The sequence below is a fragment of the Papaver somniferum genome, chromosome 2, assembly GCF_003573695.1.
Source record: "Papaver somniferum cultivar HN1 chromosome 2, ASM357369v1, whole genome shotgun sequence".
NCBI lineage: Eukaryota > Viridiplantae > Streptophyta > Magnoliopsida > Ranunculales > Papaveraceae > Papaver > Papaver somniferum.
The window spans coordinates 76182944-76255032 of NC_039359.1; the positions used below are offsets into that span (position 1 = coordinate 76182944).

At 36.6% G+C, this 72089-nt stretch overlaps 4 protein-coding genes across 6 annotated transcripts; 3 read left to right on the plus strand and 1 right to left on the minus strand.

The window, feature by feature from the left end:
• Positions 1–16755: 16755 nt before the first annotated feature.
• Positions 16756–17930, plus strand: LOC113353561 (3'-hydroxy-N-methyl-(S)-coclaurine 4'-O-methyltransferase 2-like). The gene is made up of 2 exons (XM_026597122.1): positions 16756–17544; positions 17637–17930. Exons 1-2 carry the CDS (start codon positions 16756–16758, stop codon positions 17928–17930), a joined length of 1083 nt encoding a protein of 360 aa, XP_026452907.1.
• A 1143-nt stretch (positions 17931–19073) lies between these two features.
• Positions 19074–20681, plus strand: LOC113353562 (codeine O-demethylase-like). The gene is made up of 4 exons (XM_026597123.1): positions 19074–19421; positions 19505–19752; positions 19872–20190; positions 20272–20681. Exons 1-4 carry the CDS (start codon positions 19161–19163, stop codon positions 20512–20514), a joined length of 1071 nt encoding a protein of 356 aa, XP_026452908.1. The 5' UTR covers positions 19074–19160; the 3' UTR covers positions 20515–20681.
• A 1845-nt stretch (positions 20682–22526) lies between these two features.
• Positions 22527–27273, plus strand: LOC113353563. Of its 2 annotated transcripts, XM_026597125.1 has the most exons (10): positions 22527–22704; positions 23844–23920; positions 24456–24577; positions 25240–25365; positions 25487–25540; positions 25668–25723; positions 25921–26042; positions 26407–26472; positions 26584–27114; positions 27235–27273. In XM_026597125.1, exons 3-8 carry the CDS (start codon positions 24523–24525, stop codon positions 26438–26440), a joined length of 447 nt encoding a protein of 148 aa, XP_026452910.1. In that variant the 5' UTR covers positions 22527–22704; positions 23844–23920; positions 24456–24522; the 3' UTR covers positions 26441–26472; positions 26584–27114; positions 27235–27273. The 2 variants fall into 2 exon arrangements, with proteins under 2 accessions (XP_026452910.1, XP_026452909.1); XM_026597124.1 differs by having other exon boundaries at positions 25921–26472.
• A 9768-nt stretch (positions 27274–37041) lies between these two features.
• LOC113348080 (putative dual specificity protein phosphatase DSP8) lies at positions 37042–39572 on the minus strand. 2 transcript variants are annotated; one of them, XM_026591781.1, is made up of 6 exons: positions 39006–39569; positions 38735–38857; positions 38353–38446; positions 38090–38172; positions 37787–37876; positions 37042–37537 (listed from the first exon to the last, which is right to left on the minus strand). In XM_026591781.1, the coding sequence occupies exons 1-6, from the start codon at positions 39216–39218 to the stop codon at positions 37280–37282; spliced, it is 861 nt and encodes a 286-aa protein (XP_026447566.1). In that variant the 5' UTR covers positions 39219–39569; the 3' UTR covers positions 37042–37279. The 2 variants fall into 2 exon arrangements, with proteins under 2 accessions (XP_026447566.1, XP_026447567.1); XM_026591782.1 differs by lacking the exon at positions 38735–38857 and having other exon boundaries at positions 39006–39572.
• Positions 39573–72089: the final 32517 nt, after the last annotated feature.

Here is a 72089-nt window from a genome sequence, read left to right on the forward strand (position 1 = left end):
CCAGCCACATCTCTGCGCCAAAGGCATGCCATGCCAGCCACATCTCCGCGCCAAAGGCATGCCAACCATGCCATTCACACCACCATGCCAGCCACATCTCCGCGCCAAAGGCATGCCAACCATGCCAGATGCACCACCGTTCCAATGGCATGCCATGCCATCCACATCTCCGCGCCAAAGGCATCCCAACCATGCCATCCTCACCATAAGGCCAATGGAATGCCATGCCAGCCATACCTCCGCACCAAATCCATGCCTCCATGCCGCTAGTTGCCAAACGAAGGGTTGCAACAATCAACGACCATCCTTTCTTCTGAGATGCAAATCTCAGCCGTCCAAGTTCGCCACCAAACGTGTGGCAACTTTTGGCCCAATGCCAAGCCCTAATTTTGGCCGCGCCTAAACTATGCCAAAACCCTAATTTTGGACGCGCCTAAAAGTATGCCAAAATCCTAGCTTGGTCGCGCCTAAACCATGCCAAAGCCGCGCCGGCCATGCCTCATTTCCGCTGGCTTCCGAACGAAGGGTTGCAACAATCAACGACCACCCTTCCTTCTGAGATGCAAATATCAGCCGTCCAAGTTCGCCACCAAACACGTGGCAAATTTTGGCCCAACGCCAAGCCCTAATTTTGGCCGCGCCTAAACTATGCCAAAACCCTAATTTTGGCCGCGCCTAAAACTATGCCGAAATTCTAGCTTGGTCGCGCCTAAACCACGCCAAAGCCATGCCTCCATGCCACTGGCTGCCAAATGAAGGGTTGCAACAATCAACGTCCACCCTTCCTTCTGAGATGCAAATCTCAGTCGTCCAAGTTTGCCACCAAACGCGTGGAAACTTTTGGCCCAATGCCAAGCCCTAATTTTACCCGCGCCTAAACTATGCCATAACCCTAATTTTGGCCGCGCCTAAAACTATGCCAAAATCCTAGCTTGGCCGCGCCTAAACCATGCCAAATCCACGCTGGCCATGCCTCCATGTCGCTGGCTGCCAAACGGAGGGTTGCAACAATAAACGACTACCCTTCCCTCTGAGATGCAAATCTCACCCGTACAAACTTGCCACCAAACGACTACGGTGCCAATCTCTTGGCTACGGTGCCAACTCTTGGCCATGGTGTCAAAACCCTAATTTGGCCACGGTGCCAAAGCCCTAATTTGGCCCCGCCAAAGCCATGCCGTCCATGCCTCCATGCCGCTGGCTGCCAAACGGAAGGTTGCAACAATCAACGGCTATCCTTCCTTGAGATTCAAATCTCAGCCGTACAAGCTCGCCACTAAACCAAACGACTTGTGGCAACCTTTGGCTATGCTGCCAACTCTTTGGCCACGGTGCACACTTAGCTATGTCAGTTCTATGGTCACGGCGCCAAACCCTAATTAGCCACGCCAAGAGCATGCGCAAGTCATGCCAGCACCGTGGCCACGCCACTGGCTACCAACGGAAGGTAACCACAATCAACGGCTAACTTTCCTCTCAAGATGCAAAATCTCGACCGTCGAAGGTCACCACCGAGCCGGCAAGCCTCCCAATCTCAACTTGCCAAACAATAGCAACATGCTACACAAAACACTTGAGACATGAAAACATGTCACAAACTGGGGGATGCTCATCAGGGTATTGGTCTGGCGGTTTACAGCATGCGGCATACACTACGCCCGTTACAAGAAAGTGTCATAAGAGTGAGACGGTTAGTAAATACACGAAGTAATGGTGAAACGTTTCTTTCATTATGGAAACATCAATTCCAGGAGTTACCCGTTACCGCTTTCTTCCATTTACTCAACCGTTTCCACTTCTTACGAGACGAGGGTACGTTTCATTGTGACTTGTATAAATAGGTCTCACCTATTTCCACCAAAGAACATGTTTTTGGTCAGGAGAATACAACACTCAGAAATCACTTATTAGCTTCCCAATCTGCCAGCGTTTCACTTTCTGATACAAGTCGTCAAACAACTACTCTTCCAGAATCAACTATTCTGGTTTCAACACTCTCTTCGTTTCCCTCCCTAAGACCAACCCTTCTCCTTCACTTTGTGACCGAAGCAAGTCTGGAATGGCTATTTCTTGTTTTAGGCTGGATTTGTACAGATTGATCTCTCGAATCAAAGTACTCCCTTGCAGCATATTGTTTAGGGTTTAGACTCGTTTCTCACCCACACACTCGAAATTATCGAAATCAGTAGAAACTGTTTTCACCCTCAGACAGTGGGGAATAATGAAAAAGGAAACCAAATTTTATATGGGTATCATACAATCAATTTATTCCTGGGGAGGATGATCGTTAGAAGAAGTTGTAAGTATTATCAATAAGACCTCGATTTTCAAATATCTACATATTTTAAATTATTAAACTTCTAAATATGAGAGATTATGTTTATTTATTTTGTAGGAGGAGCATGCCAAAACTCTCTATGTTGGAATTAAGGGAAGCGAATTCATATTTGATCATGTCTACCAAATTCTTAAGAACCATCTTCACGGACCTTGAATCCCGTAATCATACCGAAGATGAAGCTTGAGAATGAAAATCGGATCATGTTTAATTCTAAATTTTAGTTATTTCAATCCGTGTATTTTTAATTACTCAATCCATGTAATTTTTAATTTATGAAATGAAATTCGGTTCAAGTAATATTTCTTAATATTTAGTTCCAAATTTATAAATTTGAATTTGAATTTTTTAAGTTGTATATTTTTTTTAGTTTGAATTAGAAAAAAAAAACATGAACTAGGAAACATAATTCATTTTTGTGATGCGAGAGGAGTGTAATTAAGTAAATTAAAGACTACGTTAAGAGAATAGCGCTCAACGCAAATTTGAATAGCGTTAAGTAATGCTACTGAAAACAACGCTGGACGCTATTTTTAATGGCGCTTGACTTACGCTATTTTAATTAGCGCTCAGCGCTATTATGTGTGGTGTTTCCTGTCTTCTAGTGCGCTATTCAGAATAGCGTTGAGCGCTATTTTGAATAGCATTCAGATGGACTCCGCAGACGATTACGCGTGAAAGGTTGCTTGGAAAAACTGTGGAACACACCAACTTGGAAGTCACTAGACTTGACATTCCACAATTTTTCCACACTTGGAATAGCTTGGATTCCACCGTAAGACTTGCTCTTAGCTTAAAAATATTAAATAGCTTTTAAATTTTTGTAGATATCAATATATATTTTAAGTTTAGCAATTAAGTAAAGTTTTTCCCTTCACCCAGGGGAAAATATATTTGTTCATTGTAAAATAACAGTTTTTCTTGCTTTAGTACATTTTTGGAAAAACAGTTGTTTGGGCTCTGGAGAAGAAGACTAAGAACTTCAGTATTGAGGGAGATTTCGAAAGTCTTTTTAACTATATCAACAGTCAAAATGCAGACATATCTTGGCTAGCTAAAGCATACATGCAGGAAGCACACAGATTGGCATATCTTTGCAACAACTTTTTGGTTTTGGTTTTGGCTTTGTTCCTAGACTAGGAAATCAAGTGGCGGACAACTTAGTCAAATTTATTAAAAATACGAATTCTTCTATTGAATGGGAAATGGTCCCCCTGCTTGTACCAGAAAACAACTCTTAGTAGATAAATCTAATATTGGGAGTATCTCAAATCCCATATTAGATGGCTCTACTTCTTTTGTAACCACGACTCTTTCTGAGTCTTAGCCTTTCTATGTAATATCTTATTTACAAAAAAAAAAAACATTTTTGAAAAAACAAGATTCTATTTTAAAATTAAAAAAATTAATTAATCCAAGAAAATAGAGACAAAGCTACCCAAAGGAAAAAGAATAAAAGAAAACGAAACGGTGAGCAACAAAGTCTTTGAGAGAGTTTGGTACTACTGATCAACTCCCCACTCATGAACAGAAACTCCCAAGGAGAGAGTAAACACATTAATGGACCAAAATTACGGAAGTCTTTATCATCCACAAAACTACAAGTCCAAATGGGACTCCTCAAATATATGGAGATTAGAATGAATAATTCATCATGTATTCATGTTATTGGATGGTATATCTCATCCATTATCTTGTTTTATTAAAGTATTAAATCCACCATGTATATAGGGAATTTGATTTTTTGTTCTTTAATATAATAATATTAGAATTCCACCTACTAATTTATGGAAGAATTCTATAGTAGAAAAAGGATCCACAAATATATGACTCTCATATAGTGTAGGGATTATCCAAAAGATGTGGATGTTTATCCATCCGTACTATAAAAGTTTCCCTGCCTGGGTCAAGATTTCCAACTGGCGCATTTACACACTCTTTTTTTCTTTTGTAGGATCGTTTTCTTACCAAATGCGCGTCACTGCGTCGGACACGTCAGTGGCATCATGCATGTGTCACACACATTTTTAGTATTTATTTGTTTTAGTAATGTAAATCTAAATCTCGGTATATAGATAATTACATCTATTATATTCAATTTTTTGTTTATCAACAAATTATTCTTTGTCGTGTTTCCGTCTCCGCATCACGTCCTTTTCACATTGTCTATGTCAGTGCTTCCCGGTTAGGTAGTATACATTGATGTAACCTTTTGTTACACAACCTGTCAACTAACTATTTTTTTCTATTCTTTTTCTTTTATATTAGTTTTGTGAATTAAGAAGCAAAAAAGGTGTGAACTCATGGTGCGATCAAAATTGAATTTGCAGCTTATTAATTGTCGGATATTAGAGATGTGACATCATTTAACGGTGGAGTTAACCACAGTTAATACTATATCTTTAATTGATATTCTTGTATTATTCAATTTTTGTGAACATTTCGTGATCACAATCAATGTGAATGTTAAAGGAAAAGTACATGGTTTAGTAAGCTTTAGGTTGTGTTTGGGAGCTTTGACATCATACAGCTTAGCCGGGGAAATAAGAATAGAGCATCTATTATCCCACAAATGCCTTAGACTAAACTTTAAGTTTCTAATTTTTAGAAGTCCGAGTTTTCCTTTGCTGTAAAATGAACTCGTAATAGTGGTTCACTCTAACATTGCGTAATGGTAAGTAGTTTATTGTAGTATAATGAACTTATAATGTTAGTTCATTTTGTAGAATCAACTTATTTTATAGGATAAACTCGTATTGTTGTATTGATAATTCATTAAGGCAGCTCATTTTGTAAAATGAATTTGTTACCTCTTATTTTATTTATTTATTTGTGAGGTTAATGCCAAAATACATAACCATTACAAGGAGAAATAACAATGAATGCATACTAACCTGGGTTAATTATTCTTATGACCTTAGAAAATATGGGCCTTGCTCTCTTAACCTAGGGTCATAGAAATAATTATGCAAATTATTTTTCATGACATTGAAATAATTATTATTACAGGAAGACCAAAATAACCTTTTAGTTGTGCAGATTCCCTGCACAGATTTTAGTTGTGGATATTTTCTACACAACTTCATATTAATGTGCTATTTATCTTTAAAAAACTGTGTTTTAAGCTTATTTTCTTGATTTGATTGATAGTGCGTTTTTCTTTCTTTGCACATATTTACTTGTTTACATTTCTTGCATAAATTACGGAATCAAAAACGAGTTTTTTTTGCTCCCATACATAATAATGTGCATAATATAGTATAAAATATTACGGAAAGTTAATTAACATTGTGGATAGTGGCTGCACTCACGAAAAACATTGTGGATAATAGGTGCACGATAAAAAAAATGTTGTGGATAATATGTGCACACTAAAAAAAAAAAGGATTAATTGGGGGATATTTCACTGTAGCTGCCGACATGGTTTTTCAATGCCGGCAATCCATCAACTATGCCGATTTTATTGAAAAACCATACCGGCAGCTACAGTAAAAATATCCCACATTTGCTTGTTCAAAAAAAAAAACACAATGAATATTGTATTCTAAAAAATTTTGTGGATAATATCTGCACACTAAAAAATATTAAAAAAATTAAAATCATTTAAGAAAAAAATTTCTAGAAAAGCGAATATTTGATATTTGTATTTACGTTCCTTGCATAGTCTTTAAATAAATAAAAAAATGTCAACTTCCTATGTATCGTTTGTAAGATATGTTATATTAAGTTGGTTTGACAATTATACGCTTAAAGAATAAAGTTTATGCCAAATTTTATTACATATAAGGATATTCTTCTCATTAAAATGTTTTATTTAATGACATCATTTAACCATTTTGTAGTGTTGTCGTATTTTCAAACTTATTTTTTGAATATTTTTAAAAAAATCTCCCAGAAACTTATTTTTTGATATGCGACTTGGATGAAAAATTCAAGGGAACATTATCTATGTATCCCTGGTATGAGACCCATTAGAAAATACTCTTTCCAGTTATACCCTTAAGCTTAATACATTCATGAAATACCCTCTTTTGTATATTCTATATACAAAATCACTACCATTATTCAAAAAAAAAAAATACAATACCTATACTGCCCACCACCACTGACCACCAGTACCGTCGCCCACCACTATTAACCGCCACCAACAACCATCACCGCCCTCCAACAACCGTCGTCGCTAACCACTACCACTTTCGTCCACCACCGCCGAAAACCACCACCGACAGACACCACCACTGCCGACCACCACCACTTTCCTCATATCCACCACCACCATGTGGAGTCAACTTGCTGAAGTTGTTTCCAAATCTGAGACAACTAGCTCAAGTTGTTTCGAAAGTGGAGGCAACTAGCACAAACTATCTCCAACAGAATGGAGACAACTAACTCAAGTTGCTAAAACAAATGGGGACCGCTAACTCAAGTTGTCTCTGAATCTGAGGCAACTAGCTCAAGTTATCTTCAAAAGTGAAGGCAACTAGTACAAAGTTGTCTTCTAAAGTGAAAGCAACTAGTCAAAGTTGTCTCCAGATATGGAGGCAACTAGCACAAGTTGTCTCCAAAAAAGAAAAATTATACACAAATGAGTGAACCTTGCGTGAGTCGAACACACATCTTCTGACATATAGTCAATTGTGCTACCATTGCACCACAAGTTCATGCATGACATAAGGTAACATGCATATAAAAAACTACCTAGTTTGGAAAAAAAACAAACTGACATATACCAGTTGAGCATCCATAAGTAAGCTCAACTTAACAACCGAAAATTCTAGCAAAACTTCTACCAATTTGCAAATAAATCAAATCCAAATCACAACCCACCCAAACCAATTTTAATCAACAACCTCAGCAGACTACAAGCATTAGAGTTGACTCAAGGAAGAACCATGAAGTCAATGTCAGCAGATTCTACAAAAGGTACCAACAAGATCCTAAATTTCATCTAAAGCAACATCGTAGGATCCAAGAAAAGGAAATCGAGTATCCCTAGCTCGTTGACAAACAAAAAAGTATTTTACTTTATCTAATAAACCATTTTATAGCACTATGAGATGTAAAACCAAGATGAAAACATGAAGGACTTGAAAAACAAAAAATAAAAACAATGTTTGCATGACCAAATGAATAAAATGTAGGTTTTAACCAAAATACGTAACAAACATGGACATTAAACTGTGAACAATGAAAGTTAAGATAAAAGACACGGGAAGAAAAAATTTCACCTACCTATTGCAGCACTATCATAGTGTATTTGACGAGCTTGTCCAGCTTCATCATTCTCATCCAAAAAAACTTCTCCAAGCCACATATCATATGATGTTGTATAGCTCTTCGTGAAAATAATGTTTCAACGTCAAGCTGCATGTTAGAATTTCATAAAGTACTAAACATTGCCTAATATTCAAAATAAAAACAAATGTCCCTGAGAGAAGGTAGAACTATTCTTTGCTATGAATAATGAAGAAAGAAGTACAATCATTCCACATATTTGACGCATATGGACTATATAGCAGAGTTATACCTAATTTGTATTTGTGATTTGAGTTTCCCTAAAACCAGATGCTCCAAAACAATTCTTTTTTAGCCAGCTGCATCATTCTTTCCTCAATAGTTCCTCTAGTTATTTGGGCAAGAACCAACAAGAATTTAACTTGCAATAATTTTTATCAATTTTCAACTTAACCACATGGAAACAAGCCCCTGAACTTGCACCTTTACCGGTACCAATCACTGCAAATCCAGCTCATTCACTCATTCCATGGCTTCAAACACCATCTACATCTTACGAAACACTTCTTTACCTGGACACAGTATCACCAATTACAGTTCAAGATTAATTTTAGTCTCATCAGCTCTTGTTTAAACCTTAAGTTTTTTTCTCCCCCACTTGTTCATATTATTTTCTCTTTTCTCCCTCTGATCTCTGTCTCGATATCGATCTCGAAACAATATCTGAAACAACTAATTAATACCCTCAAATAGTCTAAAGCATCATATTTTTTATTTTTTTTGAAGCAAGCATCAGATTAGTTGAACAAATTTGTGTAACTCGATCTATCGAATGAAGTGTTTGAAGATTGAGACAACAATGACAGAAACAATTAGGTTGATCGATGAAAATGGGTGTACAACTCATTACTCTGCTTGAGGAGATGAAGGCTTTGAAAGGATTTCAAGATCAGGATTGTTTTCTTTTACCTGCTTCACTTACGCTAATACCATCACCAATAATTGGGTACCCAACTCAGTGAAAACATGAATGGGCATGTATCGAATTGAAGTAATCGATTGTTGTAAGGAAATTAATTTGTTGGTTTCACAAAAAAAAATCATTTTTTCGAATTTGAAATAAGTTGAACTTGAGGTTGATTCAATTGATTGTGCGTTTTTCTTTTTTTTTTGCACATACTTACTTGTGTACATATATTGCATAAATTATGGAATCAAAAACGAGTTTTCTTAGCTCCTATGTATAGTAATGTACGTACTGCAATATAAACAATTATGGAAGGTTAATTAACATTGTAGATAATAGATGCACACTTGAAAAAAACTATGGATAATAGGTGCACACTAAAAAAAAGTTGTGGATAATATCTGCACACTAAAAAAATACTACAAATATGGTACTCTAAAAAATTATGTGGATAATATCTACACACTAAAAAATAAGTAAATAAGTTTAAAATCGTTTAAGGGAAAAAAAATCTAAAAAAGCGAATATTTGATATTTGTATTTACGCTCGTTGAATAAGTCTTTACTATACAAAAATGTCAAATTCTTATGTATCATTTGTAAGATATGTTATATTAAGTTGATTTGACAATTATACCCTTTAAAGAATAAAGTTTATCTCAAATTTTATTACATATAAAGATATTGTTGTCATTAAAATGTTTTATTTAATGACATCATTTAACATGTTTATTCACATGACCTTCCTTCTATAGGGGTCATTTCAATAAAGTAGGTTAATTGATTTTTAAATGGATTTTAAGCCCAATATCATCAGAGTAAGCAACAACAAGGGGAGACCGAACACTTAATTCCCACCATGCACTAACCTTAACTAAACATTGGGTGCCAACTTCACTCTAACTGGAAATCAATCAACGAACAAAGATAAAACATAATTTTTACACATTAATCTATATAAATGAAGAGATAGGAAGAAATTTAATTGGCATAGAAGACATGCAACAACTATGAAGTGTAGATGCATTGATTTCTTTGCCAACTTGTCTGCAACTTGATTACATATCTATGATGAAATTTGAAACCCTAGAAATTGACGCATTCTCCTAAATCTTCATAGCCTCCTTGCCTATCCCCTGGTTTTGCCAAAACCTCGAAATCTGTTCCCATGGAATAAAAGCTACTCCAATCACCCTCTATCCAAAAGTTTATAGCTTTATATATGTATTTGGCCTATTCAACTCCTTATAACAAAGCTAGTTTCTGCTTTTGTTGGTTTTGGACATGTATGACCGCATCTTTAGAAGAACCCTGTTTTAGGGCATACAGAAAATTTCAGGGCATATAGATTTATTTTCCCAACTAACGTGTGTATATAAGGGGTGTCTAATGGTTGTGCAATGACTTATATACGTTTAAGCGGTTTATATTACTAAATTCCCTCTTCTCAATTTGAAAACCAAAAATCAAAAACAGTTATAAACTAAAAATTTTCTCTTCTTCTCTACCCGATCTCTACTCGCGGAACCATCGACAAAAAATTTGATCGTGAAAATTTGATCGTCGATCAAACATAACTACAAAAATGACTCGCACAAAGAAGCCTGCAGTAGGTAGTCATTCTAAATTTTCTTCTAATCCGCCAATTGAAGAACAAGAAGAAGTTGAAGGATTGGAAGCAGAAGTTCAATCGAATGAAGAACCAACTCCTGAAATGAGGATAAAAATATATTTTCTACAAACCATCTCATATTTTTGTTGTTTTTTATTGATAGAATATGATTAACTCATAAAAGGCTAGAGCTTTTTGCGGTCACAGAATGAAGTTCGGCTTATTAATGAGACGAATTATCAGTTGATCTATTCATTGTTCTTCGTTCTGAAAGTAACAATTCAGATTAATTCATTTCTAAATGATAGACAAACTTTCTAGTATTTATATACATATATATATATATATATATATATATATATATATATCATTGAAGTTTTGAAGTTCGGCTGATTCGAAAGTTGAATTATTAGCCGAACCTGACACTATTTCTCCAGGTTCTATAAATAAGTCAGGTTTGGCTGATTCGATAGTTTGTTTATAAGACGAACTTGTAATTTAAAATGGTTGAGCTACTTCTTTATTTGGTTTATAGGTCGAACCTCTAACTTGATTTTTCCTCTCGAAATTGATGTTTGTCATTTTAGGCTTTGGATGTCTTCTTTATGATGTGGAAGATAATATAAATGATAGAATATGGTGTAGAGAGATGATAAAGATTGAAATATCTCTTCTTAGGGCGCTGGATGTCTTCTTATATAATGCTCTCAAATTTAGGCTTTATAATCCTTCCGGGGTTGTATTTTCTTGAGATAAAAGTCAATTTGGTGTCCAATATGTGCCAGAATAGTGTCAGGTTTGGCTAATACCTTGCCAACCTTTCTCGGCCGAACCTGAGAAGTGAAATTTACTCCAGGTGGTTGTCAGGTTCGGCTGACTCGATTAGATCACTTTCAAGCCGAACATCTCTTTGTAAACACTTCGAAAATATTGATTCGCAGGCTCTGGGTTCGGCTAGCTCGTGCTAATGAGTTATCAGCCGAACTTTCTCTCTGCAGACTTAAGTCTTTCAGTCTTGTTTTGGCCATAACTTTTTCGTCTGATGTCAGAATGACGTCATTCTTTTTTGCGTTGTGTTTGTCTTTTAATTCTCTTGAATTTGAAAATAAGATCTCCTTGATTTTAATGAGTTTAATTTGGACCTTGGTATTCTCCGTCAGTAAAATTCACTTTCTTAATACTTTTAGTAATTTCCATTTTTTTTGTTTGATTTATCCTATGAAAAGGCTTCACAATAGAAAACATATGTAATAAAAAGCCTAACCCCTAATATGTATGGATTTAAGTGTTTAATGGAAAATTAGTAACATGTTCGGCTGATATGGTTTTTTGAATATGAGACGAACTTGGAGAAATATATGGTTCGTCTTATACGATATTTAAAGTGAAAACCAAACCTAACTCTCAGGAGAAGGTTCGGCTTGTAATGAAATTTCTTATTAGCCGAACATTTAACTAGTATGTAGGTCGGAAGTTACAAACTATAAGTACATCCAATAACTATTGTATTTCGAATAAGCCAAACTGTTCATCTTCTGCAGTATTCAAGTTAGGTTCGGCTGATAATTTTAGGACGACCCTATCTCTGGTTCGTCAAACTCGGGTGAAAAAAATCATTTTTTTGATGATTTCAACATAAGTGAAATTAAACATAATCTGGAAATATACTGGTGTATTGTTTGCATGGGGTTTCTCATCGCTGTATTCATCTTCTGGATTTGACATAAAAATACAAGTTTTTCCTCACTTCCCCTTCTTCTTCTTCTTCTCCAAAAAAACCTAACTTCTTTTTTTCTTCCCCAAAAGTTACCATTAACACAAACTTTTATAACTTAATTATCTTAATTACTAATCATTTACATTAAACACTAATCAAAATTATTCATTATTATTAACACTAATATAGAAACATAATAAGTGATAAAACACCAAGGTGAACATAAGTATGATACAAAATCTTCGGCCATAAGTTATGATCCGTTAAAACTCCATACTAGACAAAATTGATACAAAAATCCCATATTTTTTATAAAGTTTAAATTAGATCATTCAAATTTTCTATTAATTCCATAACCACCCTCCCATGGTTTTTTATTCTTCTTTTCGTCTCCTCCTCTTTTTGTTTCATTTGTTTTTTCCACCGCCTCCTCTTCTCCGACCACTAACATCATCTCTTCTTCTTCCTTCCTCACCACCACCAAATCAACGACATCCTCCGTCTCTTTATTTTTTCCCCTACCACCAACACCACCAACAGTAGCACCTCATCCTTCTACTTTTGTACCAACGTAAATTAAATACAGATCGAGAATGCGAATCGGGGAAAAGAAAAAGGTGAAATCAAATTAAATCTAGAGATTTGATTTAATTTTCGTGTAAGATTAATATAATTTTTCTTCTCAATCTATCTATTTTTGAAGTTAAATGTCAAAAAATTGGTCACGAATTTCAATTGGCTTGTTGATTTGATGAATTAGATCTAGGGTATTGAAGAATGGTGAAGATTCAAACTTGATTTTCGTTTTTTATTGTTTATAATCAATGAAATATCATATGGAGTCACCTTATGCTAGTTTTATTTAGTTGGTTTATTCCTGCATCAAATAAACAAAACCTAGTGGAGATCAAATTAAATACAAGATCACGACTATGATCTCTCTATTTGGTTGTTCCAATTTTATGTATCCACGAATACCGTGAGTATCTCGTATTTTCCAAAGTGATAATTGAGTTTTAACAGGTTCATTCAGGTGGAAATGTGTGAGAGTATTCAAGCACTTGTAAAAAATGAGGATAATAGGAAATAAGTAGAGTTATATTTTTTCGAAGAAGGATTATAACCATACAGTAGGTCACTTGGTAGTTTTGGTACTGAAAAAATGCAACTACCATGCAATCCATGATCCATTTCATGCATAAGAAGCCACGTTTTATTAGAAATTTGATCATCTCAACTTGATTATTCACTTATATGCAAATAAATCTAATATCTTTCCAATATATCTTATCTTCTTATATATATATATATATATATATATATATATATATATATATATATACAAGCTCTTATTTTTGGTATTACTTTTATGTTTATTCCTATTAATTTTTTTGTCTAGTAACTTTTGTGTCTAGTAACTTTTGTGTGTAATTGAGTACTGCTTTTTGCATTTTCTGCACGTAGATTGGTAATTGGGTTGTACGGCCAGACTTTCCCCAAATTAGTTGGTATGTCCTTAATTTTATTTGTTACTTTAGTATATTGATCCCAATGTGATGCATTTGATGTTGTATTTGAAGTTGCGCCTAAGGAATCATAGTTTATTAATTTCATTGGTTGAGCTATATTTGGAGAAAGTAAAGGCAACAAGAGGGTTGGCTCCAGTTTATAATGTGAAAAACTGTTGAGGAAGTAAATGTTTATTTTATGTGAACTATATGTTATGTAAATGTTAAATCAATCTTTTTGGTGATACGAAACCAATTTGGTTTCAACTAATTTTTTTCGATGAAACCAATTTGGTTTCAACTAATTTTTATCGATGAAACTATTCTTTTCGGTGATATGATTTTATTTGTTGCTGAAACCTGTTTTGGTTTCATCAATTTTCGATTTCTTTTTCGAGCTTATGTCGATGAAACCAATCTTGTTGGTTATACTGTGAATAGATACCGAAAGTTAACTTAGGGATCATTTATGTGTGAATTGTAAGGAAGTAAACTAATGCAACAAGAAGGATGTTGTCGTGTAAATACTAAAAGAAGTAAAGGCAACAATAAGGGTTGACTTCCTTTTAAAATGTGAAAAAACTGTGAAGGAAGTAAATGTTTTTATAATGTGTAAATAGTAAGCTTATGTTGTTATTGTTAAAATATTTCCCAACTATTTATATTAGTGTTCCATTTTGTTGAAACCAATTCTTGTTTCATCTAATTTTTGTTAGTTTTTGTGGACGAAACCAATATTTTTGGAGATATGATTTATTTATTTTTGCTGAAACCAATTTTGGTTTCATCTAATTTTTATTTCTTTTTTGTCAACCAAACTGATGTCATTGTGATAGTCGCGTTGGCGTCGGTAGTGGTGGTGGCGTTGAGGATGTCTGTTGGCGGAGGCGATTGGTATGCCGGTGTTGGTGGTCGTGGATGCGGTGCTAACAAAGGATGTAATACCTCATTGGTAATATCTTATTCTATACCCTTATGATATTAGACGAGATGGGAATGTTGATTTTGTGTTTGATATTCAATGAACTTGCAAAATGTTGATTATAAAGATTCACTTTCAGTTGGAACTCCTCCTCCTATCTCAATAAAGATAGTTATTTGATCACCTAGTTTTTGCGATTTTTGAGTTTATGAATTGTGTGTGTCTCGACAATGGAATACATACAGGGGCGGAACTACCTTGTGACTAGGGCTAGCTTAAGCCAGCCCTAACAAGAGAAAAAGTCATTTTTTTTCAAAGTCTTTTTTAAGTTGGGCCACAATTGGTCTATGAGTTTTATTCTTAAGCAAGCCCTGAAAAAAGCTCCAGCCATCCCTATATCCAATGTCTAGTTCCGCCACTGAATACATATATATAATGGATCAGGAACTTATTGATCTAGTTTGGAAAATAAATAGAGAAAATATGGTGAGAAAAGATGGAGAAATTTAAGAGGAAAATAAAATGCAACAGGGAGTGCATGGCGGGTGAAATTTTTATCTAACCCCTCATTGTATTTGTCGTTTGTCATCCAAACGTAGAAAGTAACACGGTGCGGGACGCTTTACATATATAACAACAGTAAAATCTTCTCCACTTTTATATCCTCTTTTGTGATTATTTTAAAATGATGATAAGTTGCAGAATATGTATGTTGAATTATCTGGCGGAAACCAATTATGGTTTCATCTTATTTATGATGAAACCAAAATCGTATTTATGATTTGGTTTCATATAATTTTTGCTAATTATTTTCGACGAAACCAATTCGTTGGTAATATAATAATATTTTTTTGTTGAAACCAGTTTTGGTTTCATCTAATATGTACTTTTATGTCGACGAAACCAATCTTGTTGGTGATACTGTAATTTATGTTGAAACGAGTTTTGGTTGCTTCTAATTTTGAATTTCATTGCTTCTACTTGGTGGTGGTGGGCGGCAATGGGGTTGGTGCAGATCATGGTGGTGGTAGGTTTCATCTTATTTTTTGTTTCTTTTATGACGAAACCAAATTTTGGTTTCACTTGATTTTTTCCTAGTTTATTCGGCTGACTTGGAAGTCAGCGTGTTTGGTTTCATGATTGAAGTTTCTGTTGGTGAAATGTCAATATGTGGAAAAATGATGAAACCAATTTTGGTTTCATCTAGTTTTGGTGAAACCAATTATGGTTTCATCATTTTTTTCTCATTTTGTTGAATATTTGATCAACTAAATTCATTTTTTGTGGCGATGGCGGCTGGTTGGTGGTGGTGGTCGGCGATAATGGTGGTGTTGTTCGGCGACGATAGTGGTCGTCATCGGTGGTCTGTGGTGGTGGTCGGCGGCAGCGGTAGTGGCGCGACGATGGTGGTGGTGGCACTGTGGTGGTTGGCAGCGATGGTGGCGGCGCGATGGTAGTTGTCAGTGGTGGTGACGCTGTGGTGGTTGGCGGCGATGGTGGTCGGTGGTGGTGGTCGGCGGTGGTGGCGGTAGTGGTGGAGCAATAGTGGTTGGAGGCGAGGGTGGGGTGGTGGTGGTTGGCGACGACGGTGGTGGTTAGCGGCGACGACATTGGTTTTTGGCAGCGACAGTGGTGGTTGGCGGCGCAGGTAGTTGGCGGTTGTGGTGGCTGCGATGGTGGTGGTGGCGCGTTGCTGGTTGGCGGCTATGGTGGTAGGTGGTGGTGGCGCGGTGGTGGTGCTACTGGTGGTTGTCGACAACGATTGGTGGTGGTGGTCGGCGGTATTGTTGGTGGTGTGTTGTTGTTGGTGGTGATAATATAATAAAAATTAAAGGTGGCTTGATTTTTGTTTTTATTGGGGTGATTTAAATTAGAAGAGTAATATAAATAGTTTATGTTAAATGGGGTTTTTGTGAACAATTTGTTTTGTTAGAGTTTTTGTGCATGGATAGTGACACCTTTGGTGTTGTAACTCGCGGATTAATATAGAAAAGATAAATTCACCATTACCAAAAATATTTGGTTAAGGGATATTGGATTTACTATTTCCAACCCGTTTTTTGTCTTTAGTAATTAAGTATGCCCTGAATTTTCTTGTATGCCCTACAACAGGGTTCCTTTGGAAACCTTATACTTAGCTTCCTTGCTCTCACGTACAGTTTCACGTGTTCCAATAATCAGTCCGAAGCCCGATTCCGAAACAGATGAAGACCATGATGCATGAAAATTAAGTTTTAAAACTGTTGTGTAGGGTCTAATCCAAGGAAAGACGGATCCAATTTCATGATTAACCATAATTGCATATTAGTCTTGTGTTGCAGTATGACACCAATAATTTAGGTATCTTGTGTGTCAGCAGCCTTTGGCGCACTTATAAATACACCATAAAGTTTGAAGAGATTTCAAGAACACAACACATCCCAAAACAAACATAGTCTCCTACACAAACTTATATCATGGGTAGTAGTAGTATAGATGCCAAAGCCAAACCAGCTGAAACACAAGAAGTTGGCACCAAAGATCAAGCTCAGTTATGGAATATAATCTATGGTTTTATTGATTCTCTTGTTCTTCGTTGCGCAGTAGAGATTGGAATTGCAGATATTATCCAAACCAATAATGGGTCAATCACACCTGCACAACTTTCATCAAAACTCTCAATTCCAAACGTCAATTCCGATTGCTTGTGCAGAATTCTAAGATACCTAGTACACTTGAATATCTTAGGACAAGAAACTTGTAATGCTGGAGTTAATAAGGTTTACTCGCTTAAACCAGCTGGTACTTTACTTTTAAGAGGTGCCGAAAGAAATATGGTACCAATGATATTGGGCATGACTCAAAAAGATTTCATGGTTCCGTTTCATTATATGAAAGAAGATTTAGAAAATCATAGGACAACAGCATTTCCGAAGGGAACGGGAATGGCATTCTGGGAGTACTTAGAAAGTAATCCAGATCAAAGTCAGTTGTTTAATCAAGGGATGGCTGGACAAACAAGACTTTTAACAAAAACTCTAATTGAAGATTGTAGAGATACTTTTCAAGGTTTGAATTCGCTTGTTGATATTTGTGGAGGAAATGGCACAACAATTATGGCAATCTATGAAGCTTTTCCTCATATTAAATGCACACTCTATGATCTTCCACATGTTATTGCTGACGCTCATGATCACCCTAACATCGAAAATGTTCCCGGTGATGTGTTCAAGTCTGTTCCCAGTGCTCAAGCTGTCTTCCTCAAGGTGAAAATTTAGTTTAGATAATTTGATATCGTTTTATATTTTCAATTGATGTAACTAAAGGATGGGTGTTTGTTTTTGGAATTGTAAATCAGATGGTGTTGCATGACTGGGCTGATGAAGAGTGCGTCAACATTCTAAGGAAGTGCAAGGAGGCAATACCGAAAGAGACGGGGAAAGTGATCATAGTGGATGTCGTACTTGATGAAGAATCTATTCATGAACTTACTAAGGCAAGATTGCCTCTTGATATTGATATGTTGGTAAATACTGGAGGTAGAGAGATAACTACAGATGATTGGGAAAATTTGCTCAAACGTGCAGGCTTTCGGTCTCATAAGATCAAACCCATTCGTGCTGTTCAGTCTGTCATTGAAGCCTTCCCATAGTAAAGGCTCTAAGAAGTACTTTGCTTCTTTCTCTGAGAAGCTTATGCGATTCACTTCTCAACCACAGAAGTCATTTTCTATATAGCAGCTGTTTTCCTATTTCCTGCTGTTTTATTTTCGTTTTTCCTTTTCTGGCTAGCTACTATACTGGCCATTGTTTCTGTTGTTCTTGCACTTGTGTTATTTATACCTAGACCGCTAAATGTCAAGTACGTGTGTCAAACTTTGCCCAGAAGCTCCTTGAGATGCACATATTAAAACGAAATAGGAAACGAACAAGAACAACACAATCATAATTTTTGATCATTATTAAGTTCAATGATAAGAAACTAACCTCTCTTTTATATATACCTACATGGTTAAACTTTAGTTACCCTAATTATTGAAAAAGTGTCACATACCTGAAGGGAACCCATTCTATGCAAGCAGAGTGAAGCCTCCCCAATGCAATAATGGGTTGTATTGTTTGTTCTATCATAGACACACCATAGAGTAAGCAGGGTTCCATTTGGAGATTAATAAGCTAGACTCTCTCCTAGCTAGCATAATCAAGTCTGTAGATCTTCACATTCAATCAAGCAAGTGATGAGTGATGATCAAGTGGTGACCGAAGTGGGTCAAGTCTGGAGTGGGTCTGAATCGAAACTAGAAAATTAAAATTTTATTACCAATTGGGATGATTTACATAGATAACCAGTACTACATGTTTTCCCCAGTATAAAATATTAGTATAACTAACAGTCTGGCAGGCCAAGTGGTGACCGGAGTGGGTCTGGCAGTCCTCAATCAACGATATGATATGAATAATAAGATGTCGATGTGTCAGATACACTTAAAAACGAAAGTAAAAGATCAGATCTCGTGCTCTCCCGTTTAGTGATGATGCGATGAATAATAAGATGTGTCAGATACACGGAATACGAAATAATAATGAATTAAAGATGTTGAACACGAAAACGAAAAAATTTCTCGTGCTATACCTCTATCGTGTATACCAACAAGATCCCGTTTAGGATACTGCTTGATGATGACATGTTAACAGCATAGACGTCACATATGGTCAAAACTGGTACTGGTAGCTCAGACCCTTCGTTCAGTGAAAAACACCAACCTCCAGAATCGAATATTATATACAAGTATCCACTACAGAGGAGAGAAAGAAAGACAAGGATTTCATTTTCTGAAATTTTTCTGTGAAGAAAGAGATTCATTAATTAACTTGGAGAATTCATGGAGACACCAGCACTTATGAAGCTTGCTAATGGTATGTCAGTACCAATTGTTCAGGAATTAGCTAAACTCACGGTTGGAGAAATACCATCTCGATACATATGCACCGACGGAAACCTCTTGACTATGGGTGCATCTGTAATAGATTATGAAACAGTTCCTGTCATCGACTTGCAAAATTTACAATCTCGAGAACCCGTAATTGAAAAGTTAGAATTGGACAGGCTTCATTCTGCTTGCAAAGAATGGGGTTTCTTTCAGGTATGTCAATTTTGATTTTACGCAATAGTTAGACTGTTTAGTGTTTTAGTAGTAATTACTGCTAATATTTGTTTATGTTTCAGTTGTTAAACCATGGAGTGGACGCATCATTGATGGATAATGTAAGATCAGAAATTCGAGGTTTCTTTAACCTTCCAATTATTGATAAAATGAAATATGGACAGAAAGATGGAGATGAAGAAGGATTTGGACAACACTTTATTGTATCAGAAGACCAAAAACTTGATTGGGTTGACGCCTTTATGATGTTCACTCTTCCTCTCCATTCAAGAAACCCTCGTTTAACACCTGAATTCCCTCAGCCTCTCAGGTTAATTAATTAATTATCTGTCGGGCACTGACTCGGGCTAATCCAAAAATCATGCATGCATTCCCTATAATAGTATTAATCAGATAGAAAACTTATTGAAGTTGCATACATTTATCCAGGGAAACAGTGGAATCCTACTCATCAGAGATGAAAAAACTATCCGTGTTACTCTTTGAGCTGATGGAAAAAGCTCTACAAGTTAAGGGTATAACTGAGATGTTTGAGGATGGGTTGCAATCGATTAGGATGAACTATTATCCTCCTTGTCCTCGACCAGAGCTTGCAATTGGTCTTACGTCACACTCAGATTTCGACGGTTTGACAATCCTCCTACAACTCAATGAAGTTGAAGGATTACAAATAAAAAAAGAAGAGAGATGGATTTCAATCAAACCTCTACCTAATGCGTTCATAGTGAATGTTGGAGACGTTTTGGAGGTATTTCAGCATTGCCTGCTGCATGGTTCTTGTTGTGAGGAGTACTGGTTTGCTTAACTGCTTAATGTTTCCCATTCACAGGTAATGACTAATGGAATTTACCGTAGTGTCGATCACCGGGCAGTAGTAAACTCAACCAAGGAGAGGCTCTCAATCGCAACATTTCATGACCCTGAACTAGAGTCGGAAATAGGACCAATAGCGAGCTTGATCACACCAGAGACACCTGCTTTGTTCAAAAGAGGTAGGTTTAAGGATCTTTTGAAGGAAAATCTTTCAACCAAGCTTGATGGAAAATCATTTCTCGACTGCATTAGGATGTGAGAAATACTACGTACATGATTGTAAACACAAACGTATGATGAAATAAGTTGCTTTTGCAGAATTCATAATTTGTTTAATTTTTATGGATAGCGAGAATGTATTCTCTTTCTGTCTCTATACGTTCAGAATTTATTACAAATTAAAAAAATAAGGGAAAAATATCGTTTGGTCCTTTTTTAGGTGGGCCCATATCTGTTTAGTCCTTTGGTCAAACATCTTTATTGTTTGGTCCGTAATTATTTAAAAATATTTAACTTGACAAAAATACCCTTCCGTGTTAGTTTCTTTTTTTTTAGCAGTTCATTCTTCAAAATGAACTCCAGTTAATTTCTACTTATTTTTTCAGAAATCACCTAGAAAAACAGAGTTCATTCCAGAAATGAACTCCATATAAAAACCTAAAAAAGCAGAGTTCATTCCAGAAATGAACTCCATATAAAAACCTAAAAAGACAGAGTTCATTCCAGAAATGAACTCCATATAAAAACCTAAAAAAACTGAGTTCATTCCAGAAATGAACTCCATATAAAAACCTAAAAAAGCAGAGTTCATTCCAGAAATGAACTCCATATAAAAACCTAAAAAAACTGAGTTCATTCCAGAAATGAACTCCATATAAAAACCTAAAAAAAAACAGAGTTCATTCCAGAAATGAACTCCATATAAAAACCTTAAAAAAAACAGAGTTCATTCCAGAAATGAACTCCTGATAAAAATCCATATAAATCAGAGTTCATTCCAGAAATGAACTCTTGATAAAAACCTATACAAACCAGAGTTCATTCATCAGAATGAACTGCTGATAAAAATCTACATAAACCAGAGTTTATTCCAGAAATGAACTCTTGATAAAAATAGAGTTTATTCGTAAAAATGAACTCCAGCATCATCAATTTCATCTTCTTCTTCGTCTTCAACAGCAGCAGCAAAACATCATCGTCTTCAACAACAGCAGAAATTCATCTTTAACACGAGCAGCAAACATCAGTTTCAAAGATCTTCAACAACAAAATCAAGATCTTCAACATCAAAATCAAAATCATCATCATCTTTATCATCGTCAATAACAAGATCTTTATCATCAAAATCAAGATCTTCATCATCTTCATTCGTTTGCATCATCATCTTCTAAAGAAAACGGAATTCATTTCCAGAATGAAGTTCATCAAATTCATCATCTTCAACAGTTTCAGCAGCAATGACGAAGAAGAACATAAATCTTTTGTCGTTTTCATCATCTTCATCGTGTTCATCATCATCTTCAACCACAACAACATCAAAACAGGGAGAAAAACAGAGCTCATTTCAAGAATGAACTTCATCAGATTCATCATCTTCAACATTAGCAGCAGCAGTGACGAAGAAGAACATAATCTTCATCATTTTCATCATCTTCATCGTGTTCATCATCATCTTCAACCACAAACAGCATCAAAACAGGGAGAAAACACAAAATCTTTGTCAAAAAATCGTCGGCTTGTTCATCATCTTGATATACTCATGACGTTTATTATCTCTGCAAAATCAAAACCCTAGAGCTCACACAATCTTCATTGTTTATGCAGTAGCAGGAGAAGAAAAAAGAGGAGAGAGAAAGTAGATCTGAAAATATGGAGGTGAGAGAAAATAAATCTGAAAATAATATATTATCTCTTGATAATTGACTATATATATCATATGATGACGTCATGGATGATGTAATGGTCCCAAATGGGTATTTCTGCCATTACAAGATGACATTTACATCATCCATGACATCACCCTAGGACCAAACTAATTTTTATGACCAAACTATAATTTATATTACCAAATAGGACCAAACAGACAATTGACTAGGTCAATTGAACTAGACTCTCTCTAATGTATTATTCTTAGGACCAATTGATATTTCCTTGAAAAAATAAATAAAACCCCGAAAAGTCGGTCCGATATAACGTTGTATGGAAAATAATAACTCCTCACTGTTAAATCGGTATCTAGACTCTCTACCTCGTAACTCAGTCTTGTAGGTCTTAACATAAAACTTTCTTTCTTCTCCGTCTGGACCGTCTCCGATCAAAACCTTTTCTCTCAGTCGACTGTCTCCGCACGGGACATCCCAGTTCGTTTGAGTCTTAATCACTTCTCCGGAAACCCTCTTTTCGGCTGTCCTTTCCCATATATATATATATATATTCGTGTACTCAACAGGTACAGAACCTTGTGCTTCTTTTATTTCTTGGCTAAAAAGAATTGAAGTAACTGAATTGGGTTTATCGATAGGTGAATGAACTCTTATTTTTTATTAAATTGCACGAAGTATTTTGTATTGGCTGACTGTTAATGAAACCCTATCAACTGTTTGTTAAAATGCTCAAAGAATAATTGCCTTTTAAAAATATTGTTTGCTTATATCTTTTCTGGGTGTCCTGAAATCATTAAGATATACAATGTGTTGATGCTAATTAGTTCTGATGAGTTAAAAATTTTATGATGGCTGAAAATGGTTGTTCATCGCCTTTTCTTTGTTCCCTTGATTTTTTTTATTTTTTGTTTCTGGTATTTTGAATGCTAACAAATCTTTTCATTAGTAAGGATAAATTCCCAAACTCCATACATAACAATGATAGTTATGGATCATTTAAATTGAAAAATCAGCCACTAGCTAGCCAGAATTTCACACAATAAACAGACAGGAAAAAGGTAACAAAAAACTTAAGGATATTTGGTGAAATTATCCAAGACAATGTAGCAAGGTTCCGATGAATGCTGATAATGCTGTAATTGGGCTCCTGAAGACTATTCAGTTGTCGGACTAGTTGGTGAAACTGAAGGCGAGTTGGAAACCGATGGTGGAGACTGGTGATGAGTAGGAGGATGAATAGTCATGACACTAATGATTAACCTCTCCCCTTTCGTGCAATAAGTTGAGTTCGCAGAATCCCACTAACGAAGTCTATTAGCCCTGGTTTAGTTAACTTGAAAATCGTCTTTCCGTCGCCGGAAGCCGATTGTGTTGCAGTTCTTGTAATCCCCATTTTTATGGTCTAACTTATCTGATAAACTGGATCATCTTGTTTTGAAATATATTAATTGTTCATCAACACAAATTTTGGCACCATAAAAGTATCTTTTTTGATTCGGGATTTTACCGAGCATTTTGTAGCCAAGGACCAGGAAGAACTGTGTGTTTAAATTTAGAAGTTTGAATTGGGCAATAATCTGATGAGGTGGTTGTTTTTAAAAATAAACAAATGAAAAAGGTGTGTCTGGTGCAGGTCGTAAATGATTTAGTGTGTATGAATTTATGTAGCTCTTCTTGGTTTTTATAGATAGTTTGTATCTTGCAGATGGCGTTTAGAGGGTGTGGATTTGGACGGGGGGTCGTGGAAATTATGGTACCCCGGAGCCTTTTATTCTTTTCCCAGTGAGTAAACTCAAGTTACATGTATTTGTTTCTAAATGGTTAAAAGGTTGAGTTGTCTTGTGGAATTTTAGACTTCACTCATTGTTGTACGAGAAGTTGGACATATTTCACAATTACTTTGATGAGTGATAAATCACAATAGTATTTCTTGTTGTTGATGACAAATTAAACATTGTTTAGGTCCCGTTAGTTTCCGAGTTTCTCCAGCTCCACCTCCATCATTGAAATAAAATGTATTGGGAATTAAAAAAAGTTGGTTCCCTCCTTACATGTTTGCTTATGTTCTATAAAATAATAATTAAAACTATCATTTACTCTCTAGTAGTATCACACGTGCATCCAAAGATTTGTTTTTACAAAACTTTAATGCATGTTTATATTCATGAAAATGGGAATAACAGGATTTTCATGCCTTTGTGGTTCAACAATATGCTTAGAGTATAGAACGCAACTAGATTGTTTTTTAATTGATAGTGAAGAAGAATAAAATGATTACCTTTTTTTTGGAATTTAATTGTAATTCATGTAATTGCAGGAAGATGTAAGGTTACCTGATCAATGATGTCAAAGAGGAAAGGGCTTTAGTCATTGCGAACAACAAAATGCAGAGTTATTGGAAATCTTCTCCTTATTATCTAGAGATGCCAACAAAGAGAAGTAAGCTAGTTAGCAACATTTTAGCATTTTTACTACTACTTACTCGTGATCCAGACTACTTGGAACTCGTGATCCATTTTGAACTTAATCTGTTGAATTAGGTATATTACATCTTTTCTTTGATTAGCTACCTCTAGATAGAATTGGAAATATGACAGGAATAAGTTTAGGTTTTCCAACATTAATTCAGTCTGTTGAGAAAGCAGCAACAAGATTGTATTCGAGAAAAGTCGCTGATTGAGTAGGTATTTGTAACCATGAAGATACTGTAATTCAAATTTATCACATACAGTCAGCTCCATTCTCTTCACTCAATTTTGATCTCTTTCTATCTGAAGGAAAACTACTGATGCACTAAACACCGACTATCGAACGAAGAAAGTGAATTTTATTTAAAACTTGAACTTTAAATTGGATAATGAAGAATTATAGTTGATCCTAAAAATTAGTTTTAGTATCCTTTTTAACAACTTGCTTACATAGTATCAATAATCTTTGCTTACTTGATTGAGGGGTACAAAAACTGAAAAAAGTGGATGCAATTTTAGTTTGCTCTTTAGTTGCTTCAATCATGCCTATCAGCCTACGTGCAGAAACATTTCCTTGAGTTATTTTCTTTATATTACAGACATAATGTATTTTCTGGGATTTTTTTTTCTCAGAAAGCGAAGAGAATGATATCGAAAGATATTCTGATAGAAACAAAGCAAATAATCGAGCTAAACGTCTTTCTTTTGGACATTTCCTAAAGCTTGAAGATAGATATTTCCCTGCAGAGCTATTTCAAGGTAAATAATCAAAGTTATTCTTGATACTTCATTTTAAAAAACTATCTCATTTCTTCTTTACTTAAGTTGCATCGTACCTCTCTAGCCTTTGTGGACTCCCTGTTGATATAATGAATTGTAGGTAAGAGAAAGGTGGAATACAACCAAAGCAAAGGATTTTCGCGTCAGAACAAAGGTAATGGTGGAGAACATTTTTTTTTAGCACCCATATATATTACTTATCGTTTCAGTTTAGTGTGAACCTTTTGCTTATACGAGATAGCATATTTCATCATTTTAATCATGTATTACACTGGATGCAGACCAAATGAAGCTTGACAAGTTTGAATTGTATGAGAATCTTGAACGGAAGGCCGAGGTAATCAAATTTTCTATTTCCTTTACTAAAATCAGGCCTGCTTCTTTAAATTTAAGTTTGAGCGTATATTTGAGGTTATCATATTGTTTTGCGCCTCTTATATGATGGCTTGCTATATCTCCTGTGTAACCTTATCATATTGTTGTAATTCTGTCTTCTTTTCATTCATTATATGATGCATCGTTTTTATTTCTCAGGATCAAGACAGTAAAGGTGGGAATGAAAAGAAAAAACAGAATGAGAATGAGAACGAGAGTGACAATGAAGAACCGGAGGGTGCGGAGGAAAGTGGCGAAGAGAGTGGGGATGACTATGATAAGTTCCGTACTATAAACATTAACTGTGTGTGTCACAGTGTCTCTGCTATTTTTGAGTCCAAAATTAATATGATTTTGTCAATAAATATATCAATATTTATAATAAAAATCATGTGATGTTGCTATATAAGTCAAACAAATGTCTGAGGAAACTTGCCCACTGCCTTGGATCATATTAGTCTCAAACTCTTATAACAGGTCGTTGGATTTTATAACGACCTGTTTCTTTAATGTCAAGTACTTAATGCTGTGCCTCAGGACAATAATTCTGAGCTAATGTTTTTCTAGATATGTTGTCTATAATTTTATTTCTTAAGGAGCAACAAAATCTAATTAAGATATCGTGACTTATGCATGGTTTTGCAGTTTGAAAATCCTGACGACGACGAAGATGAGATGAATTTAATGACCAAGAAGATGGTAATCCTGATGGTATGTTCCTTTTCCCTCTCCCATCTCTTTCACATTTTGGATATGATCGTAACCATGCAAATTCGTTTGTCATTACATCGCTGATGCTATTATCTTTATTCTATGTTTCAGACGACAATGTCTATGGCAACGATGATTATTGATGTTGCTCTGGTTGCATTAGAATCCAGTCTTTGCCAAAACTTGAGGGAGTTCTGTCATGGGAAATTCAGATTTTGGCAGAGTTAAATTGTTGTGCTTTGGCACCTCTGTCTTCTGGGTGGTCCTGGTAACTGATTTCTATGAAAAAAGAAAATAACAAAAAAGTCCTGTAACTAATTCAATTCAGTGAAATGGTCTCTCCACACCAACAAAATAATTGTACCGTCCTAACAAACCCCACCATCCTAACAAACAGAATTCCTCTGTGCCTTCAATGCTCTCTCTCAAATATATTTAATCATCTTATATTTTTGTTGCTTCTTTCTCAACCTCTGACCTTTCCACTCATTAGCTTGTGAGCAAGGCGATGAAGTTTGCCACCGGTTGTGGCAGAAGATGGGATCTTGGAGTTCCAAGTCCAAAAACTTGGATGCTGAGAGAAGAAGAAGAGGAAAACTTAAACAAAGAATCAACGATTTACGTGCTGCAGTTCTCACTAATGTAATCATTTTAAAACATTTTCATAACACAACATATCCAATATCTTTAGCTAATTTTTTTCTTTTTTTTTTTTTTTTTGAAATTTAAAGACTCATTTACATCTTATGGTCTTACTCCCAGGAGGTAAACTAGCAAGCTCCTAAGTCTGGTTCCGACGGACTAACAGAATGGGGTTACAGTAGATGTCAAGGCTTCTTCTTACAAGTCCGGGGCTCAGACTAAGCTAGGCATGTTATGAAGTCAGCTTCATAAGAAATCTCAAATCTAATTGTTTTACTTCTCTTAGGCTCAACCTTAACTTCATCTTCCTTTAAGATAAGTTCTGACTATTTGAAAATAAATCTAGGGGATCAACAACACATCTCTAATGAGGTACAGGTTTAAGAATAAACATGTTCAAAGACCTCAGCATCCCTAGATTCTATAATAATATTCACAACAAAGTCAGAAAATTCACACCAAAGTCTGAAAAATCAGAACACACAACCAAAAATCTATATGTAGAAGTATACTCAGCATACCCTATATGAAGACACAATCAACATTTTTGGTTTCTATCTAGTTCTTTTAGGAAGAGGAATGACAATCTTAGTCAAACACCCCCACACTTTGACGCACTCATAAGAAGGTCGTCTACCTTTCCGTAAATCATATGGAGTTTCATCTGATCCTTAAAATATGGAGTTTCATCTGATCCTTAAAAGGGTACTCTATTCAGGATATACTAGTTAAGAGGACTGCCTCCCCCCACAAGTCCGCAGGTAATCCTGAACTAATCAACATGGAAAGTATCACCTCCTTAAAGATACGGTTGTTATGTTCAAGGCTTCTAATTGGTTTTCAACTTCAAGTTTATACATCTTAAGGCTTCTAAGGCATCATCCTTATCCCTTAGCAAGTATACAAGATAGTGCCTCGTACAATCATCTACGAAAGTTATAAACCATCTTTTACCATAGTGGTTTTGGGTTGAACTCATGTCAACTAGGCCTAACTGAATTAATTATAAGGGATTAGAATTACTCTGAACATTTGTGCTAAAAGATTTTGTAGCATATTTTGATTCTACACAAATTTCACTTTTGTGTTCAAAATCCAAACTGAATTTGGGTACGCAGCCTATGCTAGCCAGTTTAAGCATTGACTTATATGTTTACGGTTCCAAGTATACCACGCAAAACATTCAATCACACAAAGAAAGCACAAGAATCAACTATGTTCACTTCATCAGTTTTTCCGTTAAGCTTATATCGACCCAAAGTCCTATAACTCTTGCCTAAAAATCACTGCCTAGTTACACCAAGTTTTCCATATTCAATTAAAATCTTAGATCTTTTACCATCTACAACAGAACAAGATACAAGATTCTTGCATATGCTCGGAACATGAAAACTTCATTCAATGTGAGAATATTACAGATATGAGCTTTTGCTCGACCTTTTCCTTTTATGCAACTCAGTGTAAAAATTAACTGTGTGTGTCACAGTGTCTCTGCTATTTTTGAGTTCAAAATTAATATGATTTTGTCAATAAATATATCAATATTTATAATAAAGTCAAACAAATGTCTGAGGAAACTTGCCCACTGCCTTGGATCATATTAGTCTCAAACTCTTATAACAGGTCGTTAGATTTTATAACGACCTGTTTCTTTAATGTCAAGTACTTAACGCTGTGCCTCGGACAATAATTCTAAGCTAATGTTGTTCTAGATATGTTGTCTATAATTTTATTTCTTAAGGAGCAACAAAATCTAGTTAGGATATCGTGACTTATGCAGAGTTTTGCAGTTTGAAAATCCTGACGACGACGAAGATGAATTTAATGACCAAGAAGATGGTAATCCTGATGGTATGTTCCTTTTGTACTCCGCTCCCATCTCTTTCACATTTTGGATATGATCGTAACCATGCAAATTCGTTTGTCATTACATCGCTGATGCCATTATCTTTATTCTATGTTTCAGACGACAATGTCTATGGCAACGATGATTATTGATGTTGCTCTGGTTGCATTAGAATCCAGTCTTTGCCAAAACTTGAGGGAGTTCTGTCATGGGAAATTCAGATTTTGGCAGAGTTAAATTGTTGAGCTTTGGCACCTCTGTCTTCTGGGTGGTCCTGGTAACTGATTGTTGGTGATTCACATGGTAAAAAATCAATTGTTACTGTCCCTAGTAAAACAAAACTTGTAACTACATGGGTAGTTCTCAGAGTGGCTTTCAATTTTCACAATCACAAGTACATTTCAGTTAGGAAATAGCTGGTGAGATGTAACAAATTTCTATCAAAAAAGAAAACAACAAAAAAGTCCAGTAACTAATTCATTTCAATGGAATGCTCTCTCTACACCAACAAAATAATTGTACTGTCCTAGCAAACCCCACCATCCTAACAAACAGAATTCCCCTGTGCCCTTAATGCTCTCTCTCAAATGTATTTAATCATCTATATTTTTGTTGCTTTTTTCTCAACTTGTAACATTAGCTTCTGAGCAAATATCATAGCGGAAATGAAATTTGCCGCCGGTTGTGGCAGCGGCCGAGGTCGCGGAAAACTTAGTGAAGATGGGATCTTGGAGTTCAAGTCTAAGAACTTGGATGCTGAGAGAAAAAGAAGAGGAAAACTTAAACAAAGAATCAATGATTTACGTGCTGCAGTTCCTAATATCACTAATGTAATCATTTTTCTTTAACACTATCGAACACAACATATCCAATATCTTTAGCTAATTTTTCTTTTTCTTTTTTGAATTTAGATGACTAAAGCAGCCACTCTTGACGACGCTATAACATACATTAATGGGTTGAAACAACAAGTAGACGGTCTGACCCATTGTCTTGAACAAATGAAGGATACTGCAGTTCCTCGAGCAGTAGAAGTAGAGGAAACTGAGGTCTTGGATGATCAAAATATTGAGAAATTTAATATAGATGTAATGTAACTGTTACCTCTTTGGTTACTAAACACTTGGGTTGTGACTACAACTTTTAAGGTACTAATAATTGAGTATTGCAGGAGGAAGTTAAGGTAACCTATTTAGAAGAAAACAAATTTTGCATCAAGATAATATGCTATTCAAAGAGAGGTATTTTCACCAGATTAATGGAGCTGATGACTTCTCTTGGGTTTGAAATTATAGACAACAACTTCACATCCTTCAAAGGTGTATGTCTGACAACTTTATCTGTCAAGGTAAGATCATTGCTCATTTTGTTTCGCGGATTGAAATTAATATGGAAGAGGACTCAACTGATTGCATTCATTTTTATTTGTTTGGTGTGAGATCTGCAGGGAAGTCAGGTTGAGACTGAGTTGGAGAAACTTGAAGAGTATTTGCTACAAGCTGTTACAAGTTGAAACTGTAACTCATCCAGTATCTCATCTGTAACAATGATGTAAGATAAAAGCAAGTTGTTGGAAAATTTACTAGTTTTTTTTTTTTTTCAGAAAAAAAAAATGAAGGGAGAAAATCTTATGATATACTCCTAGACTGATCAGGTTTACTACCAAACAAGCTCCTAAGCTGTAGTACTTGACCAGTTAGGTTCAATCCAAGTACAATATAAGTGTGTTTTGGTGCGGTAAAAATTTGAAGAAGAGTATTCATCACTACTGCCAGTTAGGAAGAATGTCTGAAACCTACATGTATCAAGCGAGTAGAAAACGATCCGTTCGTTGTCTAATCTTGGGAAATATATTTTGTTCTGCATGCGAGTGACTGGAGCGATTGCCCCGATACAAGAAGTGTGACTGACGAACAACATATATTTCCCTAGATCTCTAACTTCAACCCAAACCGGCATGTTAGTCTCTTCACATATATGTAGCTTAAAGATCCGAACCGGCCACGACTTAACACGTCTTACAAACACAGAGTGAAGTTGTCCTTGGCATTCCACCAAGAAACTCTGATGGTAAGAAGTACAAGCCGGTACTAGCTTTTTAAGAATTTTCCACCGACCATGTTCAGCGTGCACATTGTAAATTCCTAAGTTGCCGCACATATTTAAGCAGTAGAAACACCCTTCATAGAAAATTGGATTAGTTCGACATGGATTAGATCTGAACTTCTCTTCCTCCCGAGACAACTTTTTATTCGGAAATTGGCCGATGAGCCAAAATTCGTCTCCCCTTGAGATGGAGGAGGTTAAAACAGCTGAGTAATCTCCGCTGATTGCAAACACTGTACAGTCTGAAGAAGTAGGTACGGACGAAAATGATATACCCTCAAACTCGATCTCATCAAATCCATCTGGTAACTCAGGAAGTTTGATCATATCTCTTGTGAACGGATTGAAAAAGAAAAACGAGTTTTTTTTTGCATGACTTAGACATTAGTAGCCAACCACCTTTCGAACAATGAATTGTAGCATCCAACAAGTATTCGGAGAGGTTTATCAGATACGTCTCATTATAATGCATCGGATTTATGAATCTGTAAACACACTCTTGATTGTTTTGATGCAAAATCATCCATGGAGATAAAGATGTGGTATGTGAGGACTCTAGCGTGGTTCTCTTACGCGGTATAGAAGCTACTGATCGATGAGTTTTAGAGACTGCTCTCTAATGTACATAATCTGCCGTATGTAGAAAACTTGAAATTAACTCTAAGATGTCCATGTAAAGACTACTCCACGTTCCTGACTTTAGTATTTCACTTTGCTCATTCGTCTTGTTGCCCTCCTTCTCCTTAATAACTTTTACACTAGGTTTTATGTTTGATTCAGCTTCTAGAACGACAGCTTCATTAGCTTTAACTCCAATAGACGTAGGCATTGCCACCCATTCTGCATTGTAGCATTGTTTCATTGAATGTGAGAACGCTATATCAACGGAAATAGTACCATCTTCTAAATCAAACACATACACTGTTGCATCTTCCTGCAGGAAATACACATGTCCTCGTGTCAGACCCAAATCAGCTGCAGAACAGGACGCCTTAGTTCTTTTTCCGAGAAATAGAACATGATCACCCAAACTTTCAACCTTTTCCCACACCATCAAAGAAAAATTCATCCTGAACACTTCAAAATTAGTGATATCCTCATAACGACCGGATTGCAGATGATAATCTACAACAACGAAAATAGTTCATCACGTGATTCCAAAAGATGTATTTCACGGTTAGGCTGCTCATTAAATCTGTCTTGTTCTACCGGAAAATTTGTAATAGAGAGGTACATCTCGCCATCAGACCCAAGTTTCAATGACAAGGTGCATATTTTTGTTGCACATAGCATGCAGCTTTCCTTGAAAACAAGTTATGGATTGAGCATGTTCATTTTCGGGTACGATCTGCTGACTTCTCCGTTGTTTATCTCCAGGGCGAGAAAACAGGAAAATTTGCTCCACTTGATCGTTCTTAAGATATTTTTCTTAAAGGAAGAAAACCATGGAATCATTGTAAACAGTTGGAGGTGCAGATAACAGACCATCTTTCACATAAAAGTCTTCCTCGGGAATATCAGTAATCCAGACTTGTATGGAAGGTAACCATATTTCTTTAACGATACAGGATTCCACAAAAAGCAATCCCCAGATTTCAACCCCCAGAACTTTGAATATCGCTCAAGATTACAATATACAAGCAACCATCCTTTGTTAGATGGTGACTGATAATATCTAAACCACCAGCTCATCTCTGGTATGTTTCTCTTGTGTGTTTTATTGTACGGTCTTTCACATAAATTGTAGTAAACCTGTTCTGTTATACCGAGGACAGCTTCTGTCATACTGAAGCCGTTTTCATCATTCAACACAAGCCATGGGGCTGCCATAGGAACAGCTGCAAGATGATATTTCTCCGGGAAGAACTTCTTGTATAAGGACCAACAGGAAAATAAAGGCGGAGAACAAGAACCGAAAGAATAAAAGGAGAAAAAAGTTTTGTAAAAAGAGAGGGGAATGGAAAGAAGAGAATTCATCCCCACAAAAGAGGATTTCGCCATGAGAACTGGGTATGATGGCAAACAAGATCTAAGATAATTTAATGAGGTCTATATAACAACAAAAGCAGGTATTTAAATAAAGAGGGAAAATCAGGATTCGTTTTAGACTAGGAATCATAATCATAATAATATAAGGTTTCAATTGTCGATTTTGTATATGTAACAGTAGTGTGGGAATTTAGCAAACAGCTCTAGTAACTAGCGGCATATATGACACAGCACATGCAGCTGACAAGAATCAAAACTAAAAACGTTGAACTTTTTATCATTTCATTTTCATCAACTGATTAATTAATTTAATATTATTTACACCATATTACGTAGCAGCAGGCATGTATCACGAGTCACGACCATCTGTTGCTATATATTAGTGGAGTTAATTAATTAAACATCAAGGGGTGTAGAAAAATCATAAGCCTTTCAATTAAACAGTAGTGTTGTGTATATGCTTGTAGTTGGAAGGCTTGCAATTTTTCAGGCAACTTATATCGCCAAAAGCTCGGGAATCAAACAAACCACGCTTCATCATCATCACTCCGCTAAATGTTAATCTTTCTGACTGTCACTCTCTCTTATTTTCTATTTCGGATTTACCGAAGGAGGATGTCATGACTTGTATAAAATAATTCATGTCTAGTACCACGAAATTGTATGTACTAACACTTGTATATGGCAAGAGAGTCTGTTCCCACGACTTGGCAGTTCGGGCTTCAGTAGGACGGGATTTTAGTCTTAGGCAGTACTGTTGACAACTAGGGATGTCGAGCTTTGGCAACTGTCGGAAGGTAATGGTGGTAGTTCAGGTTTAAGTAATGTAAGTTTAGGAGACTTTGGCACTGTTGGTGCTGCCGTTTGATAGATTACGAGCTGCGTGATTGCCGTTGAAGATATAACAAAGCCTCACTGAAGTAGGAGAGACTTTATTAATACTATTATTCTATTTACTCTTTTTGCACAAAGTAAAAGTAAACAAGCTCTTGAATATATATATGTTTTTTTTCCTCAGTAAGAAAATAGATTGGAAAACACAAGTCGTGTGCAAGCGGTTACAAGTAACAACTAAAGAAGAGCTCATAGCCCAAAGCAAAGACAACTTAAAAAGAAAAAAACTAAAAGTAAAGAGAAAGACAAGACATCCCAAGAACTTCGACCAAGGTTTATGACCAAACAAGCTCTGTGTCTGTAGCATGTGACCAGTTAGGTTCAATCCAAGTACAAAATAAATATTTTTTGGTGCTGTAAAAATCTGAAGAAGAGCATTCATCACTGCCAGTTAGGAAGAGTGTCCGATACCTACATGTATCAAGCGAGAAGAAAACAATACGTCCGTTGTGTAATCTTGGGAAGTATATTTTGTTCTTCATGCGAGTAACTGGAGCGACTGCCGCGATACATGAAGTGTGGCTGACGAACAACATATATTTCCCTAGATCTCTAACTTTAACCCAAACCCGCCTATTAGTTTTTTTGGAGGTATGTAGCTTAAAGATCTGAACCGGCCTCGTCTGAAGAGATGTTAGAAATACAGAGAGAAGTTGTCCTTCGCATTCCACCAGGAAACTCTGATTGTAAGAAGTACAAGCGGGTACTAGCTTTTCAAGAACTTTCCAATGTTCACTACGTATATCGAAAACTCCTAAAGTTCCACGCATACTTAAGCAGTAGAAACACCCTTCATGGAAAATTGGATTAGTTCGACATAAATTAGATGTCAAGTACTCTTCCATGAAAGACAACTTTTTATTCTCATGGCAATTGAGGCTCCAAGAATCATATCCCCTTGAGATGGTGGTGGTGAAGACAATCGAGGTATTTCCGCTGATTGCAAACACTGTACAGTCTGAAGAAGTAGGCATGGACGAGAATGATATATCCTCAAAGTCGCGCATGTATTCTGGTAACTCAGGAAGTTTGATCATATCTCTTGTGAACGGATTGAAAAAGAATAACAAGTTTCTTTTGCATGACTTAGACATTAGTAGCCAACCACCTTTCGAACAAAGAATTGTAGCGTCCAATAAGTATTCGGAGAGGTTTATGAGATACGTCTCATTGTTATGCATTGGATTTATAAATCTGTAAACACAATCTTGATTTTTTTGGTGCAAAATCAGCCATGGAGATAAAGATGTAGTATGTGAGGTCTCTAGCATGGTTCTCTTACGCGGTACAGAAGCTACTGATCGATGATTTTTACAGACTGCTCGGAAATGGACGTAATCTACTGTATGGAGATAACCTGCAATTAACTCTAAGATGTCCATGTCAAGACTACCCCACGCTCCTGACTTTAGCATTTCACTTTCCTCACTCTTCTTGTTGCCCTCCTCCTCAATAACTTTTAAACTACTAGTTTTTATGTTTGGTTTAGCTTCATTAGCGTTAATTCCTATAGACATAGGCATTGACACCCATTGTGCATGGAAGCATCGGTTCGTTGAACTTGAGAATGCTATATCAAAGGAAATAGTACCATCTTTTAGATCAAACACATGCACTGTTTCATCTTCCAGGAAATACACATATCCTCGTGTAAGACCCAAATCAGCTGCAGAACAGGACGCCTTAGTAGTTCCTCCAAGAAATAGAACATGGTCACCCAGACTCTTAACCTTTTCCCAAACCATCAAAGAAAAATTCATTCTGAAAACTTCAAAACTAGTGATATTTTCATAACTAGGTACCAGGTGATGATTCGTAACAACGGCATATAGCTCATCATGTGATTCCAAAAGATCTATTTGACGGTTCCTCTCCCTACGAAATGTGTCTTGTGCTACCGGAAATTCCGTTATGGAGAGATGCATTTTACCATCAGACCCAAGTTGTGTTTCAATGACAAGTTGCACATTGTTGTTGCACAGAACATGCAACTTACCTTTAAAACAAGCTAAGAATTGAGGAAATACGATTCCGGGTAGCATTCGACTTTTCCAATGCTTGTCTCCAGGGCGGCAAAACAAGATGAAGTGCTCAACTCGTCGGTTATCATTGTCAGGATCCTTCTTCACCATATCGAGGAGGAAGAAAACCATGAAACCATTGTCGACAGTTGGATTCATTGTTGGAGGTGCAGATAATAGACCACATCTCACAAAAACTCTACCCTCAGGATTCTCAGTAATCCAGCCTTGTATAGAAGGTAACCATATTTTCTTTAACGATACAGGATTCCACAAAAAACAATCCCCAAATTTCAGCCTCCATAATATTGGATATTGCTCAAGATGACAATATACAAGCAACCATCCTTGATGAGATGGTGACTGATAATATCTAAACCACCTGCTCATCTCTGGTATGTTTCTCTTGTGTGTTTTACTGTATGGTCGTTCAAAAATATTGTAGAAAAGTTGTTCTGTTATATCTCCTTCTTCTCTATCACTAAACACAAGCCATGGGGCTGCCATAGGAACAGGTGGAAGCTGATATACACTCGTAACTACTTCTAGATTGGCTAAATTTTCATCCATGAAGAACTTCTTGTATAAGAACGAAAAGGAAAACAAAGGCGAAGAACAAGAACCAAAAGAATAAAAGGAGAAAAAAGTTTTGTAAAAAGAGAAGGGAATAGAAAGAAGGGGACTAATCCCCACGAAAGAGGATTTCCCCATTAGAACTGGAAAATTCATGATGGCAAGCAAGATTTAAGACAATTTGATGAGGTCTATACGTACAACAAGAGCAGGTATTTAAATAAATAGGGAGTTGAAAAATCAGATTTTTATTTAGACTAGGAATCATAATCCTAGTAATATAAGGTTTCAAAAACACCATCGGAACATGGAGTAACAAATTTAGTGTGCATTTGTTATAACTTTTCACCTTATAGTGCACATCCAAGTCCTGATCATGCACCATGCCAGTATCCATCCTAAAACGAAGATGGCACTTGACAGTTTACAACTTTGATGGTTCTGTAGCTTTTATGTACAAGCAAATTGGTCCAGGTAGAGCAAACAAAATAGTACTCATCCGCCAATCAAAAACCAAGGATATACTATATACATATATATATTCACAATTATACCATAATAGAGGTTCTTCACAAATTCTTTCCTTTTCACAGAGAGATTAAATATATTTTGCAGATTGAAAATAGGAAAAAACAACCTTAGCCTTGAGGACCCCTTTTAAAACTTGAACTTATAATGCTTTGTACAGTACTAGCTACCTAAAGCTATACAAGGAACTTGCGAATGAACTTATGTTTTAACAAGCCCGAAGTTCAGGTAACCGACCAGTGACTGTGGAGCTACCAGCAGAAACTTTCAACGCTGCAAAAAGGCAAGATAACCGAGCTATCATGGGCTTACCTTTCTTAGGCTTACCAACAACACTCAACTGCTTCTTACTATCATCACAAGAGTTGTGATATCCTTCAAGATCTGCCTTTGTTATCAAAACCCCGTCACCTGAAGACGACATTCTAGCAATATCTAGGCGGTATCTTTGGTAGTCTTGAACTGCCTGTAGAAGAAAACATGGACAGCAAAAGAATGTCAACTGTCACATTACTCCTGAAAGTGTAAATGGATGAAAACAGCTAAACTACACACAATTGGAACTTAGATACACAAACAGCTCTAATTAGACATGACATGACAGATTTGCTTGTTTTTGCAGTATCAGCATAGATGAAGGGATTTCCAGAATCAAAATCCGAGGAAATAAAATAACACAAGTTATTATCAACACTAGGAGAGGATTTCTGAGTACCTTCCACTGTGACGGAGCCAAGAGTACTCGTGGTCTTCTAAACCGTACATATTCAAATGCAGCACTAGGTGTCATCTGCTTGTAGTGCACCTACAATAATTAAACAAAAAAATAAGGTTTTAGCATTGCAGGCACTGGGCAATGATCCTAATGCAAGAAAAATCTTAATTGAATAGGAAAACAGGTAAGCAAAAGTCTATAGATAACAGGGCTCCAAAAAGAAGAAAACAGGTACAAACATAACATTCGTACACTGAAGTAGTACTAGTTATCCAGAATTGCACATGAGTAAAGTAGTTTTACCAAATAGCAGAGAACAATGGTGGTACTCCTACCACGCCCAGCTTTGCAGTGAACATAAGTAACTTTTCCACACGATGCAGTCTCTGGATAAGAAAAAAAGTCACTTCATTTTAACAATGACGAATCAAGTTAACAGTATATAACGGCTCTTAATGATGCCAAAGAAACCAACATTACAAACGATAGCCGCATAATCCAAAAAGATTTTACGAAGAAACGTCACTCACAACCTAAGCAGCAAACTAGATATAAACATCACTCACCATGAATAAAGTCCACAGCTCGACTAATATCCACAAAAGAAGGGGCAAAGAGGTAGTCTCTCGTAGGTATTACCAGGTGATCCATCTTGTAAGACTGAAACCAAATAAAATTAGCAAACACGATAAGGATTACTTCAACAACTTCTTCAACTTGACACAATCGGTTCTCAACTTATTGGTTACAAAATCACCAAAACATGAAAAGAGATCCAAGATAAGTCATGTACACCTAGTACCACCTACTAATTCATCGAAACATGAAAAAGAAAAAAAAGAAAAAAAACCAATATAAATTTAATCTTCACTTCCTCCTACTATTGCTTCACAAAAATGACAAAACCCTTTCAACATGCCCATCCCTCACACAAGAAGACATACTCACATAATATAAAGACGAATCAACCAATGTCTCATAAGGTTCATTAAGAGTTATAACACCCCCAACTCCAAGTTGCTTCAATTGAGGTACATGTTTAGGAAACGGAACAGCACCCAACAACAAAAACTGCAAAAACTCACACACACACACACACACCACATGAAACTAGATCAAAATCCTGCCCTAATCAAACCCTTTAAGCAATAGAAAATCAAAAAAAAGTTATACTAATCACAAAATAAATCAGATTAAAAGTAAAGAAAAAGAACAAGACCTGATCAATTTTGTCCCACCAATGGAATTCAGACTCAAGTTTGTTCCGAAAGACATTGTATAAAAGTGTTGGATAGAACAAAACCCTAGCACCAGCTCCAACTAATACTCTCTTAGCATCGACCCCAACTATAGCTCTCTTAGCATCAACTAGAACAATCATTCTTTTAGATGCATATTCTTCTTCTTCATCATCTAATTGTTTGATCTTCATCTTAAACCAAATTCAAACCCTAGAAATAACCTTTCTATACCCCACGATAGAAAACTTAAAAGATCAAGAGAAAGAAATCTTGATTAACAAATTTTCTCCCGAAAAGAGTGAACAGCGACTACTCAATTATCAATCAAATTCTGAACCACATTCAACAAAAGATAGCTTAAACGAGAGAGCGAGATCTTGATTAACTGATTCTGAATAGTAGATAACCCATCTTTGATGATTGAACCCTAAATTGATTGATATAGTGAGTGGGTGATCGGAAAGGGGTGGAATTATTGGTGTGAAATATGAAGTTTTGACTTAAGATGGGTAACAGCTTGATAAGAGAAGATAAGTTCGATAAACTTGCTTAGGAAAAGGTAAAAGTGAGAATATTCCTTGCGAATAATAATAATATAAGTCAGGGGCCCATGATTATTTATTTAACTTCCGGCATGTTGGATTGCCGGTGTTGTTTAATGGATTTGGTCATGTATGTATTGTTACAGGAAGTCTACTGCCTTGTAGAATTAATGTTTGAAGTTTCGGAGGCTATGGTGCGGTTATTATAGTCATGGGCGCCGGGCTCCGGGTTGAGCCTACTCCGTTCGTTTCAAAAATATTGGTTTTTTTCATGTATCTTTTTAAAACTGAACTAGTAGTAATTAAAAATTTTAAAGCCATACATCGATGTATTCTTTCGATGGGATATTAACCACCCAAAAGAACCCTTATACGTGTATATATATATATGGATTATGGACAAAAAAAAAATCTGAAAAAGAGGCAAGCCTCAAATATATTAATAATCAAAATCCCGATTCAAAATCACCGACTCGGTTTCCATCTATTACATCAATTTCAAACAGACAATGAACAAAATTATACCATCATAGTCTCAATCCCTAATCTGAAAAAGGCTTCCTACTATTCCTAACCGATTCCAAAGTATCGTGATAAGTTTAAATGGTCTTGGTTGGCAAATGTAACACTTCCAAACCATATAGAAACTCTATAAACAATAGAGATGTTAGGATCCAAAGATCAAACCATTTCTCAGGGTTTTTCTCAAAACCACAGTGACAAAGGTACAATAGAATCCATAGATTCAACTTGTTAGTGAATTTTTTTCGGGATAATTGGTGTTTAGTACTCATGTTTTGCCCAATACTAGGATTTGGTCTAACATTTGTCCAACGTTAGTGCTTGGTACCTGGACCGGACGTTGACCCATGTTGACTTGGTTAAATACTAACTTATGTATAAATATTATTAGAACAGTAAATAAATAGAATAAAATAAATAAATTGATGGCGTATTTACTATAATAGCCCTCAGTTTTCTAACATTTACACGATCCATCTTTTCCCTAGCACCACCATCTCCTTTATTTCACTCATCTGCTACATCAACTCAGCACCATCGCCTTCGTTGCGGCAACATCTTCTGCAATACATCACCAAGAACCACTACAATATTCTGCAATTCAATTACAAACCCAATCTACCAATTTCAATTCAAAGTCCTCTAGCACCTTTTGTACACAACAAAGGCAGAAGTATATCATCACTCACCTGCACATCACAACCCATCTGACATTGATTTCTCATCTTGAAGCAATACCACCAACACTTTCATCTCAAATCCACTGATCACTACAGATAGCATCACCGAACCCTGACTTCCAATTCCTCTTATCCAATTCGACCATCATATCAACCCATCTTTAATTTCATTTCAAACTCAACTGCAATATTAGACAGCAAAAACCCATTCTTCTCAAAGCGATAAAAATCTTAATTTCACCATCAATTCGAAATCAAATCATCTCACTTCCAAATCAAAATTGACTCAATCCCAACTGCCAATTTCTTCATTGATTCTGAACACACCTTCTAACCATCTCGTATGAACCCATGAACATCAACATCTCAGATCCCCTTCTCTCAAATCATCAAATACCCATTACTACATCACTCGCAAGATAGATAGAGAAAAAACAGAGAAAAGAAAAAGGGGGAGAAAAAATCAGGAAAAAAAAACCTAGACTTTAATTCCTTCTTGTCCATCCCTGATTGAACCTTCAATCGAATTCCTAAACCCTAACTCCTCAATTATATTCTTATTCTTCAGACATAAAAAAAAAAAAAAAACTAATTTCTCCGATCTTAAATAATCAACACCATAACATCAATCAAAAAATAACCCTTTCTCTCTTCAGCTATCAATAATCAACTATCCTATCAATAATCAACTATCCTGTCAATTTTGTTTAATATGAAAAATCAATCTAAAACCCTATTCTCAGATGCATCTCCACAATCTTAATATCGATCTCTTCTACAATTTACAGCAACCTCATCACCTTCAACGTTTATACACTTACATCAATTTATCTCCCCTAAATAAAATCTCAATCAAAAACTCACAAATCAACTCAGCACCAGAAGAGAAGAAAGAAGGAACAGGCAGAGGAAAGAAAAAAAATATAAGAAAAATGATTTCTCCTCGATCCGGTTTTGGTCTAAACCAGGACTAAAGAATTTTTGTTTAGATTGTAACCGTTGGATCGTAAATACACTTCAGGGGTATACTTGTAAACTTATAATTTTATAATATTTTTAGTTTATAAAATTGATTAAATTGTGGTCATAAACAGTCAACGTGAGTCAACATCCAGTCCAGGTACCAAGCTCTAACATTGGACAAATGTTAGACCAAAGCCTAGTGTTGGTCAAACCCTGAGTACCAAACACCAATTATCCATGTTTTTTCTCATAGTTGTAGTAACACAAGTAACATGTATACTCGGTTATCGTTTTGCTGCATCGGTGTGGAACAATTAGGTTTTTTTTACTCGGTCTTGGTGTCTTTTGTGTATTCGTATTGTTCGTGTCTGAGTCTTGGGAAATGTTGTTGTTGTTGAAGGAGTGAGAAACGGTACCGGAGTCATATGGCCTGAAGATGTTGCTGAAGAAACTTTATTGTTGTTGGTTTAATCTTTGTTGAAAACCGTGAATCTTTCTTTGTTATTTAGAACCTGAACAAAGGTTTCCGAAATAATAGTTGATGGGGCTTTTAATCTCTTTGGAAATGTTGTTGTTGTATGTCTTCTCCCCTAGAGATATTTTAAAAATTGGTCTAGTTCTGAACAGATCCAGTATTACCACAAATATAATATGAACTCAAAGACAGAGTTGAGATAATCCCAAACAGTAACTTTGAACTGAACTCAAGAACAGTGACTAAAATAATCCCAATCACAAATTTGATTTGAATCCAAAAGTTAATAAAAAAAACAGATCCACTTCCGAGATTTAAGATTAAAGGCAGGACAAAGCTGCAAATCTCAAAGAAATTAATGGGAACAGATAAAAAACTAATCGAAATGACCAAAATTAATTAAAAAAGAATACGAGATCGATAGATCAGGAGATGAAATTTACATATCAATAGAAGAGAAAGGGAGGTGAGATACTTGTGGGGAGATCTGCTTCAATCTACGCCCATGGGAGCAGATCAGAGTAATGGTGCTTTAGGTTTTCAAGTTTTCTATCGCTTTAAGGTTTTTGGGGAAGAGAGTTTTCAAGTTTTCAAATTAAAAACTTGGACTCTTTGGGGCTACTTTAATAGTCAGAACCACTTTAATCAACCTATTTCGAAATAAACTTGGAAGTTTGAATATATCCCTTGTGGATATTAAACTGCAAGCATGTTGCCAATGTTGTTTTGATTCATTCAACTTAACAAAACTTAAAAACTTGGCATGCATGTATTGTTACAAGTAATTTCATGGGAAATAGATGAACTTTTAAATTGTTATCACATCAGATTTTAGAGTGAACAAATTTATTTACGAGTGAATGTAATCAAAAGCACCAAGTCACTTGATGAGAAGTGACTAGTAGGATCTTATCATTTTTCTCCAGTATGTGGTTTTTTGATCACAAATTTCTAATTATGCCAAATAAAATTTTGTAATAAGATCATGCGGAATGTAAGCGAAGCAAGTGCCTATGTAGATATGCTGAAAATGGAGTGCAATCTATATGGATTCACTCTATGAGAATAATCAACATATTAGGAAGATTCTAAGGTTAACTATTGTAACACCCCCATTTTTCGTATGGTGCATGCTCAAAGATGCGTCATTGGCTTGAGATGAAGCTTCATCTCAAGCTTACATTCCGTGTTAAGAGTAACATTGTCCTAGAGCCAATATGGCGCATTGCGAAAGCATATTGGCCAAATCACGCCAAAATGACGCATTATGTTGGGCATATTGTTCAAGGGCCAATATTGCGCCAACTATGATGCATTGCTTGCCTTATATTGGCCAAGGGCCAATGTCGCACCAACTGGTGTATCAGTGTAGTTGGAAGGATGTCCTTGACCAACGTAGCACTAGCATAGTACATTACACAGGTCGTTGCCCTATGAAAAATATCGCAGCGTAATGGTTCATCAAGCCAGAGCAGGCTAGCCGAGAAAATGTGCAGCCATCATGGCTGTTGGTAGCTCAAGGAATAAGTCCTAAAACTATGTTTTAACCTAAACCTGCAAGTATACAGGATCTAAAGTAGTGAGTGAGCAAATAAGGGGAAGTCCACAGGGACAAGGAGGGAGCTGGTGTTGTATTCTAAATCTTTCTAGTGACTAAAAGCACTAGGGCATTTGAATTCACCCAATAATCCTAAACTAAGGCAATACCTATTCAAATTGTGTTCTTGTTCCTTTCCATATAAAGCTACAATGAATGATCTATCAGTTAATCTCCCTAACTCACCCCTAGTATAAGATGTCTTCTTACAGCACAACCTATCACAGGCTCATTTGGTTTAATTAGCTACCTGTCATTCCTAAAACAATGAAGCACATTCCTTCTTCCAGAGAGGTCTCAAATGGAAGACTTATCAACCAACTTCACTAACTCACCCCTAGTATAAGCTGTCTTCTTACAGCACAACCTATCACAGGCTCATTTGGTTTAATTAGCTTCCTGTCATTCCTAAAGCAATGAAGCACAATCAAGAACAACAACATGAACATGAATTATCTTAACATATGATTATGAGTTTCATCAAAGCCCTAGTTATTAAATTATAACATGATGAACATTACTGAAAATAAACTACTACAACTTGGTGCACCGGCTACTCCGGGCATGTCTTTAACACAACCCAACAATACATATTTATACCCACAGACCCAATTTCCCAAAACTACAAAATTAGGGTTCTTCCCCAAAAATCAGTTGAATTAGGGTTACCTAATTTTTTGAAATTGATTCTTGAAATCGTCGACCCATGCTTTGTAATTGCTCCCTGACCTCTTCTCATGCGCCAATTGCAACTCTAGGTTACCTAATTCATCAGTTTTTCACGCCTAGGGATTCAGGCAAAGAAGCGTGAAAATAGGGAACTAGAGGGCTAGGGGGGAGATGGGTTTTGGTTGTTGGTCGATAGGGTGATGATGGTGGCGGAACTAGGGTGGCTGTGGCAGGGAGAAGGTGGTGGCGACAGTTGCAGGGAGAGGTGGTTTTGCAGCAGGGTAAGGTGGAGATGAAAGAGGTCGACTGAGTTTGGGGTAGGGGGCGTTTGGTAGAGGTGTAGGGTGTTTGGTACTGTAGTGTTGAGCGGTTTCAGCGAGGGATGACGTTTCGCGATCTGGTCTGTGGGATGTGACGATGGTAGGTGGATCCAACGGTGAGATGGGAGGCTGTGGGTAGCGACCGTCGGATGGAGGAATGCAACGAAAAGGACGGCCCAAGATGGAGATGGGCGTTGCGATGTAAAGCGGGAGCTTCGGAGTTTGATGTGCGATGATGGAGCGACCGTAGGATGCTGAAATGCTTCGATCTGACGGCTGAAATCCGAGACGGGCTTGGATAGTGGAAATGGGTTTGAGAAAGGGCTTTGGGCCTTGGGTATGCCAATCCCATATCTTCTTTAAGGACAATTCTTCTTCTTCAATCCCATTCCTAGCCTCTTGGTCTTATGCACAACGTTCTTCGCGGCTTCCTTGCGTAACTCCTCCCGGCTTTTCACTACTTTTCTGCTCTATTCCGCTCCGCAATTCATCCATACTTTATTTATTACCTAAAAATGCAAAATTAAGTAAGAAAAATATTTATTCTTGAAAACAATGAAAATACAGAATATGGGATAAAATGTAGAATTAATGCACAAAAGATGAGTTAAATGCCAAGAAAAATATATAGAAATATGCACTTTTTAGGACTCATCAAATACCCCCAAACCTGAATTTTACTTGTCCTCAAGTAAAACAAAACTAAGGAAATCCTACCTATACCACTGTCGCTGGTCTCTCGAATGCATTTAGCGTATGCACTAAGCCTTTTAAACCACTAAGTGTCCCTAGTGGACGAGTTGAAGTCTCGTGAAGGTTTGCTTAGAACGTACCTACAAAGTTCTAGGTCAAAATATAAGCTCAGATTCCATCAAATGTGACATGTGCAAAACAGTTAAGCTCACAGCAAAATGGAGATGTCAATCTAGCTATCGAAGGCACAATCCTAGCACTGATAACAAATAAGGACATGTGATAAGAGTGTAAAGTGTATCTACACATGTGTAAAGAAAGATCTGAAGTCATGACTACTAATCACCAAGAGATAGTTTCTCAGGCTAAGAACTGAGGTCGAAATCTAGCTAGCTGTCCGGACTTTACGAGAATTGTGAATGAGTTGGAGGTATTTCACAATTACTCGCGTTGTACATCAATGGCATACACCCTCCTTGCTTATTACAAAAAAAACAACAAAATGACTATTTACATGACTCTTATTTACATTGACTATTCTCTTTTATTTTTGGAACAAGAGATGATGGAATTGATAAATACTTGATTTTTTTGTATTTTTCTTTTTTTTTTTTTTTTTTTTTTTTTTTTTTTTTTTTTTTTTTTTTTTTTAGAAGGAAACACTTTGATACATAACAAAAGAAACAAAAGATTACATGACACTTTGCAAGAGGTAGCCCTTTTTGATGCACCCAGTTAAATTCGATGGTTGTTTCTTAATGTAACCTCCACCTTCTATCCCAACCAACCAAAGAACAAGCTAGTCAAGTTTCGTTCAGTATTCTAAAGTGATTGGCAATCGTAACTTCCTATCAAACACCTTGAAGATCGAGGCCATACATGTATTGGTAGATCGTGCGCGTGCAAATTTCTTATCACTATGTGAATTGTGCTAGAATCAGGGTGCCTAAATATCTAGACTAAGACTCCTAATAAAAATACATATTTGCACAAGAGTCAACATTTCAAGGTAAATGAGCTCCATTTTTATGATTTTTTTTTTTTTTTTTTTTTTTGAATTTTGATTTTAATTTTTTTTGGAATTTTTCAATTTTTTTCAAAAAGAAGAAGGAGTTCGTTTTCAATTATGGCAATTATCATGGTATCTACTCTATACCCCCAAACCTAAACTAAACATTGTCCTCAATGTTTCAAAATATGGAAAGAATTAAAATGCAACATATGGAAAGGGACATGCTGAGTAGAGTAAAAGGAGAGAGAATACCCGATTTCGGCGAAAGCAGAATTAAAACTCCGTTATTCAAGGCAAAAATCCAACATATTTCAGCCGAGATCATATTGGATTAGCAAAATATATACAAATGAACAAAAGGGTTTTTAAGAAATTTTATCTACTGGATTATATACAAAAATTCACCATACACCAAAATCTAAAGAGTTGAGGATCAACCCAAAAGACAAAGTGTAGGTTTCAACAGCTTCACAATAATAATATGGATAGAAACGCAAGTGAAACTGTGAAACAAAATGAGCTACCCCCAAACCTGGATTTTCAACGGATAAAATTTTGGAAACAAAATCTCGCAGTTTGGGGGTTCATCATGTACAAGGTCTAGCTCAAAGTGAACTGTGCTAGGGACGGGCAAACATGCTAATTCCAACTGTGGTTCCTCAAATGTATTATACTTAGAAGCAAAATAGTCCAAGAGGACTTGGGAGCACACAGTTCCAACCTAGATTAGGAATTTTCAGAAAAGTTGGTTTAAAATTGTTACAAACCAAATCTAGGTTGGGTGGAAGGCCAACAGATTGTGACTCATGTAGGAGATAGGCACATCATTACTAATCAATCAACATCTCCTAATCTTCTACAATGTCACACATGCTCACAATCATCAATCAATTGGCAAGATCACACTCAGATCATCAACATCATCAACATTCATTCTCATGCATGGCAAATCAGGAGAAATATCACAATGTGACCTAGGTAGAGAATCAGACACATCATATTTTCATGCATATTAGTGTCTACAGAAGATTCAACTATTCCTATGTCATGTTCATCTTCACAGAATAATTGTACGAATCCCATGTCAATATCAAAATCATATGAATTACAATGAGTATTAGAAAAAACAACATTCATGAAGGTCGAGGGCGAGAAGCCATATGTTATTGAAAACAGGTTCACATATTTTCATGCTTCTAATACATCATCATAATCATCATAATCATCATCATGGTAGCATGCATATTGGTCCTCATTAAAAGTGGTGGTGTCGTTAGTCGATTCATGTTCCTCTAAATTAGGTTCATATTCAACATCATTTACATGAATGGGACTAGACACTTCATTAGGGACAACATACATTTCCTCATGAATTTCCTCCTTTTGTAGGTGAAGCAAAATCTGATCTAAATATGCCTGAATTCGTGATGTAGATCTATCGAAGTTTTGCTCACTGAGTCTGAAAGCTTCTGTGGTGGAGTCTAAATTCATGGGAGTACAAAATTCTTATGTTCAAATTGTGGTGATTGGTACATGTGTGCATGGTCATTAGGGTTTATAAAAGATTGATCGCAACCCTCAAAGGATTGATTATGGTCCCAATGACTACCATTCTCACAATTTATGGGCATTTCATACCTTGGATTTTCTCTAGATTGCCTAAAATTATGCAAAATATGACAATTCTCAACAGGGTGGTCTAAACTACCACATGCGGGACATGCATAGATTTTAGGTTGCCTAAGAAAATTAGATGTGACAGATTCCTCATGTGATTGCATTTCTAAAGCTGCGATCCGAGCTTCTAATTGATCCACAAGAGATGATTGTGTGAGTGAGGCACTAGCAAAATGTTTTTTCACGTTGTGGCAAACGATGCATGTGCGATTAGTCATTAGGGTTCATGTATTGAGGCTCGGGACTTTGAAAATGTCCATAATAATTCCTATAACTATTGACATCATGGTCTGTGGGAGGTTCATAACGTGAAGTTTGTCCATACGCAAGTTCTCTAAGGGATTCGTTGTATTCCCCAACTGTAGAAAAAGATCTAGACATGATTGGGCTCAAAGGCTAAGTAAAGAGTTTACAAAGCTCAAAATTTGGTTTTTAAGGGATTGGACTTTTTGGAAAAATTTGGTTTTGTTGGGAAAAATTTGGTTTTGGCGGGAGACATTTGGTTTTAATGGGAAAAAATTTTGGTTTTTAATGTGGGAGCAGAATAAAATTTGGTTTTTTGAATTTGGGAGCAAGTAATTTTTTTTTTTTTTTTTTTAAATTATCCTATCATAAATTAGCACAACCCATAAAAGAAAATAAAAACAACAATAATAATTACAAACCCATAAAAGAAAGAAAAAGAAGAAAAAGAAAAATTATTACAAGCCCAAATAAAAAAATAAAGAAAAACAAAAATTATTACAAGCCCACAAATTAAAAATGGAAGCCCACAGGTTGGGTTCTCTTAATGGGTTTAGGCTTACCTTTGAAGCACAGCCCAGCTGTTCAGTTAGGTTGCAAAAGCCCAGTTGGGCTTTGGATCATCCTAAGCTTTGGCTTCAACACTCAAGGCCCAGTTGGGCTTGGTTCAATTTCTTCTCCTCCTGCAGCTTACAGCCCAGTTGGGCTTGGTTCAATTTCTTCTCCTCCTGCAGCTTACAGCCCAGTTGGGCTTTATCTTGCACCAGCTTCAGCAGGCAGCAGCAGCAGCTTAGGGGAGGCTAGCAGGTTGCAGGGAAAGCACAAGAGAGGAGCTGCAGGCAAGCAGCACAAAGCAACAGCAGCAGGAGAAGCAGGGCAGTTGAGGTAGCTGGAAAGAAAGCTGCAGCAGCACAGCAGCTTGGCAGCCAAGGCAGTAAGAGAACAATGGCTTCACAACTTTTAACACTACTAAGAAAACAATGTGTTACAGGACATGGAAACTCAGGGTTACAACATGAGATATCTTACAGGATATGTTACAGGACAATGGCTTACTAAAATCTACAGCATGAGATGCAAGATGAAAGAAAACACGAGAAAAATTAACAGATATGCTAAAGATACTCACATGACTTATGATGCAGGTGACTTAAACTAAATGTGAGATAAAACAATGATGCAATTGACTGAAAAGCTAAAACTACAACTAACAGTACAGCTAACACATATATACAAGTAGTATGCAAATGATGCAGAACTACACAGTTGCAGTAGTATGCTACAAAATAAATTGAACTATGAAAACTATGTGATATGGCAGGTGGTACTAATATGCAAATGGCAGAAGTTACACTAAGTCACAAAGTGCAGAAACTAAAAATCAAAAATTACAGCTAGAGATACAAAAGGAAGTTACACTAAGTTACACTAGCAATGACTGAAAAGAAAAACTAAACAAAATAGGAACAGGGTAAAGTAAGAAAAAGAAAGCAACAATGGCACCGCTACCGAGTCCCCGGCAGCGGCGCCAAAAACTTGGTAGCTCAAGGAATAAGTCCTAAAACTATGTTTTAACCTAAACCTGCAAGTATACAGGATCTAAAGTAGTGAGTGAGCAAATAAGGGGAAGTCCACAGGGACAAGGAGGGAGCTGGTGTTGTATTCTAAATCTTTCTAGTGACTAAAAGCACTAGGGCATTTGAATTCACCCAATAATCCTAAACTAAGGCAATACCTATTCAAATTGTGTTCTTGTTCCTTTCCAGATAAAGCTACAATGAATGATCTATCAGTTAATCTCCCTAACTCACCCCTAGTATAAGCTGTATTCTTACAGCACAACCTATCACAGGCTCATTTGGTTTAATTAGCTACCTGTCATTCCTAAAACAATGAAGCACATTCCTTCTTCCAGAGAGGTCTCAAATGGAAGACTTATCAACCAACTTCACTAACTCACCCCTAGTATAAGCTGTCTTCTTACAGCACAACCTATCACAGGCTCATTTGGTTTAATTAGCTTCCTGTCATTCCTAAAGCAATGAAGCACAATCAAGAACAACAACATGAACATGAATTATCTTAACATATGATTATGAGTTTCATCAAAGCCCTAGTTATTAAATTATAACATGATGAACATTACTGAAAATAAACTACTACAACTTGGTGCACCGGCTACTCCGGGCATGTCTTTAACACAACCCAACAATACATATTTATACCCACAGACCCAATTTCCCAAAACTACAAAATTAGGGTTCTTCCCCAAAAATCAGTTGAATTAGGGTTACCTAATTTTTTGAAATTGATTCTTGAAATCGTCGACCCATGCTTTGTAATTGCTCCCTGACCTCTTCTCATGCGCCAATTGCAACTCTAGGTTACCTAATTCATCAGTTTTTCACGCCTAGGGATTCAGGCAAAGAAGCGTGAAAATAGGGAACTAGAGGGCTAGGGGGGAGATGGGTTTTGGTTGTTGGTCGATAGGGTGATGATGGTGGCGGAACTAGGGTGGCTGTGGCAGGGAGAAGGTGGTGGCGACAGTTGCAGGGAGAGGTGGTTTTGCAGCAGGGTAAGGTGGAGATGAAAGAGGTCGACTGAGTTTGGGGTAGGGGGCGTTTGGTAGAGGTGTAGGGTGTTTGGTACTGTAGTGTTGAGCGGTTTCAGCGAGGGATGACGTTTCGCGATCTGGTCTGTGGGATGTGACGATGGTAGGTGGATCCAACGGTGAGATGGGAGGCTGTGGGTAGCGACCGTCGGATGGAGGAATGCAACGAAAAGGACGGCCCAAGATGGAGATGGGCGTTGCGATGTAAAGCGGGAGCTTCGGAGTTTGATGTGCGATGATGGAGCGACCGTAGGATGCTGAAATGCTTCGATCTGACGGCTGAAATCCGAGACGGGCTTGGATAGTGGAAATGGGTTTGAGAAAGGGCTTTGGGCCTTGGGTATGCCAATCCCATATCTTCTTTAAGGACAATTCTTCTTCTTCAATCCCATTCCTAGCCTCTTGGTCTTATGCACAACGTTCTTCGCGGCTTCCTTGCGTAACTCCTCCCGGCTTTTCACTACTTTTCTGCTCTATTCCGCTCCGCAATTCATCCATACTTTATTTATTACCTAAAAATGCAAAATTAAGTAAGAAAAATATTTATTCTTGAAAACAATGAAAATACAGAATATGGGATAAAATGTAGAATTAATGCACAAAAGATGAGTTAAATGCCAAGAAAAATATATAGAAATATGCACTTTTTAGGACTCATCAGCTGTAAATATAGGAATTGGTCTAGGGAAAAAAAGTAAACACATCCATCATAGCTGGTTATTCGTGGAGCAAGCATGTCAAAGTGATCCCCAACTTTGATTTGTAGAAATGTCCATAAAACATATATACGTGGGTAGTTGGTTGAAGTTGCATACGCGAACCATGTACAAGTAAGCTTCAAAGCTTAGCTGGAAGAGCATAAATGATATTTATGCCTTATTTATAGCTGCGTAGCCTTCCCAATTGGGCATATGATTTGAAGACATCATTATGCCATGTGGCACACCAAATAGGGAGATATTATTTCTTGTCCACGACTTTGCAACACGAGTTGGCTTAAGTTGTTGGTCCATTCGAGGATGAACTGAGGTTGTGCTAGATCCTTATAGAGTAGGGAAGGGTACGTAGGTATCCGCAATGAGATGCAACAATGCCGGTCCAACATGTTGTCACTCATATAATTTAATTGCGAGGTGATTGTGACATGATGATAGGCAAAGGGATGCAATAGATGATTGTCCATACATTCTATTAAATCGTTCGACGGAGGCATGTACCAATGACATGGCATGGCCAGGAAAGTAAGCAATATGGGTATGCAGGTTAGCAGAGCTTGCATGAGACTAAGGGAAGTACGACATGAGCCTTATTGATGCACTCTTGGAAAGAGAAAGATCAGCGCATGCTTTCAACAATGTCTAAACTAAGTAAAGAAGCTGGAAATATGCTTGCAATGGCCTGTGTGCAAGTTCAAGGCATATGTACTATGCCTAGAAAGGACTCGAAAAAAACCAGTGATGTATGAAATAATGCGTCGGCGTTAGCCTCTATGGATTTAAAACCTTCGTAGAATAAGGGTAAGTTGGAACGGTGCGGAAGCTAAGTCTAACTACTTCATGCTTGTCGAGCATGCTTGCAATTGCAAATGAACGTGCATTTTTCTGACACAGAGAGGAGTTTTAATGCACGGTTAGTAGCATCAAAGTGGCGCATCGAGGAGTTATTGGCTGCTCGCCCTGGCGTGTTAGACGTAATTTTCCGGTTCGTCACAACTATATTGCCTGTTGGGTACGAAAATACAAAATATTTTCATTGTAGGGCTAATTTCAGTAAATGTGGAAATCATATTGCTTCATTGCAAAATCCTTTAGGAATCTGGTGCAATGAAAGGGAACACATAGGAGCTATGTTAAATGGTCATTTTCAACATATCACCACTTCGTCTCATCCAAATAGAGATTTTGGTTTGCTTGAGCTAATAATTTCATGCATTATTGTAAAAAATAATAACAATCTTCTAAAAATTTATGGTATAGGTGAGAATAAGGTTATTATTGCTTAATTACCTTCATGTAAGGCCTCTGATCACAATAATTTCCAAATTAGATTTTACGAATTCAGTTGGGATGTTATTGAGCACGAAATTGTGTATTTGGTGCAAGAGCTTTTTAGAATACAAAGGTTCAATATTAGTCTTTATATATCAAAAAACATTAGTTCCTAAAGTTGAATGCCCTTTATCTCATAGTAATATTAATTTCATTCGTTTATGTAATTTACTTATAAAATAATCTCTGAGATAATGGTTAATTGTATGGAGCCTATCATCTCTAAGATTATCTCGTTATATCAGGAGGTTTTTGTACTGGTAGATGTATCCAAGATAACATAATAGTATATGAATTACTTGATATTATATAAAAGAAAAAAGATAGGGTAGGAGATGTAGCCATTAATAAATTAGATATGTCCAAAGCGTTTGATCGCTTAACTAGAGTGGACTTTTGTTCAAGAAATTTATGATAAGATTGGTTCTGCTGATAAAGGTTGCATTAAAATTATTATTATATTAGCACTCCATCTGTTTCTTTGCCTTTTAATGGTGCTCCCTAGCTTTCAACTTTTTCCCCCCTCAAGAGTTTTAATTCAAGGTGAGATAATCTATCTTCTTATATTTTTATTATATGTATGGATGCTTTGTATTGGCTTTTTCTCTATGTCGACAATAAGTATTTTATTCATGGCCTTAAGCCTGCAAGAAGTGTCCTTCTATCTCGCATTTATTTTTTACTATGATGTCTAGTTATATAATAAAGCTAAAACTTTTGAGCTTAAGCATACATAAGAATTGTTTATGATATTTAGTAGCGTATCTAGATGGGTTATCAACCCTCTTAAAAGTTGCATTACTTTTATATTGTGGTTGATAACAGGAAAAGGAAACAATTTCTTCCACGGAATCGGTATCCTTAGGAAAGCAAGGAAAAATTTTCCATGAAATTTCATGGAATCAAGTTCTAAGCATACTTTAGACCATGTTTTTCTGTAAATAGATCCACAATCCCATGAAAAGAATTTTGTAACCAAACGGTGGAAAATATGTCATTCATGGAAATATGGCTAATTCCACAGAATTAAATCTTATCACGCAGGAAGATAATTTACTTCAAATGGAACCCATGAAATTGTCTGACATATATGGTTGTGCCTTTATATTTTAAGAGGTCTAAAGTTGTTAGTTTTCAACCTCTTATGCCTCAAATGTAGAGAAATCTTGATGGGTGGAATGATAAATTATTCCGATAAGGTGGTCGCGTAGTCCAAATACAAGTTAGTCTTAATTCTATGGTGATGTATCGAGCGTGTTGTTTCCTTTTATTTGCGTCAATTGTCAAACAGTTGAACATTATTCAATGTAAATAGGTGGGGACATCATCCAAAACAGAAATGATTGAAACTTAAAGTTTAGCATAGCTTGTGGATACCCAAAAAGTTTGGTGGTTTAAGTTTTAAAATTTTAACTAAGTTTAATTTGGCTTTATTAACGAAGATGGACTGGAAACTACTGATTCAGTCTACTGCTTCATGGGTTAGAATTCTGAAATCTAAATACTTTCCTAAACAAAATCCTTTACATGCCAATTTAACGAAAATGGAACTTAGATATGGAATGGGTTGAAAAGGAGACTCGATATTGTTAGAAAACATCATATTTGGGGAGTATCTACAGGTGAGGATATAAGTACTTGGCAGGATGAATAAACGGAGTCTGATTCCCCACTCTTGCATAGACCACCTGATTGTTATTTTCAAGACTATACTCAAGTATCCCAATTAGTTAATCACTATAATATTAAATTGGAAAATTCATCTTTGATTGAATTGTTTGCAAATCAGATTAAAAAGTTCTTAATATAGGAATCTTAAATTCTGGTATTGGATACTATTAGATGGTTATTGACTACAATTGGAAAATTTTCTATCAAATCTACATATAAAGCTCTCTTGCAATATCAGTGCAATGTTTCTTATCAAGAAAACTTTGACACAATGATATTAATTCTCTCAACGTTTTTTCATATGGAGATGTTCCAAGATACATTTCCTATGATGAACTATTTGATTATATTTGATGTTGTTTCCGATGATTTATGTTCTTTATGTGTTTTAACCGGTGAAACTTTTGATCACTTATTTTTTCATTGTCATTTTGTATGAGCAATATGGTTTGCAACTTTTCCACAAGTTTTCTCTATTATTCCTTCTTTTCCATGTATTAGGGAATGGATCATGCATTGTTTTCATACAAAATCTACTTCTCGGTTCTTTGAATTTCCTAGACTTTATATTATTTCATTTTGGAAAATTTGGAAAGTTAGGTGTAAGCCCAGTATAGGTAGTCTAAAGTAGAGTAATTTCAGCAAGCTCAAAAGCTATATCATAGTCTGATACATACACCGTTTTCAGTTATACCTTATAATAATAAGCATCTCATGAATTTTCCAATTTTAAATGATAATTAAGATTATGTTCTCGTGTTTGTTGATGTTTCTCTAGGAAATTATCCATTCATACAAGGTGTAGAATCACTTGTTGCAGGAAAATGGAGACTTCGCAACAACCAGGATGCTGGAGAACCAATGCAAAGTCAGTAATAGCATCATAAGTGCGAGCTCTTCTTCAAGATATTGAATCATCTACTCTTAAAGCAATTACCTAATACTCCCTCCGTTCCGATTTACTTGACGTTGTAGATTTTTTTTACGGATATTAAGAAATATCAGAGAGAGTAAAATCTTTCCAATAATATCCATATTAATTCATACTTAAAGATTTAAATAACCTAGTTTTGTGTTTCTAGAATATAGAGAAAGTTATCAATCCCATAGTAATGTATTTGGGATGTACAAGATTGAGTATATATCCTCCATGAGGTGTATTTAAAAATTATAGAGTAAATGTTTTTGTGTTGATTACCATGAGAATTAATTCTCTGGTGTGATTCCAAAGCAAGGGTAGATTAGTGAAAATTGGGAAAAAAAACTAAAAGTATCATCTAATTTGGAACACAAAAAAACCCTAAAAAAGCAAGTAAAATGGAACGGAGGGAGTATAATTTCTCATTTATGGAAACCTCTCTTTAGTGAATGCCCTAATGAAGAAGTGTTTAACATCGATTCCACACACTTTTCTTATGTAAACGGCTTATTATAAAAATTTACAGAATCCATTCCTCGAAATCTTAATAAAGCAGTTGATGCTCTGACAAAACTATCTTGGGAAGCTAATGTATCTAAAATATGAGGTTATCAGCCTCCTAATTGTATGACAAACAAGATGTCCAATTTTCAACTGTTTAGCTTCTGTTTAATACAGTGGACAAGGTTGATAAAGACTATCCGTAGGATCTCTCTCTCGGGCGATTAGTCGTGCGACGCTGACTAGTCAAACCCATTTTCCCGTCATCTTCTTCGATCAATCTCTCATGTCTCTCTGATTCTTGTCAATCCTTAATGTTTTTCTAAATCATCTCTCTGATATTTCTTTTTCAGATGACCTAATTTAGATCTCCTTTATCACTATTTTAATTTCTTTCAAATTTACCCTAATTTTAAAATTTTCTCAAAACTCTAAATTGTGATGTCTAGTCCTTTCAATTAAATTTGTTAATTGATATTTTTTTTTTGTTTTTTCTTGATTTTATCATGTTCAAACTTGTTTGATTGATTTGATTTTTCAGTATTGTGAATCGGAATACAATTTTCTTTCTAACTGATTTTCACCTTCCATATGATTCCTGGTTTACTATTCCTGCTGTTGGAAAATCTGGTGGTTTCGCTCTTGGATACTTTGCAAAATCTAATATAGAAAGTTATCAGTAGCTCTCATAATATGATTCATATCATGTGTGACATAACTCCAGTGATTAAAAACTGTATCGTTACTTTTATGTATGGAGCTCTTAACATTGGTGGAATGAAAATTCAATGGAACATTCTAAGTAATATGAATAAAACAAATACTCAACCATGGTTATTATTAGGAGACTTTAACATTATTTTACATGCTTCTGAAAAACAAGGTGGTAATATGGACAATTCTTTTCCCCCTAATTTTATTAGTTCTAAGATGGTTGATATGAAAATAAATGAAGTTTTTGGTTTTGGAAACCCATATACTTGGTGCAATAGAAGATTTAGAAATCCTGCTGAATTGTTTTGAAAAATTGGATAGAGGTTTTGCAAATGATGATTGGTTCTCAGCGTTGCCTCGTACTCGTATCACTAATCTTGCTAGGATTTATTCAGATCATTGTCCTATCTTGCTTAAATGTTTTCATTTTGAACAACATCTTAATATCCCTTATAAATTCTCTAAATGCTGGAAATTAGATCCAGAGTTTAAGGGTGTTCTCACAAATACTTGGTCTAAATTAATAAGTAAAAGGTTCTCCAAGTTTCACAGTAGCGGGTAAACTTAAGAACCTTAAGTATGAGATTAGCCATTGGAATGTTTTATATTTTGGTCATATTAAGACTACAATTGGTAGATTAAGTGCTGAAATTGAAGACCTGCGAGGTATGCCGTATTCTCCTTCTATTGGTGATTACATTCTTAATTATTCAACACAACTGGATTATTGTTATGAAATAGAAAATAGTTTTTACAGAGAAAAAGCTAGGATTGATTATTTCATGCAGTATGATAGAAACACAAATTTTTTCCATAACACTGTGAAACTTAGGAATATGTACATTACTATATATACTGTTAAGGATGAGCAAGGAAATTGGATTGAGGGCAGGGAACAAGTTGTTTCTCCTTTTTCAAATCATTTAAAAAAAAAATCTTTACTTCATCAAACCCGAGTAACTCTGATATAAATTCAGTTCTGTGTAACCTCCAACCTATAGTCACTGATGAGATAAATAAGTCTTTAGTGGCTATACCTTTTGAGGAGGAGATTTTTAAAACGATAAAGAACATTAAACCTTGGAAATCTCCAAGCCCGGAAGGTTACCCTGCTGGTTTTTATAGAAATAATTGGGAAGAAGTTTCGTCTGAGGTTATCTTGCATGTCCAAAAAAATTTCATGTCTAAATTTCTACTTTAGTAAATGAATCATTCATTTATTACTCACATTTCAAAAGTTAACAGCCCGTCTTCTCCTAATGATTTCAGACCTATCAGTTTGTCTAATTGCATTTTTAAAGTTATTTCAAAATTTTTATCTAAAAGGCTTAAACCACTCCTGGACTCTATTATGTCTCCTTATCAGTCGGCTTTCATAGCAGGTCAACAAATTCATGATAACATTATAATCAGTCAGGAGATACTCCATTCTTTTAAAAAGAGAAAGAAAAAAGTTAAGAATGGTTTTATAGCTATTAAACTAGATCTTTCGAAGGCTTTCGATAGATTGGGATGGACTTTTATTGTTTCAGTTTTTAAGAGTCTGGGTTTTTCTGGAGATTGGTGTCAAATGATTTATCAGTGTACAAGTATTGTCTCTTACTCAGTGCTGGTGAATGAATCTCCAGGTGAGTGGTTTTTCCCTGCTCGTGGTATAAGACAAGTTGATGATTGTCTTTCTCCGTGTATCATTATTATATGTATGGAGGGTTTATCGCAACTTCTCATAAAAGCCGAGCATGATAATCTTATTCAGGGTTTAAAAATTTCAAATGATAATCCTACTATTTCGCATCTTTTCTTTGCCGACGATTGCATGCTTTTTTCTATGGATTCCTTAACTTATGCTAGAAATCTTATGAAAGTTATAGATGTTTTTGCTAAAGCTTCCGAGCAAGCTATAAACTATGATAAGTCGGGTTTCGTTACTAGTTCCAAAACTCATCATAAACATATTAAATTTCTGGCTAAAACCTTAAAAATCAAATTTCTGAGTAATTCAGAGAAGTATCTTGGTACTCCCCTTTTTATTAACAAGGATAAAAGTAAATCTTTTCAATTTGTTATTGATAGTTTCAACTCTAGGTTAAGCTCTTGTAAAAGAACCAATCTGAATATTGCTGGTAGAACTGTGATTACAAAACATGTTCTATGAAGTCTTGCTACCTATCAGATATCTTGTTTTCCTCTACCTAAGAAGATTACTTCGAAGATTGATTCTATCCAAAGAACCTTTTGGTGGTCTAAAAAAGACCTTATGCATGTTGCTTACTTTCGTTCTTGGGGGGATATTGGTAAGTCTAAAAAGTGTGGTGGTCTGGGTATTAGGAACTCTTATGCTACTAACAGAGTTTTTATTAAAATCATGAGCATCTAGTTTCGATACTCTTGAAAGATAAATATTTTCCTAATCAGAATCTACGAGAAATTGATAAAGCGGCAGACTCTTCTTCTTGGATTTGGAAAGGTATAGTAAAGAGCTTAGTTTTAATTAAAGCTAACATAGTTAGGAAAATTAATGATGGAGCTTCTACTATATAGCTTAATAATTGGATGCCTTATGCTAATTCTCCACCTGTTTCTAATAATCCAAATTCTAAAGACTATAGTTATGTGAAAGATCTTATTGATGTGAACAACAATTTCTGGATTTTGAATTTGTTAAACAATTTACTTTCTCCATGGGATATTATTATAGTAAGATCTATTAAGATTAATATGCATCAGAGTGATAAAGTTATGTGTGCCCATATGCAAAATGGTATGTTTACTGTCAAATCTGCATATAAGGCTTATATGAATGAAAGTTGTACTATGGAAGAAGCTTCTTTCTGGCGTAAGGTTTGGTCTTTAGAGTGTCTTCCCAAAATTAAATTCTTTATGTGGAAAAATTTCACTCATATGCTGCTTGTTAATTCCCTTCTAAGTGTTTATAATCCTTCTATTGATGATATATGCCCTCTTTGTAAGAATGAATTAGAAATTGAGTTACATTTACTAGTCCAGTGTCTTATTGCTTCCCATGTTTGGTTTGGTTTGTCCTTTCATCATTTAATTTCGCCTGATCTGCAAGGGATAGATGATTATTTTCTTATGTGGTTTGAAAATGGTTTGGGTGACTCTCCTTATGATGTCAACTGGCCAAGTATTGCTGCTATTATAATGTGGTGTATCTGGAAGTTAAGGTGTAATGTGGTTTTTAGAAAGATTGTTATTGATCTAAATAAGTTTATTCTAGATGTGAAAAGAATGATAAATTCGTATGTTAAGCCTGTTATTCTTGTGAGAGATAGTAACATACATAAAAAGATTTGCAGAACTGAGGTGGATCATTCTATGTGTATTGATGGCTCTTACAAGGATTTTAATATAGGTGTTGGTATTTTCTGGTGTGATATGGCAAGAACAATAAAAGGTTCTCATGCTGACTTTGGGGTGATTCCAGATGCGGTTGGAGCTGAACCAACTGCACTTTGGACATCTCTTGGGCGTTAGATATGAATCTGTCTAAAGTCATTTTTGTTAGCGACTATCTCCAAATGGTGGATTTTGTGAATGGAGACTGTTCAAAAGTGGAATGGTGGAGCAGTGATGTTCTAAAGGATTGTTAGAGTTTGTTGTCTAGTAATAGTAGTTTTAAACTTATGTATATTAATCGTGTCAAAAACAATCTAGCTGATAAGCTTGCTCGACGAGCTAGAAAATATCGTATAAAGAACAATTGGGTTTTCTTTCCTCCTTTTTTTGATGGTCGTGTAAAGAAGGAGCCATAGTTGATGTCTTTACTTCTCTTTTAAGTTAATTCCAGGTGGTTTTTGTTAGCAAATAGTTTTGGTTTTTTTATACACGAAAGCCAAGCTCAGATCCCTAACCGAACCCAGCCAGTCGGACTGGCCCGCTGCCACATCCAACCCGTCATAACTCCATATAAGTATTTACATAAAGAGGAGTTTTCATGAGTTCTCCAAACTCTTATGTGGAAACACGATCCGTTGGCATCTACTTGAGAATCAGGCTCCTGACCAACTGGACTAACCCCTAATAATTCGACTTTCCGGTAGTTGTACAGTGGGAAGTGGAAGATGACCTTCGGTAGTTTTGGCTAGGAAAGGGAATATTCTTTGCGAATATTGAAGGGCACGTGTATTGCTCTAACAACAATATGGTAGGCCATGATTATTTATGTTCCGGCATGGATTGCCAATGTTGTTTTGATTAATTTAATTTTACAATTCTTCTAGAAGAAATTGTCATGTATGTAGTTTAATGGAAAGTAGGTTAAAGTGAAGCATGGAACGATAAACTTTTGGGAGTAACCCAAAACAGTGAAACACCAAGTCACTTGGCCAAAAGCGACTAGTCGTTCAATGGAGGATCTTACCATTTCTCTCTAATGGGTGGTTTTCCGATCATGCTAGACCAATCCACATGAAAGGATCTCATTACTCGTTAGCCATCTGTCCCATGCACCCAAGCCAAATACCTTATTTTAGATTAAAAAAGTATTGTCCAGGAGCCTATGTTGTGGTTATTTATTGGAAAATGAACAGAGAGAGAGTCATGGACGACACCATGTTGAGAGTTGAGAGTCTTGAGACAACTTTACCTGTCTAGAGATTAGAGTGCCCATTTTATAAACAGGTTCGGAGTCTAAAAAAAATTTGGTTAAATTCTCTGCCACACTGCTCCTGTCCTGTGTACAGTTTCCAAGAAACAAAAATAGCCAACAGTGAACAGACTAGCACAAATCTTGAATAATTTTAACCATTAGTCCACTTGAGCACTAATTTTTCCTTTTACTACTATAATACAGATTGTGTCTCTCCGGATAAAGTTATATGGTTGATAGATACACTTATTCCATGGCCTCCAATAGTGCTTGAACCTCATTTTACTCTTCATCCGTAACTTGGCTCTTCGGGCAGTTTTATGGGAAAGAAAATCATCATATTTTTGTGATATTTTATGGACTAAAAAACGCTATTATGGATGAATTTATCATCCATATGTTTATAAAATCCACATGCTACTCCACATATTTGAGGGGATCGATATGGAGTAGTCCATCCGGTCATAGACTGACCGGACACCCCATCCGAATATTAAGTGTCTGGAACTCTGGATGTTTATTTTTTTTTGTTTCTTTTTCCCACCATAACGACCGAACGCAAAAAACTACTTTTTCCAACCGGCTATTGAGAAACCGGATATGACTTTTGTTTTTTTAAATGATATTTATTGCTAGATTTTGGCAACGGTTCTTTCTAAATTAGAACAATTATAAGTGTTGCAAATTTCAAACATTTGAAATCACTAGAAACTCTTTTTTATCGGATCATGGAAACAGCTGGACAAATATTTTGTAATTATTTCTTTTTTGCAAATCCCATTTGTAAGAGACCGGATGGACCAACTTCTTTGTATTTCTCCACGGTGGGTTTTAACTCCACTAATTAATGAGGGTCCACATATATGTGGATACTCCTTAAGCGGTGGATGGTTTTACCTCCATACCATAGGAATTGCCCTTATCAGAATGCATCCTGCTCCAATATGCGGCTAATGGGGGCACCAGTTTACTGGGAGGGCACCAAATCCATATACAAAAAATTAGAAAGTCTTCTATCTGATATGGAATTTGATGGCCTCGCCAGTAATCTAGCACCCCAAATAGCAACATTGTTGCTCCATGGCGTTTACCTGGTTAAATACTAGAGGAAAATAAGAATAAGAATAATACTTCACGTAAAGCCATACTGGTAACAAACAATTACAAGAAATGTGTGCAACAACAAAAAAAAATGAAAGAAAAACAGTCCTAAAATCATATCGCCAATGATTCAGCAGCCACCACCAATCAGGGTTTACACACACCTGCAGCTCAACTACCTCATGCATTACTTCACGCTTTTAACGCTGAAAAGCCCCATGGATTCCCGCAAAACTCCCCATGCATGTCTCCTATCAATGAATCGTTCTCGTTTAAAGATATCCAAAAGCAGAAGAATAGAAGCCTTTCGGAGGATTCAAAGCAGAGCTTCTTCTCCTTTACAGCCTCTTCTGTTTCAAGCAACACAGAAAAGTTTTCCAACAAAGACAAAGAAACAAACCCCAACTTTTCATCCAAAAACTCAACAAACCATCATTTTAGAAAAGATTCCAATCTTCCAAAGCATCAGATCCATCAAACAAACACGGGAAAAAAGCAAACTTTACCAAAAAAGCAAAAAGACATCCATATCTCTATCTTGCAACTAACTGATAGAATGCAGAATCTGATGCAGAACCATAACGAGCATAGTTTGGCTGTAAAAGTGGTTGGAGGGTTTGAAGATTTTTCTCAAGTCAAAAGAGCTTTTGGTAACAGAATATTCCCCATACAGATTCATCTTATGGAGAATAATGCAACTTTACAGGTAATTCAACTGTCCCTCAAACACAAATCTGATAAAGAGTTTATTCTTGCCAACCAACCTTCGATAGCAGGTCCGCATGTTATACTTTGTGAGGACTAGAATTTTTTTGTTCAACACCCTCTTATATGTTTTAAGTTTGCTCCGTTATGGTTACAAGTGCTTAATTTACCTAGAATATTTTTGGATGAAGAGGCAATTAGGGACATCATAGAACGTTCAGGAACAAGAACTGTTTTACAAACCTATCTAGAGACCTACACCTAGAGATTTAGTTATGATGGACCTAAATAAACCCTTCATGCTGGGAGTGATGTTAAGTTTAGGAAAGGGAACTTAGGTACAATTTGCTTATGAAGGAATTCCGGTGTTATCTTTTGTCTGTGGTTTTCCGGGTCATGTTTTTAGAGAATGCCATAACTCCAATGGATTGAGCTAGGTTTTGCAACATAGGAAGTTCACAGACTTTCCCTATTCAAAACTTAATGCAAAAATGAAGGCATCAACTTCAAGAGGAACAAGACCCAACTGCATGCAGTATTACCACACTACTCGGACACTCTTAGGAGAATCATCTGCAACTAGAACATGGATGACACGGAAACATAGATCACATATTCTTCATGCTGCTAAGAAAACGCAGAAAGATATCTCTGAGTCAGACCAAGAAAATCAAAAGGGAGTATCTCAAGAACCTGGGGTAACTGAGTCGGCAAAAACAAACAACACTGCTACTTTCCCAGCTCAATTATCGGAGGAAATGATTCGAAGAGGACTTGCATGGAGCACGGTAAACCAACAAAAGAAGACTGGCAAGTTTACTTCAACAAGCCAAACATCTCAGCTGCCACAAAAAAGCAATAAAGAGTGTGCCCATGCATTTTCTGCTGCTAAAGCTTCTGATAAGATAAAGAATGTCGGGACAAGTACCAAGGAGAAGGACCAGTTGCATTCCACGTCAACCCAGCCTACCACGTCATCCAAGCCGGCCACGTCAGCCCTACCTTCCACGGCTCCCCTTGATGCCACGTCTTTACTGTTTGCCCAGTCAGCCCAGGCTGCCACGTCGGCCATGCCTGCCAAATCTTCATTACCTGCCATGGAGAACATACCTGGCGCTTCTACCTTGCTTGCCACGACTACATTACGTGCCACGTCTACATTGCCTGCCATGCTAGCCCTCCCAGTTCAACATTCAACTGGATCCAACTCTCAAGGTAGGACCAACCAGAACCAAGCCCACTACCCAACAAGCTCAAAGCCCATTAACAACGACAAAGGAAATGCAACCTCAGAAGAAATGGAGCCCAATGAATCTGGATCGGTGGATGAGTTAGCAAAGCCGGTCCAAGACCCGAATCCACAACCTAAATCCAAACCCGGTATCAATCGTATGTTAACTTTCTTTACCCCTGAATATACTAAAGTTCTGTTGAATGAGGTGCAAAACAGGGCATGCAAGTGAACTTACTAGTTCACATGGAGAAAGGAAAACCGGAGGTAACAGTTACAACCACCCTTGCACCAACTTTGAGAACTTAAAAGAGAAGAACGGTTAGAACTCCTACAAGGCTACCAGAACACTTGATGCTCCCTAACACTCCAGAATTCGCAGCTCAACCACCACCTGTCAAAGTCCGCAAGTTTGCCTATATAGCACAGTTGGAATTGCAACAGAATTCTAAACTTAGAACCCCAACTGTGAGACAACGAAAGCCAAGGAGTGCAAGAAACATCTTTCAACAAGCAAGGAGCGTCAAGGCTACTGATCAAACCATACTTTCCGAGGATAACAAGCAAGTGGAGCGAAACAGAGGAAATAGCACTAACTCTGCTTCAACTTCAACCTCGGCCAAACCAGCTTGGAGACTGTCCATAGATGCAAGGATTTTCGCTGAAGCGGAAGAAAAAATTGCGCGTGGTGTTGGCTTGAACCAACACACGCAGAGATCATGAGTTACTTAGCTTGGAACTGTCAAGGCATTCACAATGCCTTGACGGTTTCTAAATTACGTGAATACACACGTAAATTTAGACCTTCTCTTTTGTTCTTGTCTGAAACTTTAGCGACTGTGTCGCACATGACTTTTTTGAGTACTTCTTTAGGTTTTTTTGCTTCCTTTTCTATTCCTTGTGAAGGACATAAAGGTGGCCTCTGCTTGATGTGGACCTACCACCTTAATGTCTCAGTTTTAGTGGCTAATCAGAATGTTATCCATGCCTACATCACTCCAACTCAACCTCAGCTCACACCACCTTGGATGTTTACTGGAGTCTATGGACCTCCACAACCTTCACCAAGACATGCATTTTAGAAAAGCTTTGACGACATGATCTCTCCACCAACCATCCCTTGGCTCCTTGTAGGAGACTTCAATGAAATTATTGACCAATAAGAAAAGAAAGGAGGAAGTCATGTCACTAATGGTCAGGTTAGACTGTTCAATAATTTCATAAAATCTCATGTCTTTATTGATTTAGGTTTTCAGGGAGACTCTTTGGTGTGAAGATTAGATTGCACACAAAACACTTGCAAGTATACAAGGTCCAAATTTATAATATAGTGATGAATAGGGGTTTGTCCACAGGGAGAGGAGCTTATGAGAAGTTTTCCTAACTAAAAAAAAGTGTAATAAGCTAAGGGCAGGCAGGGTTGCAGGCAAATAAACAAGGGCATGAAGTAGAGCAAAAGAGAAGCAGGTTAAGGACCAAAGCAAAGAAAGATAAGCAAGAACCTAAAAAGCAGGGTAAGGCAACAAAGGAGCATTTCAAGAAAAAGCAATAACAACCAAGGCTTGGCAGCCAAGGGCAAGGGGCAGGATTGTGCTCAGTGCACTGACCTCAGTGCAAAACAGTTATAAAATGCAAGAAAATGAAAAACAGGGAGAGTAACATGTGAAATAAGCATACAAGATTGAAAATAAGATTGATTGAAAGATAAGTAGTGAGCAAGCCAAAGCATATGATCCACCTTGTATCCTAATCAAGTAACATGGTCTAGGTTGAGTTTTTTCCTAAGCATACAACTAGAAATGAGAGAATACCAACTTGCTTGCTAGGCTACCCCTAGCATTGGCTGTCTTTTGACAGTACAGCCAATCACAGGCTCTACAAGCATTGGTGTCTCTCAAATGCACACTCACAAAACAGCAACAGGAAGCAACTAACTCATTCCAACACACTTGACAGTGCACAAGGCTTCACTGAGCCTTGGCCTGAAGATGATTAGCTCATGCTAACCATGTTTAAAACTATCACATTCAACATATATAAACATTCAAGCATACTTAACATTTGAAATAACAAAACACATAAGCAATATTCTACTTGTTCACTGATAAGAATTGAAATTTGAAGTGCAGTAAAATTTTGTTGCAATTTCTCTACTGGCTAGTCCAGAGAGGTAAATAGTCTCCCTAATGCTTCCCCCAACACCAATTTATACCCATTACACAAAATTAGCTTTTCCCCCAATTTTCCCCAAAGTCAGTAAAATTAGGTTTTGCCAATTACCTACTGTTGATGAAATTCTCGCTCCATCTCGTCGACCCATCCTTCTATTTCTCTTCCTGAGTCATCTCCCGCTCCAATTGCTGCTCTAACATCAACTTATATCTTCAATTTCTCACCTAGGGTTTCAGTCGGCAGAGATGAGAAATTGAGGAGATTAGTTGATGTAAAACGTGATAGTGATGATGGGTATAGGTAGAGTGATTTGGGGAGAAAATAGTGGAGTGATTTGGGGGGTGGGAGAGGTGGGATGATGGTGGTGCGGCAGGTGAGGAAGGTGGTTCTGCAGGGGTGATGGAGAGATGGTTCGATGGAGAAGGGAAGGGTGCGTTTGTTGAGGTGTAGGTGCTCGGTCGCTAGGGTGTGAGGCGAGTGTATCGAGTTGATGATCTGCGACGCGCCGTGGGATAGGGAGATGAAAGATCAATCGGACGGTGAGATGAAGTGAAGCTTGTAGCGACCGCTGGATTTTTTATACAACGAAGTTAACGGCTCTAGATGGGGTTAGGTGTTGTAGTGTTAGGCGGAGATATCAAACGTTGATGCACAGCAAGGGAGCGACCGTTGGATTCAACTACCATCTAATCTGAAGGCTTGGAATTTCAGCGCTGTGGTGCTGGCAGAGACTTCAGATTTTGATGCTCTATGAAGGAGCGACCATCGGATGCTTCTGAGAACTGATCTGACGGCTGAGAACGGAGGCGCTTTTGTGTGTAGAAAATGAGGTTGTGCGCACCATTCTTCGCGGCTTCCTTGCGTAATTTCTCCCGGCTTTTCACTACTTTTCTGCTCTTTTCGCTCCGCGACTCATCCGAACTTTATTTATTACCTAAAAATGCAAAATTAATTAATAAAAATATTTATTCTTGAAAACAATGAAAATACAGAATATGGGATAAAATGTAGAATTAATGCACAAAAGATGAGTTAAAATGCCAACAAAAAGGGATAAATATATACAATATTTGGCACTCATCAAATACCCCCAAACCTGAATTTTACTTGTCCTCAAGTAAAACAAAACTAAGGAAATCCTAACTATACCACTGTCGCTGGTCTCTCGAATGCATTTAGCGTATGCACTAAGCCTTTTAAACCACTAAGTGTCCCTAGTGGACGAGTTGAAGTCTCGTGAAGGTTTGCTTAGAACGTACCTACAAAGTTCTAGGTCAAAATATAAGCTCAGATTCCATCAAACGTGACATGTGCAAAACAGTTTAAGCTCACAGCAAAATGGAGATGTCAATCTAGCTATCGAAGGCACAATCCTAGCACTGATAACAAATAAGGACATGTGATAAGAGTGTAAAGTGTATCTACACATGTGTAAAGAAAGATCTGAAGTCATGACTACTAATCACCAAGAGATAGTTTCTCAGGCTAAGAACTGAGGTCGAAATCTAGCTAGCTGTCCGGACTTTACGAGAATTGTGAATGAGTTGGAGGTATTTCACAATTCTCGCGTTGTACATCAATGGCATACACCCTCCTTGCTTATTACAAAAACAACAAAGATGACTATTACATGACTCTTATTTACATTGACTATTCTCTTTTATTTTTGGAACAAGAGATGATGGAATTGATAAATACTTGATTTTTTTTTGTATTTTTTGTTTTTTTTTTTTTTTTTTTTTTTTTTTTTTCTGAATATATACATCGTTTTTTTTTTTTTTTTTTTTTTTTTTTTTTTTTTTTTTTTGACAAGGAAACACTTTTGATACATACAAAAGGAAACAAAAATTACATGACACTTTGCAAGAGGTAGCCCTTTTTGATGCACCCAGTTAAATTCGATGGTTGTCTTTCTTAATGTAACCTCCACCTTCTATCCCAACCAACCAAAGAACAAGCTAGTCAAGTTTCGTTCAGTATTCTAAAGTGATTGGCAATCGTAACTTCCTATCCAACACCTTGAAGATCGAGGCCATACATGTATTGGTAGATCGTGCGCGTGCAAATTTCTTATCACTATGTGAATTGTGCTAGAATCAGGGTGCCTAAATATCTAGACTAAGACTCCTAATAAAAATACATATTTGCACAAGAGTCAACATTTCAAGGTAAATGAGCTCCATTTTTATGATTTTTTTTTTAATTTTTTTAATTTTTTTGAATTTTTTTTTTTTTTTTTTGGAATTTTTCAATTTTTTCAAAAAGAGAGGAGTTCGTTTTCAATTATAGCAAATTATCATGGTATCTACTCTATACCCCCAAACCTAAACTAAACATTGTCCTCAATGTTTCAAAATATGGAAAGAATTATAAAACAATATATGAAGAGGAACATGCTGAGTAGAGTAAAAGGAGAGAGAATACCCGATTGTACGGGTAGCTCGATTAAAACTCCGTTATTCAAGGCAAAAATCCATCATATTAGCAGTCACAATGGATGAGCACAAAATATACACAAAAGGAAATTTAACTAACACATTATCTACAAGAAAATTTGGTTTTTAATGGGATTGGACTTTTTGGAAAAAATTTGGTTTTGTTGGGATACATTTGGTTTTGATGGGAAAACGAAAAATTTTGGTTTTTAGGGAAACATTTGGAAAACTTTTGGTTATTTAGGGAAAGAGTGGACCAGTTTAGTCCACATAGACTGGGTCCTCCAGGTCGGTTGTTTCAATGTCGGGTGGAAATGGCTCAAGGAATGGCTTTAATCTCTGCCCGTTGACTTTGAAAACGTTCTTGTTGGAGACATCCTCCAACTCTACAGCTCCATGAGGAAAAACTGTGCGTACTAGGTACGGACCCTTCCATCTGGAACGCAGTTTTCCTGGAAAAAGATGTAATCGGGAGTCATACAGCAAGACTTTCTGACCAGGAGTGAAGGATTTGCGTAGAATACGCTTGTCATGAAATATCTTCATCTTCTGCTTGTACAGCTTGGCACTGTCATAAGCCTCATTTCTCAATTCTTCCAACTCGTTGAGTTGAAGTTTCCTTTGAATTCCAGCTTCGTCCAGAGAAGTTCAGCTCTTTGATTGCCCAGTAGGCACGATGTTCTAATTCCACAGGTAGATGGCACGGCTTTCCATACACTAGACGATAGGGGGACATGCCAATTGGTGTCTTATAAGCTGTTCTATAGGCCCACAAAGCATCATTCAATCTCAATGACCAATCTTTCCTGGACGGGTTGACCGTCTTCTCCAGAATGTGCTTAATTTCCCTATTAGACACTTCCACTTGTCCACTAGTCTGAGGGTGGTACGGAGTAGCAACCTTGTGAGTTATGCCATACTTGCGTACTAAAGACTCAAAGTACTTGTTACGAAAATGTGAACCGCCGTCACTGATGATAGCTCTAGGGGTACCAAAACGTGAAAATATGTTCTCTTTAGAAATGAAAGTACCACCTTGTGGTCATTTGTTCTGGTTGCTATGGCTTCTACCCACTTAGAAACGTAATCAACTGCGACTAGGATGTACAACTTGCTGTCAGACATGGGAAATGGACCCATGAAGTCTATCCCCCAAACATCAAAAATCTCCACAATCAAAATGGGGTTATAACCGGAAAAGCCATCTAGAAAACAGTAGTGACTGTGTCCAGACACACGTTCTAGCATTTGGTCAATGAAAGGGAGCGGGAAGTGATCCTTCCTTGTTACTGTGTTCAACTTCCTGTAGTCGATGCATACTCGCCATCCTGTGATTGTACGAGTAGGGACTAATTCATTCTTGTCGTTCTGAACAACAGTAATGCCTGACTTCTTAGGCACAACTTGAATGGGACTAACCCATTTGCTATCGGGAATTGGGTATATGATACCGCATCAAGTAGTTTCAGGATCTCTCCTTTGACTACATCTCTCATGTTAGGGTTAAGTCTCCTTTGCATTTCCCTCGATGGTTTGGCATTCTCTTCAAGGTTAATGTGGTGCATGCAAATGGTGGGACTAATTCCTTTGAGATCTGAGATGGTCCATCCTAAGGCCTCTTTGTGTTCCTTAAGTACTTCTAAAAGCTTACTTTCCTGTTCCGTGTCTAAACATGATGAAATAATGACAGGTAAAGTATCAGAAGAACCTAGGAATGCGTACTTCAACGTACTAGGCAATGTTTTCAATTCAAGCTTGGGTGGCTCAACAATGGATGGAATAAGCTTGGAATCAGAGAATAGGGGTTGTTCCACTTCATATTTCCTTTCAGTGACGTCCATTTGAGGTACAGATTCGAGCAGAGATAGGACGTCACTACAGTATGCATCATCATAGAAATCAGGGTTAAAGTTCTCCATACATGCTTGAAAGGGGTCAACGGATAGAATGTTAGTCAACGAATCTTGCATTAATCCTTCAATCATATTAACTTCATGCACATCATCATCATCAAGATTCACAGGTTGTTGACTAATATCGAACACATTCAATTCTACCGTCATGTTACCAAAAGACAGTTTTAACACTCCATTCCGACAGTTGATGATCGCGTTGGACGTAGCCAAGAAAGGACGTCCTAAGATGACAGGAATGTGACAGTCTGGGTTTTGTACAGGTTGAGTGTCTAAGACAATGAAGTCTACGGGAAAATAGAATTTGTCAACCTTGATCAAAACATCTTCGACCACTCCACGAGGAATCTTGACAGATCGGTCTGCCAGTTGTAGAGTGATAGATGTTGGTTTCAACTCCCCAAGACCTAACTGCTCATAAACAGAATATGGCAGTAGGTTAACACTTGCACCTAGGTCTAATAACGCTTTATTGACCGTGTGTTCTCCTATAGTGCAAGAAATTGTTGGACATCCTGGATCCCTAAACTTGGGTGGAGTTTTGTTCAGAATGATGGAACTCACCTGCTCAGCTAAGAAAGCACGTTTTTGCACATTGAGCTTGCGCTTTTGAGTACACAAGTCTTTGAGGAATTTGGCATAAGCAGGGATTTGCTTGATTGCTTCAAGAAAAGGAATGTTGATGTTGACTCTCTTGAACAGATCTAACATCTCATTGTAATGGGTACTTTTCTGTTGATAGATCAATCTTTGAGGAAATGGAGCAACAGGAAGATGAGTTGGCAAAGGGACATTCACAGCAGTAGAATTGTCAGATTTTCCAACTTGCTCAGATTCTTTGGTTTTCTGGGGTTGTGGAGACAACGTGGAATTTGTATCAGACTCATTAGGTTCGCCCGTTGTTCTCGATGACTTTACCACTTCGGAGGGTGGTAATGGCATGGATTTGATCAGGTGAGGTTTCAGTGCAGGATGTTGTGCCTGTTTGAAATATCCTCTTTGGATTTTGTTGGGGTTGGCTCGGAAGTTTACCCTTTTC

Coding starts and splice junctions, on each gene's coding strand:
- LOC113353561 (XM_026597122.1), top strand. CDS start 16,756: ATGGGTAGTAGTAGTATAGATGCCAAAGCCAAACCAGCTGAAACACAA. Junction 17,545..17,636: donor CTCAAGCTGTCTTCCTCAAG/GTGAAAATTTAG, acceptor ATTGTAAATCAG/ATGGTGTTGCATGACTGGGC.
- LOC113353562 (XM_026597123.1), top strand. CDS start 19,161: ATGGAGACACCAGCACTTATGAAGCTTGCTAATGGTATGTCAGTACCA. Junction 19,422..19,504: donor AAGAATGGGGTTTCTTTCAG/GTATGTCAATTT, acceptor TTTATGTTTCAG/TTGTTAAACCATGGAGTGGA. Junction 20,191..20,271: donor ATGTTGGAGACGTTTTGGAG/GTATTTCAGCAT, acceptor TCCCATTCACAG/GTAATGACTAATGGAATTTA.
- LOC113353563 (XM_026597124.1), top strand. CDS start 24,523: ATGCAGAGTTATTGGAAATCTTCTCCTTATTATCTAGAGATGCCAACA. Junction 25,366..25,486: donor CCCTGCAGAGCTATTTCAAG/GTAAATAATCAA, acceptor AATGAATTGTAG/GTAAGAGAAAGGTGGAATAC. Junction 25,724..25,920: donor ATCTTGAACGGAAGGCCGAG/GTAATCAAATTT, acceptor TTTATTTCTCAG/GATCAAGACAGTAAAGGTGG.
- LOC113348080 (XM_026591781.1), bottom strand. CDS start 39,218: ATGAAGATCAAACAATTAGATGATGAAGAAGAAGAATATGCATCTAAA. Junction 38,858..39,005: donor GGTGGGACAAAATTGATCAG/GTCTTGTTCTTT, acceptor GAGTTTTTGCAG/TTTTTGTTGTTGGGTGCTGT. Junction 37,877..38,089: donor CCATTGTTCTCTGCTATTTG/GTAAAACTACTT, acceptor TAATTATTGTAG/GTGCACTACAAGCAGATGAC.